General features: G+C 45.0%; 1 protein-coding gene and 1 non-coding gene across 2 annotated transcripts; both read right to left on the bottom strand.

Annotated features, from left to right (window-relative positions):
• Positions 1–24,877: 24,877 nt before the first annotated feature.
• On the bottom strand, positions 24,878–25,013 carry LOC146783424 (small nucleolar RNA SNORA57). Its single transcript, XR_014971325.1, has one exon. It is a non-coding gene; the product is annotated as a small nucleolar RNA SNORA57 (small nucleolar RNA).
• A 2,701-nt stretch (positions 25,014–27,714) lies between these two features.
• On the bottom strand, positions 27,715–52,042 carry MIF (macrophage migration inhibitory factor). The gene is made up of 3 exons (XM_085633958.1): positions 51,721–52,042; positions 38,674–38,846; positions 27,715–27,906 (listed from the first exon to the last, which is right to left on the bottom strand). The coding sequence occupies exons 1-3, from the start codon at positions 51,826–51,828 to the stop codon at positions 27,840–27,842; spliced, it is 348 nt and encodes a 115-aa protein (XP_085490084.1). The 5' UTR covers positions 51,829–52,042; the 3' UTR covers positions 27,715–27,839.
• Between the last annotated feature and the right edge of the window lie 20,047 nt (positions 52,043–72,089).

Below are 72,089 nucleotides of genomic sequence, written 5' to 3'. Positions count from 1 at the left end.
AAATAAAGCAAAACATGGCGGTTGCAAATTGGCCAAATTGGTTTTATTCACACCCAAACACTTTAGCACCACTTTACAGAGTTTGCCAGTGAAGCGCTTTCTCGTCTTTCTTTAAACATTGTTTTCCCCGGGTGTGGAAGTGTATCATTCCTAAGGGTACTGCAATGCCTGGTTGATGCATGGAGTGGAAAATGTTTGACGTGATGCTTATCAGCTGTTTCTTATTTTAGTTTATAAAATGTGTTCCATGGCTTTGTGTTCAGGAATGGGGTCTGTTTTAAAACATATTGCTTCCGTTTTGTAAGAATATAAGCAATGGACATTAAAACGGGTCCCTTCGGGGCCCTGTATTCACGTCCTTAACATTTCAGGGAAAAACACACATTGATTTCTGAATAATGAGTGTAAAAGCGTTAAAATAACCATGTTGTTCCTGCATACATTTCACATGCTTTACTTAATCATGCATTCCCTAAGAGTGTTTGCTTTTTCCAGGATGTTATTACTTTTTTTTTTCAGGCAGCATATTATTCTCGTCTAGTGCATAAGAGTCCCATCCAGGTGTTTATAGCGGGGCACAATTGGGTTGTAGATGAAGGCAGTGCGAGTTTCTCTCAGTGGGGCAGTATGGTGTTCAGAGGGGGAAGAGGATGTGGCACTATGGCCAGAGATGCCGAATTTGGAACTGTGCACTGGAATATTTCACGTGTCTATTTCAATGCATTAGTCATTTTAGCTAATTTAATCCAAAATTGTACTTTAAATGCAGGGGCAGGGAAACCTCCTATCAAAACTTTACTTGGAAGAAGGCTTCCTTGCGGAAACTCAGATCGGTTATTAAAGCGGACTTTCAGCAGTGTCAATTTGGGTTGTGGGTGGAGCCAACAAAGTAGGTGGAGCAGGTGGAGTAAGTGGGTGGAACCTGGGGAAGTGGGTGTGGCCTCCGACAAACATTTGAGCACCTGGACTTCATATTTTACAAATTAAGCACTGTGTTCACTGCTTAAAAGTAGAATTAAACGGTGGAGAGCAAAATGAAAAGGAATTAAAAGGTAAAATAGGTAAGAAGCAATTTCGGTTCAATTGAGAGTGTAGACGTTTAAAAAGCCAGTTGAGGAATCTGAAGAGAGGGATCAAGTTCAAGTATGACTGAGACAGAAGCCCAACTTCAGGCCATAAAAATATTAAGTAACAAGGAAAAAAAAAATCACATTATGACAATTGCTGGAAAAGTACGATTGAATTGATTGCAACCCAAAAAGTTAAAAAAAATTGGCAACTTGTGCAGCACAGGACGGGGAATGAGCCAGGAATTTTACAGTGTTTAGTAGGGCCTGGAAAAACTTGCCTTGAGAAAACAGCTATGTGGATGGACAGCTTGAAAACCCCTTTTCAATAGTAGCGGAGATGGCAGCCAAGCTTTCAAGAGCGATCACGAAGGTTACAAAACGGTCACTACAACTAATGAGTGGCCGGCCTCTATTACCCAGCGGCCATTATAATTAAAACAAATGTGGATTGATGAAGTTAGGATGCTCTAGTTGTTGTTTCAACGAATATTTAAAAAATGAACTCTCCTGGAAAACTAAAAGGATGCCAAAATAAAGCCAGTCTTTTTTTTTTAAAAAAGATGATCTGACCGCTGGATGTGGGTGAAAAGGTATTTTCTAAAATCTTTTTGGACCTATTGATGGATTGGACTGAATTAAAGGACACAATGCCAGATGAACAGGGAGGCTTCAGAGAAGGACACTCGACTCTAGATCACTGCTTCAGTTTGTGATCTCCGGCACGAAAGTCTATTGAGCAAAGTGGTCATTTAATCTGTTGCTTCGTAGATTTTTGGGCTGCGTTCGGTCTGGTGGACCTCAATCTGTTGTGGGAAATGTTAGTAAAATTAGACATTCCCAAAGGCCTTCTCTTAATCCTTCTTGGGCTCAAATTGAAGCAGACATTGAAGTTACAGTCCTGTAAGATCGCTATCTAAAATGGATTGAGATGTGTGTTGGTCCCTCTTTTATTTTCGATATTTTTAGTGGATCTACCATCTGTTTGAGCAGCGGCGAATATTTTTAATCCTAAAATGAATGTGTAGTATTTATGCGGAATGTACCAAGGGAAAATAACACTATAAGATTACAACAGAATGGTTCACACATCCCTTGCACTCTATATGCAGATGAACAGATCCTTATGGCCCTGACAGAAATAGGTCTTCACCGGAAACTAGGTGGCATTTGGGAAAAGGAACTTAAACTATACATGGTAAGACAACCAGATGGTACAGTTATGTACAGTTGCAGTTACCCTTACAAGGGCGTAAATTGTCCATACTTCTCTCCACCATATATGCTTTGGTGGGGTGATTGATGGTTTTCAAACCTGGGCCAATGCAAGGCGAGATGCCACTAGTAGGCTGTGATTGCTTGTTCTAGCCAAGTTATTCCCTTTCCTCCCAGTGCATTTGAAATGTGCTCTACTGTAATGTGGAGTTCTCACTTTTTGCCCCATCTCCCACGTCGCACAAGCTCGCCCAGTGTAACAATTGTGTACGTCAGAAGTTCTCCTCCCTGCCCAGATGCCAGTCAGCCAGCAAAACATCTGGGGATCATTACTCGTGGACAGAAAAAAGGTCACCGAAACAAGGGGGTGCTGCCATCGGCCCACCACCAAAATCGTGGTTCTATGAGAAAGTCAGGATTATAGATTATGGGGGTGAGTGGGGACAGGAGTGTTGTGGAGCTCACCCTACGGGTTATTTGTTGCCAATAATCTAATAATGTGATGGTCATATTGGATGTGGGTTGCTGTCCATGCCGCACTCTTTGTGGGAGCCAGAGTACGATGTTGAGGGGGATTTTAGAGAACCCAGTCCTTAGTGTGGGGATTACGATTCCAGTCTAGAGCTGGGCAGTCACAATATAGGATTTGATATTCGGGAAGCCAAGACCACTTTCGGTTGTGTTTAATAGAGTGTTGACCTCGGAGCCCTGGGGGCTCAATACCCCTCTCCCCCTCCCAAATGGCAGAAGCTTTTTTTGGATTTGGTCTGTTGCCTCTTTAGGGAATCTGAGGGGCATACTTTGTGCTGCTAAGAGAAATCTTGGCAGAATATTCACTTTTACCAAGGTTAACTGACACAGCCAGAATGTCTCTAGCCTACCCCACGGTAGAGATCCTTGCATAGCGTCTGTAGCAGAGTTCAACATTACATTGGTATCAATTACTCATGGAGAGTGGTAAAGTCATGCACAGATATCAAATCAAATCCTGAACCCACAGAATGCCATTTTGTTTGAGATTAGTTCGAGTGCTTCTCGGGTCAGCTGCTAGGACCACCCATCCATTTCGTGGAGTTAATCTGGAAGCCCAAGGCGTCTGTGAAACACGCTAATTCTTACTTTCATGATGGGATGGGAATCTGGCTTGGTTAAGAAGCTAAGCAGGTCATCCACATATAATGCCAGTTTAAGTTCTTGTAACTCAACCATGAACCAGTTGATGGCCTGATTATTCTGCACTCTGTATGAAAGGCTCCATTGTTTAAGGCGGGGATAGAGGGCTGCCTTGTTGGTTGCTTCGCATGACTGACTCCCTAGGGAGAATATTCATTGATTTTAGTTACTGGCTTTAAGCAGCCGGCCAAAATCATCCTCTTCATTCTGGGGTCTATTGTGACCTTGTCCAAGAGCTTAGTGATATAAGACCAAGTAGCATTGTTGAAGCGCGCCTCCACATCGATCGAGAAAAGGACAATTGGTTTCTTGGCTTTCTCAGCAGCTTCCCTTAATGAAAGGGTGAGCCTGGTATTATCTCGGGTCTGGGGGGTTTTAACAAACCCTGTTTGTTACAGTGATATTAGTTTTGACCCCATCATGTGAAGATGGGAGACAGACATGGAGGCAAAATGCTCATGTCTGTGTTAAGGAGTGCATTTGGTCTATACGATGGGCACGTGGCCGGGTCTTTACTGGGTTTTAACAATAATGTGAGTTATGATTCAAGCTATGTGTCCGATATGATTCCTCGTGGTGAGGTCATTGTATACTGCTGCCAGCGGTGTGGCAATGGCTTTGTAAAAATGCCAAAGATAAATCTGGGCCTGATGTTCTGCTACCAGTGGCCTAGCTGGGGGGGGCAGTGGGGGGCGGTCCGCCCCAGGCGGCACTATTTTGGGGGCGGACAAAGGCATTCAGATGAGGCCGGCTTGCTTTCGGTGACGTTCGGGGACGGGCAGAGAAGGAATAGGACTCAGGCAATGTCCTCTTCTCTTCTGTGCTGGCAGTTGTCCCCCCCCCTCTTCCTATTATCCCCTCTCTTTCTGTCTTGCTCCTCACTTACTGAAAACCGTAACTTGAAGAAACGGTTCACAACCTCTTTCCTTCTTTCATTTAATTGCTTCCCTGTGAAATGGATCCAAAAAAGAAAAACACTCTTGCGGGAAATGCCCTTTTTCTGACATTTTTCTATTCCAAAGTGCAGCGGGATGGAGAGAAATAGAAGTTTTTAAATATTAAAAATAAATACATAACTAAATAAAGCAAGACAGAGTGGTTGCAAAGTGGCCAGATTGGTTTTATTCACATCCAAACACATCAGCCTCACTTTACAGACTTTGCAGTGAAGCGCTACTTTTGTTTTCTTGTCTTTCTTTGAACAGCATTGATGGCCCCAGGTGGGGAAGTGCACCATTCCTGGAGGTACTGCAATACCTGGTTGATGGGTGGATTGGAAAACAAAATGTGTACCATGGCTCTGTTTATGGATGTGGTCTTTTTAAACCATACTGGTTACGTTTATTAAGGATATAAGCAATGGACATTGAAACGGTTCCCTTCAGGGCCCTGTAGTCATGTCCTTAACTTTTCAGGTAAAACCACTCGCTGATTTCTGAATAGTGAGTGAGAGATCGTTAAGGTAACCATGTTGTTTCTGCTTACAATTCACATGCTTTACTTAATCTTGCATTCCCCTATGAGTGTTTGCCTTTACTTTTTTTTTTTTTAGGCAGCATATTACTCTTATCAAGTGCATAATTTGAATTGAGTCACATCCAAGTGTTTATAGCGGGCACAATTAGGTTGTAGCTGAAGGCAGTGCAAGTTTCTCTCAGTGGGGCAGTATGGTGTTCAGTGGGGGAGAGGATGTGGCACTATGGCCAGAGCTGTCGAATTTGGAACTGGGGAACCAGGTTCAGCCTTCATGACCAGTCCACCAGACCACGCTACTGAGGGAGCATATACCCATGCTAGACCTTACAAGGCCCCACTAGACCTTAGAAGGCTTGATGTCTTAGCACAAGCAGGTGTACCATAGTGGTGTCAATTGTGAGTTAACCTTGAAGGCCTGTCCACCACAATCCATACTGAAGTTCATCTCCAGTCTTGCGGGCAGGCCTAGGAAGCAGCACACCCTAGAGCAACAGTGATCCAGTCACTGTGACTGTCACTGAGGTCACATGAACCTTGAGCAGGTTAGGGCGGTGCGAACGGTGTGACCTCACTGGGTACCTATTTCGGGTGGGTGCGTAGTGTTTGCAAGTATATTATGGTTTAAAAAAAACTTGCTGCCTCCTTCCTGGCCTCCAGCAATTTTCAGAAACAATAAAAATGTCATGATTACTTCAGTGATTAATGTTCTTCCTAGAGAGAGATCCGCGTTTTGTCTAGTGGAAGGGTTGACTCCTGGAAAGGTAGCACAGAGGGTTAATGTGCCTGCTGCAAAGAACATGTACCACGCAGATCACAAAGTGCACTGCTTTAATGGGGGGACCATGATGAATGGTCATTTAATGTCAGCTGTAGATGATGGATCCCTGAACAGTGTCATGTATGTGCATGTTTGCATTGTGCTGAGGGAATTACCAGGTAATTGTTCACGCAGCTCTCTGATGGATGCCACATGCGGTTTTTCTGAGTCACCAGATAGATCATGTCTGTGTGTTCTCTTTTCTACTGCCAGTCACCGGTGTATTCAACTGTGTAGCCTTGGACCGTGTCATGTATGTGCATGTAACTTGCATGATCGAGGTAACTATTAGCAGCGATACTACATGTCTCTCGTCCTTTTTCCCCAGCAACCCCCCCCCCCCCCCCCTCCCACCAAGGGGTGGCAATCTGAGGGATAGCCCCGGGCGCCACAAGCTCCAGCTACGCCTCTGTCTGCTACCCGTGCTTTACATCTAGTTGGTCTAACCCCCTCTACAGTTACCTCCTCAGGGAGAGGAAGTCTTTGAACTCTGACAGAGGGATAGAGAAAAATAAGCCTCCTGTTCATCAGATGACAGGTGAAGTGTCTTATTATAGGTAGTGAAACATTCGAGTATGTTGGGTCAGTGTGTAAGATACTCTGCATGTCCCGGATTTTATGAATAGGATTCCTAGTACGTGCCTTGTAAGCTGACAATAGGTTTGTCTTAGCTCCCTTTAGTATGTTTGTTTTATGTATACGTTTTTTTTTTAAACACGTTTACAGCATCATGCATCAGCAGTTGTTCTGATGCCTGTCGTACTTCTCGTAATGTGCAGGGCGGGTGGAGCAAATGGTCTCGTTTGTGTTGGGTCTCTTAGCAACGCATTCCTCCTCTTGTTCCATCTTCTTTTGGTTTCCTGAACTTTCATACGCTGTGGTGTGCGGTAGAAATTCACCCCCGATTACTGCCTTCGCAGCATCCCAGAGGTCGCATTGACTCAATTTACAGTTCTCATTTTCTTGAAAGACTCTTTCAGTACTTCTCTGATGTGATCCTTCACCAGAGCAGCCCTTGGCATCGCCCATTTAGTAGCATGAGTGACTACGGGGAAAGGAGGTGTCCTTCGGGGGACAGAAGGTAGCACCTGCGTCCCCATGGTGAGATTTTACATAATTTACTACGCAAACCTTTGCCTTGTCACAGGTTGCTGACAATGCATGTTTGTCCCACACAGGCCATCTCCATTGTGGACTTGTTCTGCGTGCCACAGACGAGTATTGTGCCAGGCGTGGTGTTCCCTTTCTGGTATTTGCTCACAATTTACCCTGGTTAGTTCATTACTCTGTAGAGATGTTATCTTTGGTAGTGCGCACACTTTTTACCTGCTAATTGCAGTGTAGAGATGTGTTTTCTTTGGTATCACGCACACTTGCTCACACTTCACCCTGGTGATTTCACTGCTCTGTAGAGATGTTCTCTTTGTTAGCGCGCGCGCACACACACACTCTCTCAGACACACTCTCTCTCAGACACACACACACACACACACCTTTGTAGAGATGTTATCTTTGGTAGAGCACATACTTGCACACATTGCACGTTAGTTCATCATTCTGTAAAGCTGTTAACTTTACTATTTATTTATTTGTAGCTAACAGGGATCATATACATTCCAAATAAAAGCATTATATATTTAAAATAAAAAAAAACTTTGCCATAAGATATTCAACGTACCCATCCATCGTTTCTGTCAAAGTATAGTTGGCTTAATAGAATGTGAAAATCACCCAAGATATATATATATAGGTAGAATAAATAATCAGAACACGGCCCGACTTTATCCAGCGCGAAAAACATCAAAAGCAGCAGCATCCCAGTGTACTTGGCTAAGAGCAAAAATTACATGTTTTTAAAATACAATCAATAAAATTAACATCTTAGCTCAATCTATTATCTACCATATCGAAATATTTCCCAACCCTGTAACAGTTTAATATTCGAGCATTCCAAAAGCAGCGACAGCAGGCGTTATCTTTAGCAATGCGCACACCCGCTCACAAACAGCACTGAGGCCAAGAACCCTTCCAAAACTCTCCTACAGGGTCTAATAATGGTTTCTTTAGGACAATTCCTTTCTGGGCCCAAACTACCCTTAGGAGGACTCTGGCACCTTCTTCTGCCACCTTGGGCAGGACCAAGGTAAATGGAGGAAAGTGGCCTCTGGGTTGCGGCACAATGCAGGCTGTCCTTCAACCAAATTTTGGGAAGCTGTATTGGTGTCCTGTACGTCCTTTGCAGGTAGTTAAAATGCATCAGGCGAAGCCTGTAGTTGGGTGGTAGCTGTTGTGTGCATAGCAGTACGCCCATCTTGTTTCCGGCATTTCAAAGTGTAAGTCTCCCTCCCAAGCCACCCTAGCCTTCGAGGTGTTGATGGTGGAGTCCGCCTGTGTTATTGCGTAGAGCTGCGTTACAAGCTTGCGTGGGGAGGAGGTCGTGTATATGTATTCCAGTGCCTTGAAAGTGGTAGGGGGAATAGGAAAGACTCATGTATTGCGCAGCAAGTGGAGCGGATTTGATACTACAGCTGTATGGCCGAGAGCATCTGCCCATCTAGGCCGGGGTACGGCAGACTGGGGATGGAGTCTTCCTCTGGATACAGATCAGCAACACCCCGATATCACGCGCCCCAGCCTGCACCTTTATCCTGCAGAAGAAATATGCGGTTAGCTACCAAGGGAACAGTTAGCGCATATGCCGTCACAAGTCCTCCCCCCACCCCCGTTTGCGGGGACCGGTCGACGACCAGTGTAAAGACTCCCCCGTGCTGATTTCTGCTCTGGGGGGAAGGGGGCATGTATTTCTGAAATATCGCAGTTTTGAATGGCCACGGTGCCATCTGGTCATGCTCAATCGCCAGATGGGATATGGAGCCAGTGGTACAAAAAATATGCCCGAGCACACAGCACATGCAGATCTGGGGCACTCAGCCCTCCGTGTGCTGGTGGCATCGCTAGCGTTTCATGTCACCCTCGGTTATCGTCCCACCCATATAAGTGTGATCAGGTTTGACCTCAATCGTTTAAAGAAATGCGCAGTAAGCGGGAGGGGAATATTTACAAGTAGGTACAAGAATTTAGGAAGTACCACAATTTTTGCGATGGCTATGCGGCCTGTGAGCGAAAGGGACAGTTTGATCCAAAGTGGGATCCTGGCCTCCACCCAATCCATGGCGCGCCCATCATTTACTTTTCATGGTGCGTCCGGGTCCCTGCTCAGCCACATGCGGAGATACTCAACTGGTTCAGACACCCACTTCAGCTGGTAGTCCCCTATATAGGGTGTGCCAGAGTCAGTCAACAGGAAGAGAGCCGACTTGGACCAGTTTATCTGGATCCCTGAGAGTCTGCCATATCGTATCACCTCGCAAATTACGGGCTCAAGGATTAAGTCCGGGTTTTTGACATATAGTGCCACGTCATCCGCATATATGGAGACAATTAAACCGCATGTGGAAAAACCAATGCCCCGTTCCGTGTGGTGCTGACGCAGCCTCATTGCTATCGCAAAACAAGCATTGGCAAAGCCAATAGGTCTCGCCTATGGGTGAGCTGTTGGCAATAGGATTGGGGTTGTGAACCGGAAGAAGTATTGATTAATAAGTGCGCATGAGCGTAATCCTTTACAGTAAGAAACTTGTCTCTATTTTCACTTTACTCCTCACAGTCACTGCACAACATAAAAACGACAATGTCAAAAAGACAGCTTGTACTCCTATTGGATTTGGCAATTGGGTGGGGGTGGATAAAGCAATTAAAATAGAATTTAAAAAAGCGCTATGAAGCCACCAGCACTGGCCACTGCATAAAGCTTTTTCCCCCCTTTATGGGAATGGGGAAGAGACCTGGAACCAAACTAAGCAGTTGAGGGAAAGTGGCAAATATGAAATGACACTGAAGAGAAGACATATGGGGCAGAGTCTGTCAAGGGGCGTGACAAAGACCTAATGTGTGCAACCGGGGTAGGGATAAATGATATATGTGCATAATAGCAAATGTTGCAGTTCAGAGTAAGCAGCAGAGAGACAAGTGGCAGCAACGTTGATAAGTGGTAGTGAAGCAATTCAGGCAGGAAAGTAAAACAAGTCTATCGCAGTTTAGGCTTTCAACATGCTGCAGCAGTTTTACTGCTCCTGCACTGATTTGCGGACAGCAATGCGGGTGAGGAGAGGTCACACAGGCAAGATGATGCTGTGCAGAGTGGGGTGGAAGGGGTGCACAGAAGCGCATGATACAAGAGCGACGGAGTTGAGAGAAGCATACAATGGCCTACTCTGAGCGCTGGTTAGGAGGGAGGACGGTCAAAGGCCCGCAATTTACATGCTCATCAATGAAAGTTGTGGAGAGCAAACTATGGGTCTCGCACACAAGCCAGACCGGGGCTATTGTGATGAAAGTGATTGTCAGCTTGTCTCTTTACGGTGTACGCAGAAGAGTTGAGGTTGATTCAGAGGCTGGTTGTGGTGAGCGACAGTGCATGAAGGATGGCAGGAAAAAGCAAAGTTTGTGTGCTCGAAATCAAAAGACGGGAACTCAGAAGGGAGGAGACAGAAAAAGCAGCCGACGACAGAGGGGATAACTAAGGACAATGCGGAGGCAAGGGGAGATGGAGGAAACAAGCACGAGCAACAAGTTAAACAAGCAACGACAAACACAAGCAGAAAAAGAAAACAAGCAGGAAGTGGGATGAGGGGGTGGCAAATGGTGTGCACTTTCGCGGTCACTTTGATGTTCTCAGTGGCCGCACAGCTCACTGAGAACATCAAAGCGGCCGCAAAATTATCACGCAGGCTGCCAAATGGTGCGCGCGCCCGGCGCACATGCACTGTAGTTGGTGGCCTGAAAGCACTGGTTTGCACTTCCAAATCCCCCTTTTACAAAAGCTCTCGCGAGAGCAGCGCTAAAGCGCTGGCTCAGGTGAGACCTAAAGAATCAGCGACAGGGGGCATCCCCGTCGGGTGCCACGCGTAATATTTATTTCCTCAGAAACTTAACCGAACGCGTGCCGCGGGGAAGAGTGTATAGGAGCTGAATCTTCAAAATGAAGTCGCGACTTAGCCCTAGCCTCTGCAGCAGGGGTGTTAGAAATGGGGGACTCCAATTGGCAGGGCTTGCACCTTTGTCCAAGTAGGGACCCTTCTTCCTAGTCAGGATAAGGGAAGTTACACTCCTAAAATAACCCCTGCTCACCCCCCTTGGTAGTTTGGCACGAGCAGGCAGGCTTATTTTAGAGGCAGTGTGTAAAGCATTTGCACAAAACCAACAGTAATACAATGTAAGCACTACAAAAGGACACCACACCACTTTAGAAAAATAGCCAATATTTTTATACACTTAAAAACACTATAAAAATCAACAATACAGTTCTTTTAAAATCTTCAGTTATCACTGTATCCTTAAAAACAGTTCTTCGGGAACAAACAAATCCAAACAGTTCTGGCTGACCGTGATGTCACGGGTCAGCTACGGTGTCGGGAAGACCCGCAAGCAGTACCTTTCAGAAATGCAGGTCATCAATGACCTCTCGTTGTCCCACGCGTTGTAGGTCGATCTCCTCTCTGATGGAATCAGGAGCGCTGGCGTCTGGTGCTACGGTGCAAAGAACAGCGGTGCGGCGTGCGGAGCCCTCAGGTCGCGGAGCAAGCAGCGGCTCGGTGGCGGTGTCAGATGGCGTGGTCGGTGAGACCAGCATCGCAGTGTGAGAAGAAGGCGGTGCTCGTCACGGTGCGGGCAGGTCATGGTGCAGCAGCGGCGTAGTCGTTGCTGAAGCACTGTCTCCAGCTGACGAACTGGAGTCGATGGCACCGGTAGGCCAAGGCTGCAGTGCAGGATGAGGGCGGTGTGTCGTGTAACTTTACAAGCGGTGCCCTCGAACCACGGTGCAAGCAGCGGCGTCATGTCCAGCATGGAGCGTCATCGTCAGGGATACCAAGGCGTCGTGGAGTGCGGTGCCCACAGGTCCCGGTGCGAGCAGCAGCTCGGTGGCAGTATCAGCAGGCGTCGGTGAGACCAGGGTCGCGGTGCAGCGGTGCCAAAGTTTCGGCGTGAAATAGTGCAGTGCCCACAGGTCCCGGTGCGAGCAGCAGCTCGGTGGCAGTATCAGCAGGCGTCGGTGAGACCAGGGTCGCGGTGCCAAAGTTTCGGCGTGAAATAGTGCAGTGCCCACAGGTCATGGTGCAAGCAGCGGCTCGGTGGCGGCGTCGGTGAAACCAAGGTTGTGGTGCGGCGTTACCCTCTGCGGTGCCTTCAGGACACGGAGTCGGCAGCGGCGTTGTAGACAGCGTCGGGCTTGAAGTCTTTGCTGTTCCTGAGACTTCTTGAACAGGGGGCAAGCTCTACCTCATGCCCTTGGAGAAACTCACAAAAGTAGATTGCAGAAATTTCAGTCCAGTCCTTTCACTGCTCAAGACAGAAGCAGCCACTGCAGGCCAACACAGCAAAGCACACAGCAAAGTGGTAGTTCCTCCTCACAGCTTCTCCAGCTCTTCTTCTTGATCCAAAAGAGTCCTAAAGTTCTGGGGTCTGGGTCCCCCTTTTTATCCTCAATTTCTCTTTGTTCTCTGAAGGCAGAGAGGCCTTTGCCTAGTCCAAACTAGTTCTGGTCAGTCCTGGAGCACTTTGTTGACAAGACTCCTTTCCTTTCACAGTGTAGGCCAGGGACATCAGACGCACCACAGGAGGTGGAGCCAGCATTGTGGAGAGCGGCACAGCCCTATTCAGGTCCCAGGTGCAACTCCTCCGACCCAACTACATGTAGATCTTGCTATTCAGTCCTGTGCTGACTCACCCTGTCTCCTGGAATCCCCCCAGCCCCCGTCACTCAAACTCCAGACAAGGAATACACAACCTAGGAGAGGCAGGCTTGGATGGTTAGACAAGAAAATACCTACTTTCTAAAAGTGGTATTTTCAAACCCAAAACGTTAAAACCAACTTCTCTAAAAGATGCATTTTACCATTCATAGTTCAGGCATACTAAACTCGAATTTCTACCATGTTCCCTGGGTCAGTTAGGATTATAGGATGTAATAATCAAACTGCCCATTCTGGCCTATGGGGGGGGAGGGGGGGGGGGGGGGGAGAGACAGGTAGCCTTGCAATAGTGAAAAACTAAGTAGGCTGTAATTCACTGTCAGGACATGCCACATACCAGGGCATGTCCCACTTTCACATACAATGCACCCTGCCCATGGGGGTACCTAGGGCCTACCAGAGGGGCGACTCATGTAGGAAAGGGAAGGTTTAGGGACTCAAGTGTGTGCACTAGCCAAATCGACATGGCAGCCCCAGGCTGCGCACAGGCTCTGCAATGGCAGGCCAGAGTTACACTTTACAGGCTGTTTGCATCTAGTGCTGCAGCCCACCAACAGCATTTGATTTATAGGCCCCGGCAGTCGCAGTGCACTTTACTAGGGACTGACACATAAATCAAATAGGCCAATCACGGAAACACCAATCCATAACAGTTTATACAGGAGCACTTGCACTTTACCACTGGACAGCAGTGAGGAAAGTGTGTAGAATCATTACACCAGCAAATACAGAGTCAAAAACGGGAGGTCAGAAAGCAAAAAGTCAGGGTAAATACACCAAAAGATGCCAAGTCTAACAAAGGGGAAGAGGAAGTGTCATTCCAGTGTGTCGAAGGCATTAGTGGCATCCAGTAGGGCAGCCACCACCAGGAGGTCTGGGTGTGTATGGTGCATAATTGCAAAAATAGTAGAAAGATTGTGGGAAGTCGCACGTCCAGGGACAAAGCACGACTGGTCTGGCCACACGATCAATGGCAGTAGGGGAAGCAGGCGGTTTGTCAAGACTTTTGCGTAAATCTTGTTATGAACGAGGGAAAGCAGACGATCGGAGTTGCAAAGCTCCACTGGCTTATCCGGCTTAAGAATGGTCACTATTACTGCCTCTCGCAATGAGGGAGGCGTGCATCTGCAACATTGAACATGAGCACTGCGACCTCAGAGATAAACAAGCTTTGGCATAGCCAATAGGTCTCGCCTTAGGGACCTTATAAGTATTTCGCCATGCAGCCCTTTATCCTGGTTGCTGCAACATCTACTGCTCTTTAACATGAAAGCAGTGACACCAATGAACACATTATAGCTTTGCACTGAAGAGTATTAAAGTGTATATTTGTGCAACTGATAGTCCAAACTCGCCTCTGGAAGTACTTTCAAACGAAAAGAAAAGGGGAAAAGAAATAATTAAAAAAAGACTTAGTGAAATAATTTGCAAGATAACACAATTTAAGTAAGAAAACCACAACGCACCCAGATTTTCTGGTTTCGCTTTGTACAAATCTCCTAATAAATGGGTATCAAGGTGTCTTTTTTTACGCTAAGGTTTGTTTTTATATTAGTGCACTTTTCAAAATATAGCGCAAACTCGACCAGGTTAGTGGAGCATCAGCAGAGCCTGCTGCAAGGGCGCATCTACAAAACCTGTAACTATGGCGAATAGGTGTCCAGATGGGTAAATGGGGTTGTGGGAGCAGGTGGTGTGAGGACGCTTTGGAGTGTCCACGTTCTGTAGGAACAATTCAAGTGCATTCCATAGAAGTGTGTGTTGTGAAGTTTCTTATACATAATGCTGTCTGCCTTCTGGTGCAGCACAAAAAGTTCCACCAGGGCTCTACCACCAGGGTATTCCTGTGGCAGGCTTCCACTCTAATAGAACTGTTTTTGTACCCAGGGCTAGCATTAAATCTATTAGAAGTATCGGAACATCACGTTTCTTGGGATGGGCCACAAGACCTAAATTCATGATTAGGAAGCTAGGTGTGAACGGGATTTTAAAAACATCACAAATTGTCTGGTGCATTTGGTCCCAAAGGGGCTGAACTCATTTACATGTGAAAAACATATGCCCAAGTGAGCCAGGGGATTCCTCACAGTGCAAGAAATTCTCTGAATGCAAGATCCCTAGTTTGTACAATCTACATTAAATTCATTAATATACATGTAAGGTTCACAACTACACAGCATCAAGTCACTTGACAGAGCAAAAGGAATGTAGAGTTAAGGCTCAGAGGAAGACAGGTATTTTATATGCACTTTACTGACTGGCTTTCGATATTCAAACATGGATCTGGAGGACCATACCGTAGTTAAGTGCTCCGCAGCAGCTACAGAGCTGGTAACTTACACAAACATTATGGGATATAATGCTTAACAGATAGCACTACTTGTACTAGAACTCTACAGAATAGAAAGTAAAACAGGAATGAAAACGTGGTGCATGAGATGGTAGAATAGGCAAAAAAAAAAGGCGTTCTTTATTATAAATTGTGTCATTTGACTTGCATTGATTTTTGGAATTTGTGATATTCCAAGAGGATTTAAAGTGCTACATGATCATTTTCGAATGGCCATAGTGATTAATAAAAATGATCAATAGGTTAGGTGTCACAATAGACCTTAACGACAGATGCACCCTGTAGGAAACTGCCTCTCTGTAGTGTACTAAAATGAATTACACTATGTGGAGAGTGCAAGAGAGCCCCAAAAGGCCGTTAGAGGAAAAACTAGATAATACTAACTATTTGTGGTAGCGTGGGCAAGTAGTTAGGCTTATACGAGGGTTGTGTTAAGCATTTGTTGTACTCAATAAGGCAATAAATGAATGACACTTAAAAATAAATCAGAGACCAATCTGTAAAAATAACATCTATTTTCATATAATTTTGAAGACCATAAACATAGTTGTAAGGTAAGTACTTTCGGAGTTACAATTTTCCAAAAATATATCACTTTTTAAAAAATGCATAGAAATTCAGGCAATGCTTTCACGAAGTACCCCATCTCGTTTTAGGTTGATGTCAGGACTCGGTCCTAAGTTGCAACAGGAGAAGTTTGCGAGCGTCCCAGATCAGTCAGGTCTTGAGAGCTGGTGCGCGAAGACAAAGGGGGCTACTTGAAAAAGTACTGCACAGAGGAACTTACAGGCACACTCGGTGGATCTCCTTGGAGGGAGGAGGTCGCAAGGGCCTGGGGGCCATGGTAGCAGGGATGGTTGGTCAGTGCGGGTGTCGGTGAGACCGGGTGCACAGTAATGAGGTCAGCCAGGTATTAGGAGGTCCTTGCAGTCAGGAGCAGGCAACTTGAAGAGGTGGTCTTGGAACAGCTAGGCCACTCAGGAAATGGGACTCTGGTGTCTCGACGTCCCTCGACGGGTGTTTGCTTCTGGTGCTTCAGAGTTCAGACTGGACTCTTCTTGGTTGTTATTGGTGGGGGTCTGATACACCGCGGCTCCAGTAGGTCCTGGTTTTGCCAAACTAGGTGGGGAGGCAGATCGGACCCTCCGGACCAGTTGCACCTCTTCTTGCTCTGTGCTGCATCTAAGGAGTCGGGGAGAAGCAAGTCGACAAACTGGACTTCACTGGCTCAGTGCATGCAGAATGCAGGGGAGTGATACCTTCACTCCAAGGGAGCTTCAGTGATTTCTTGAAGGCTGGACGTACTCTGGGGTTCTTGGAGTCCTTTCAGGACGACAGCAGCAGCGATTGTCGAGCCCTAGGAGCAGCAGGCAGAGTTCGTCGCCTTTTCCTTCTGCAGCAGGGCTTCAGTTCTCAAGCAGTGGTTCTTCTTTGTCCTGGTCTTCCCTTGTCTGTCAAATCGAAGGTTCAGGTATTGGGGTGCCACCTAAATACTGAAATTAGGGATTGACAAGGGAAGACCGGTAGTAGTCAATGGGGTACTTACTTTTAGGGTATCTACATCCTCTAGTCACCACTTCTATGTAGGAAGAGGCACTACTCTAGCCCTAGAATGGAGGTTTCTCTGCCATTCCAAGATGGTGTTATTTCAGGAGAGGGGTTCACATCGCCTGCCCAGCACTAGGGGTGGTGCAGGCTGAGTGGGGACTAAGGTGTGTAGTAGTGGGTGACTAACCTACATCTAGGCAGTGCAGGGGAGGCAGGGCACACAGGTCTGTGTGCCATGTCGACTCTTCGGATTTTCCTACACCAAGACACGCAGCCTGCAATGGCAGAGTGCCTAGCCTTAGTGAGGGGTCCATGGGGTGGCACAATCAGGGTGGCAGCCCCAGAGGACACTTCAGTACCCATGCCCTAGGTACCAGGGGTACCCATTTGTTAGAGACTTACGGGGGTAACTGAAATTGTGCCAATCGTGGTACAGTTTTGGGGAAAGATCTGGCAGCGGGGACCTGGTTAGCAGGGTCCCGGTGTACTTGTACTTCGAAATTACATCGGACAAAAAGTGGGGGATAACCATGTCAAGAGGCACTTTCATACACACCCTAGGTGGTGACATACACGTTAACCCTAGATTAGCCTAAAAGACTAGAAAATAGCTTATTACAGTTCAGACCTACATAAAGGGCATGGCAAAGCCAAGTGTACTCTTCAGTGTTGTAACATTTTTCAGGTCATAATTTTAGAAATATATTTGGAGTGGCTCAGTCTAATTCCACAACCATTTCATAGAAAAGGTTATTGGAATATGAAACTAGATCCCAGTTAACCTGTCTGTCAAGTGTAAGGTATCAGCCAAGGCACGGCAGCACCAAAGGAATCGCTAAGTCTGCAACTTGAGTTGGTGGTAAAATATGAACTTCCGAAAGGCAGGGAGATTGAGACAATTGGGGCAGTGCAAGGAAATGCTATCTTTGTTTAACTCTGACACAATTTGGATAATTCTTAATGTTTACACCAGAGACTTTCAGGTATGTTTACAATTACATAGTTTAATTGAAATTTAAATAGTATTATTCTCAGTTTCAAAGCTTTGCTGTCAACCGTTTGTCATCCAAGGCTACATTTGCCTACGTTGTTACTCACTGTTATCTAAAGAAAAACAAAATCAGCGCAATCCCATGGGGTTTACACAGTATTGTTGATCCCATTCAGGTGTGCTCATTTGCATCAGCTGACACAGTAAGCAAGCAAACAAATTAAGATTCATGTCGTATCTTGCCCTTTAAATGTGATGCACCTGTAAGAATGTTAGGTGGAACACTGGGGAGCACTTGAAGCAGTTACTGGGATGTGAGGGGTGCGGTGGTTCTCAGGTGGGTGTTAATAAAGACACTCCCTGCCCATCTACAATGGTGTCGACTCTTACCACGAGGATGGGAAGACACTCATTTTAGCAATTTAGTTGAGAAAAGTTTGAAAGCACAAGAAATATTAACTCTCATGGAGCACACAGAGTGACAATTTAAATGTATAGCATTAGCATCCTCATCCTCCAAGACTGTGTGAACTCAGCATCAAGATCCTCCCTGCTGATGTGAGCCCACGCACGTCGCCGTTGTGCTTCCTGTCCGGCCATAGCCACGCTATCAAAGGCAACGCCGGAGCGGTGAGCTGCGAGCTGCCAAGACGATGTACGCTCCATGACTGCTGTTCTATGTCAAGCGAAAAGACTGCGCGCATGAGTGCGGTCCGTGCTCTTGAGTTTCCTTGCTGCCGTATGGCCGTGATTTATCTTAGTCTTTGTGATTTCGACTTCAGGATTGCTCCGGTACTACTCCGGGACTACGGGGTGCGGGACTGCACGAATATGGAGTGTTGAGCCCTAGTGGCGCACTTAGGAAAAAAAAACGGAGGCGCGGTGAGAGGCAAGGAGTACATGAACCCTCTCAGGCCATACTGTTACATCTCCTACCCTGCCCTGCTCTCCACGCTTTCCGGCAGTGTTCCCGCTTAACTACATTGCGCCGGATAATCTCCACACAGAGATGGCGGCAAAAGCAAAGGGCAAGCAGGCCAAACTGGAGTTGCTGAAGTCGACGATTAAAACCCCGCCAGCGGCTAATGGAGGGAGGAGAAATAAAAGGAAAACTCAAACAAATGCTCTGAAACAAAAGACTGCTGAGATGCATGCAGGTAAAAATAAATATGTTTTGAGAGAGCAAGGCGATGAAGATGATGAAGATAACTAAGACGACCAAGAGGGGAATCGAGGAGGGCGTAGATGCAGATAATCGGTCCTTGCCTGAACATTTAACAGAATTGAGCCTATTATCTGCCGCCGAAAAAGATGAGAAAGGTGCGAGAGGCGAGGTCGATGGGAAGAACAAAGGAATAAAGACAGGCCGGGTGGATAATGTGCTCAATAATCTACCCCCAACTAGGGAGATTGGGAGTCAGTCAACCCCTAGGCAATATCCTCTTTTCTCCAAACCCCTTTTCAAACAGGGGGAAACTCTCGAGCACTCCTCTACGAGGGGAGGGGGGGGGGCGGCGAATCAAGAGGGAGGGAGCGACAAGTCGGAACGAGGTGTTTTTAATGCCGGAGGGGTTCTAACCAGCCTCGTAACATCTGAGATAGTAGGGGCAGTACAGGGAGCGACGCCAGGCCAAGAAGGCCTTGAAGACTTTGAAGAAGCAATCCCTACATTTCAGAAAATAGGAATTCTTCCCACACTGCACTGCCCCCGATCCTCTCTCACCCTCCGGCTCAGCTGTTCTTAAGTCCCAGCCACTTGCGCATTACGGAAGCTCCAAGTCAAGAGCTAAGCCTACAGGCATCTCCGGTCTCTCAAGAGGATCGGCTGTTTTCCCTCCCGAATGCCACAAAAGCGAACTCTATTGAAATCCTACTCGGAACTATCCTTCAGGAATTAAGAGATTGTAAAAACTCCCAGGCTCAGGAAATCTCTCAGCTGCACAGTAGGCTTACAAAAATGGAAGAAAGTTTTGGGAATTTTCCCTTAAGAGTCACTGAAGCCGAAAAGCGGATTTCATCCTTAGAGGACTCTCTATTGGCAATACAGAAAGATCTTCTGGCGGCCAAAAGAGAGAACCCAGCTAGCGGAAAAAATGCAGGACCTTGAAAATTACAATAGGAGGTCTAACTTACGCTTGGTAGGCATACCAGAGGGACTGGAAGATAAGGATGTAGTTAAGTGGTCAGAGTCTCTTCTGAAAAAAGCCATACCTGAGCTTCAAGGAGATTTAACAATCACAAGAGCGCACAGAGTCCCGGCGCATAAACCAAATAATCTGAAATATCCACGTACAATTTTGCTTAATTTCTCGGATTTTAGGGTAAAGGAGAAAATTTTAAATACTGCATATTCTAAGAATATCATTCAACGCCGATGGTGCGAATAATTGTCGGATTTTTTCAGATATGTCGGCAGCATCTGCTCACAGACGCAGGGACTTCGTTAAACTGATTAACTCTTTTAAAAGTAAGGGAGCCCAAGCTATGATTGTGCAGCAATCAAAACTTAAGTACTGGCCAAAGGGAAGTTTGTGATCTTTACGAACTTATATGAAGCTCAGGTATTCCTTGAAGGATTAGGTGCATAGCTTACAGTTAATATTTTTTTTTGGTGGGCCTATGGCGGGGACAGGAAGCACACAAGGATGCAATGACATGGCATCCAAAAAGAAGAAATATCAGAAGGACGGAAGTGGGACACGGGGGTGGTACCGTCCGCTCTAAGGGGAGGGTTGGGGGAGGGGAGGTGAAGGGGGAGAAAAAAATAGAGTTCATATATATTGAAGAATCATCTGTTCTAATATTAAGTTCAACACAGTTATGGTACGGACATGGTCATCTGCTTTAACATTTAGATGGATACGCTTAGTTATGGTTTGTCTATTTGCACAAAGAGAGGGCTTGCTGTTATTTTATATTCACATTCCTGACATATCTATTTGCACAGGGGGAGGTCTTTGTTGCCCTCATATAACTGCACTGTTGATTTGCATAGAGGAAGGGTTCTTGTTCCTCATCTGCAAATTGTTGCTCAACCGTATTGTTTGCCTTTTTGACAAAGAGAGGTTTTGCTATTTTCATATAATTGCACTGCTTATTTGCCTATTTTCACAAAGAAAGGTTTTTGCTGGTATCATACAATCGCACTGCTCATTTGCCTACTTGCTCAGAGAGATGTTCTTGCTCTTTATTTGCGTATTTGCACAAAGTGAGGTTCCGATGTTAGTATACAATTGCACTCCTTATCTGCCTATTTGCACAGTTTATTTGCAGTAGTTTTTGTATGATTATTTATCTATATATGTTGCTTAATGCTCCTCTGCACAGGCTGAGGTTTAAATTTCCTTTAGCTTTATCTATTTGTCACGGCTGCCTTTTTTAATGTTTTATCATTCTCCTCTCAAAGAATTAATAGTATGTTGAAGTTTATTTCTTTTAATACAAATGGTCTTAACAATGTTCGTAAAAAAAACGCTATCGAATGTTGGTCAAAAAATTTAAACCCAGACATTATCTATTTACAAGAGACCCATTATAGAGATCAGGATGACTCAGATAAAATTTTGAAGAACTGGGCCGGCCATAAGATATCTTCCTCAGCTGGGCTGGCACAGAGAGGAGTATGTATATTAATAGGAAAACATGTAGGTTTTACATTGGCTGGTACAGCCACAGACCATAGAGGTAGATGGGCAATTGCACACAGTAAATTAAATAATAGACATAATTCTCGCTACAATATATGCACCAATTTTAGATGATTCTTTGCCAATTTTACAGTTAAAGGATGCCATAACAGGGCTCCCTGGGTTAATATTTTTTTTTTGGGGGGGAAAGAAGGGGGAAGACTTTAATTTTCTTCAGAATCCTTCATTGGACTCCTCCAAAAAAGATAGTCGACAAAATAAACCCCAAACCGCTTTGGCTATCCAAACTTGTAAATTAGACCTTGATATCATGGATCATTGGCGATTCTCTGATCCTCTAAACGAGAATATTCATGCCACTCAGCAAAGTATAACTCTGCATCTATATTGGACTTTTTTTTTGTAGCCTCTCATGTTCTAGAGCTATATAATTACATACATCTGTCTAATGCTTTCTCCGATCATGTGGCAGTCTCCATGGAGGTAAAGCTGGGATTTCAAGATATAAACCCTGCTAGAAGGTGGTTTTTTAATAATCTTAACCTCCTTGATCCTCAATGGTGTGCAGACATTGAAGAATTTATCGAGCAGTTTTTTGCACAGAATAGAGGCACTGCCCCATTAAATACCATTTGGGATGCATTTAAGGCTACTCTTCGTGGGTTAATAACATCTAAAGAAATTCCAAAGCAGAAGGCAAGAAAGGAGGAGAAAATAAAACTTCAAACTGATCTCACGGACGCAACCCAAGAACACTATAGGGTTAGATCAATGCACTCCGGGCAAAAATTCTACGAGGCTAAGAGCAGGATGAGGGACTTCTACTATGACCTAGGTGAAACTAATAGTAATCTCTATGCCCAGAGGATCTATGAGGAGAGCGAATACACCGGGAAGCTCTTGGCCTGGCAAGCCAAATAAAAGCAGGCTCGCAATAGAATAGATCAATTAATCAACCCCATTACTAAATTGCATGCTAAGACCACAGCCTCTATTGGCGAGTTGTTTTTAAAACACTATGAAGGCGTCTATCAAGCGACCGAAGGGGCCTCACCTGATTCTATTGGGGAGTTCTTAGAGCTATTGCAAATACCGAAATTAGATGATGGGGGCAAGAAATACCTCGGAGGAATTCTCAGTGTCAGAATTAGTTGAGGTGATTAGTTCTCTCCCAAACGGTAAGGCTAATGGTGATGGTCTTCCTATTGAATTTTTAAAAAAAATTTGGAGGAACCTTACATAAAGAATTTTACTTTTACTGAATGACCTACTCCAAGGAGGCCCCCCGTCAGACTCTTTCCATTTAGCTGTGGTGGTTAGCATTTTAAAAAAAGTAAAGGACAATATAAATTCATATAGACCCATAAGTCTCCTGAATACAGACTATAACATTTTTACAAAACTTTTAGCAAACCGATTGAATAAAATAGTGGGATGTATGGTAGCCAACGATCAGTGTGGTTTTATTGCAGGCAGGCATCTCCATTCAAATACAAAGTTCGTATTGGAGGCACTGGATTTTTTTTAAATCAAATAAAGTGAAGGCTCAAATCTGGCTTTTAGATGCGGAGAAGGCCTTCGATCTAGTGTCATGAGACTGCCTTTTTGTTATTTTGCACAGTTTTTCCCGGAGGTTTTTATCATTATCTTAAAACATCTATATATGAATTCTAGGGCACAGATTATCATCAATAATTCTAATATCGGGACATGTCTGGTCACACGAGGCACGCGACAGGGATGTCCCCTGTCGCCAATGCTATTCGCGTTATTTATCGAACCTTTGGCGATTGTGATTAGGAATATACGGACCGAAACAGTCCCAGTATCAGGCATGACTGATATAAAATTATACGCCGATGACATTGCCCTTTTTTTAAAATTCTAAACCCTCTAGCCAATTGAAAATTTTAAAAATATTCTCGGTTTTCCAAAAACTAGGGGGGGTTATAAAATTAATGTTAACAAGACGGAAATTATTCTAGTAAACTGCACTGTAGATACTTTAGTACCAGAATTTAGGCAAATATATAACCCATCCCCAAAGAGGTATTTGGGAATATTCATATCGGACAACCTGGAAGATCTGTTTTCATTGAACTTTACACCTCTGTTAAAAAAGGTTGGGTCTCTTTTAGAGCGTTGGAATTTATTACCCCTGTCTTTAATTCGGCGAGCAGCACTAATACGAATGTCGGTTCTACCTCTAAGTTTTTATTCGATGCTGTACCTTGTGTAATTCAGGTCTCTTTTTTTAAAAAAGTGGATGCCCCGATTTCCTATGGGCCAAAAAATCTGAGGCATGCATGTAACACTTTATACCTTCCTTCTGTTCAAGGAGGGTTGTCCCTTCCAAATATTAGAGAATATTACTTCGCATCCTTTGCACATCACAGTTTTAGGTTTTTTTTCTCCGACACGAACGAGGCAGACAATTTTTTTTATGAAGATGCTGTCAGAAGTAAAAATAACCGACCCGATTAGAACTACGAAAGATCCAAAGAAAGTTAGTTACAAATCCCTCCAGTGGATTTTCAAACAGAAAATTCAGTTTTTGAAATTTTACTCTATTCCTAGAATAAGTAATACAACGGATTTGAACAACTTCAATTTGGGAGAAGAGGGAGGTATGGAGGGTAAAACAATAAATCTCTGGAAAGAAAATGGCTTTGTAAAGATTGAAGACTTCCTTACCGGAAATGGGTGGAAGTCATGGGATGAAATCTCCAGACAGATACACCCCTCTTATTTCACCTTGAATTGGTCTTTCTGTATGCTAAATCCAAGGCTTAAAGAGTTGGATATAGGAAATCTATACCACAAAGAAATTATCGCGACAGCTTTGAATAATAAAATTAAAAAAAAAGATGAGTATTTGGATCAAATTATTAAAAGAGGACAAAGGGCTGGAATCCTCTAGTAGGATCATTGAGAGGTGGAAGAAGAGGGAAAATATTGAAAATCAACCAGTATGTATGAGATAAAATATAACAATCTTTCGCGGCGCTAATTTTAGACGCATGCAATTTTATAATAAATGGTTGATCTATAGAACTCCCTCCTATCTCCACAGTATCTTTCCCCTAGTTGCTGATAAATGTTTCCGGTGTGAGGAGAAAGGGAACTGGAAACATATTGTCTGGGAATGTCTTAAAATTCAGCCATTCTGGAAGGAAATTAAAAAATACCTCTCCCTGGAGCTTAAAGCCACTATGTTTGACGATTTAATTCCTGTACTAGGCTGCTCTACGAGCCACACTCCATATGATTAGTTCCTTTTCATAGCCTCCCCAATAGCTAAATCCTTCATTTTGCAATCCTGGAAAACCGATAAAGTACCAACCTTTCAGGCTTGGAAGGCAAAACTACTACGAATCCAGGGCAGGGAAAGGAAATATGCACTGAGATCAGGGGCCCTTAAGAAATATGAGAAGTTTGAGTGTGTTCAAAACCTAGTCTTTTTTTTTATCATATTTTCTGACAGCATTTATTCTTAATTATATCATCTTAACTAACAGTCTGCTAGATGGTTTCTTCTTATGCACTTTACAATTAAGTTCTGAATAGTTGAAATTTTATTATGCTTTTTATTTTTATACTTTGCACTTCATAATTAGGTTCCGAATTGATGCAATTTGAAAATGTTTTTGCACCAACGTGCCCTGTACCGTATTAATTCTATTATAAATGTGTTCTGTATTATTGATTTTGTCTTTATGAACTCTCAATAAAAAGAATAATTTTTTTTTTTTTAAAAGACTGAACAGTAAAAGGCATTAAAAAGTGTTCCAGCGATTGAGGATAGAACCAGGCAATGGGAGCAGGTGGCACAGAAGACAAAGCACTGGGAATCACTCTGCCTTCCCAACATTACACTCCCTGGTACTGGATAACCAGGACATGCCAGGAAATGGAGGCTCAGCACACTGCAACACCCTGAGTAACACGAGATTAAGATAACGGAGGCTAAAGGCACCAACTGTATGCCGCTCAATGACTTGGAAGAGATTCCCACTGCACCCACATACTTTACCAGGCACAGTGATCACCTGTGTATCTGCAAATCACCTGCAGCAGTGAGTTTGGGGGGGGGGGGGGGGGGGGGGGAGGGGGTGGACTGACATACTACTGAGCAAAGATAGGTCAATAAATACCGGGTGCAGGATCTGCTTAGGAGCTCAAATGCCACATTTTTAGGAAGACAATAGATGGCCAACTCCATATGCGTAAAAGTGCAGACAATTGAGAAACGGGCCAAAGATTAGAGAATGGGGAATAGAGGCAGAGATCAACACTCGGGGATATATTTTGAATTCCACATGGTATTAAGCCACTCACTTCCATTGGCTGTAACTTTAGGGACAATTATTCCAATAAATTGTTTTGAACTCACTTTTCCTCCCTTTGGTACAGGCCTCCGCCCTCTTCATACTAGTCAAGCTTTTGACAAAAAAAAAAAAAAAAAAAAAAAAAAAAAACCAACCTCCAGCTATAACTAAGTTAGCCGATTAAGGCAAATGGAAAATTAAACTTTAAAGATAAAGTTTGATAAGCGGGTATCCTTTCTGAAACCTAAGGAGGCGTTTTGACAACGCACGTGAATAGGAGTGAAAAGCTAGACTGCAGGTGAATGGACAAGGAATCCCTCTTACCAGACAAAACACCCACCTTACAACAAAAAAAACACTTATACTGCGATACACTGTGCTACGCAAAAACTACACAGGAATAATCTGTTCAAAACGGACCCTACAAGCAAGACCATGCTTCTATCAAGCAATGCCCCAACTTCATTGCAAGTTGTAAAATGACCCATACGTCTAAAAACGGAAATATATAGGCACACTTAATCTCAGGTTTGTCAATCCAAGCACAGTGCACACACACACGTAAAATATACACCTGCCAGCCACGGCTTTAAACCCGTATGTACACATTTTAGACAGAATTACTTAAGCAAACCAGTGACGTTCAAAACACGGTCTCTAATCAAATTAATGCAGGCCTACGGGGCAAATCATACTCGCCGTCTTTCTCAACCAACCAAAGTAGACGGAAAGAATGAAAGGCGCGTTTGGCAGCCTTTATGAACGCAGAGACAACCTGCGCATCCATAGCGCTTCAATTTGGACCAATAGCAACAGGGCCAGACGGGTGATCTATGGGGGATGGAGAATCAGCAGTGAGTGCAACTGCTGGAAAATCTCGAAGGGGGAGGGGGTCAGCTACAAACAATCCCTGTTACAGTCAGTGAGCGGCACCTGAAAATCATCCGAAATGGATCAGAAAAAATAAATCCTATAGCGTGAAAGCAAAAGATACACCTTGACAAAGACGGCAGGGAGAATGGGAAGGAGAAATAGCACCTGCATGGCAGCAGACTGGCACTAATCAAGTGGAATTAATCTGTGCGTGGTCAGTCCTCCTCAGCTAGGAATGGAAGTGTTGTATCGGCTGCGTGAACCAATTAGGAAGCAGCAAAGAAGAGCAACACTGGAGTAAACCGGGGGCCTATCGGGAATCACAAACAGTCTGAGACACTGTTGTACATAGCATTTTGAGAATTCTTAATTGTGGTCACAAAGTCGCAATTAGGAACTCGCAAAATGTTTCCATCATACATTTTGGCATGCACCTCTGCCATATGTGCAATTGTCTGGTTGCGAGGGATGGACACGGACACTTTCTTCGATCGATAAACAAGGGGGAAAAAAAAAAAACCCCACACACTAGAGCCATTTTGTAGGTAGACACCTACAAAATGAAGCTGGTGGTTGCATCATATGCTTTTTTTAGCCATGCTGCACAGCATTGCTAAAACCATTGGCAAAGCCAGTAGTCTCAAAAGTAAGATCTATTAGCTTGGACAGAGCTTCCTCCCAAACATACAAGATCAGCGAGAGACTGACCCTAACCATAATGCAGACGCTACCACTTCCCCGTTGCTTTTATATGCCCCAACTTTTATTCAAAACACCTGCCCCTTTCGCAGACTTCATCATTTGCCCATCCTTAAACCTAACCCAGTCACCATATCTTTAACCCAAACAGTAACCATTATCAAAACCCCATCTCTTCCATACCTCATCTCAATCCATCTCGAAGCCTAACCCAGAAGGTCAAGCAAACTGCTAACCATAACAAAACAGTCAAGCTTCGAACAAAATATAAAAAAAAAAAAAAAAAAAAAAAAAAAAAAAACCACTTACCTTTCACCTAAAGCTAACAGTCACGTTTCCTCATTTAATTACCTTTTGTTTTGTTACACTTTCAAATTTTGTTTGCGATTTCAGTTTGTTTTTTTACGTTTCAAAACTTTGGTGGTTAGGACTTTATTTGGAAATTGACACCCTTTTTTTTTTTTTTTAAATCGGTTACTTATATTCACAATCAGATGAATGGGACTGAGTACCGGAATACAAGGAAAATACTTAGAACAAGCGAACGACACACACAACACTGCCATGCATACACAAAATACAACACAAACCTATTTTAAAGCACTCCGCTTCCCCTTACTGTACATTGGTTCTACTTCTAACACTTACCATTAATAATGACTGAACAGAACCCAAACATGGGTCTGAGCAACACGTACAAAGCTACGACACAAGTAGACAACTTCTTTCTGTACTTTATTTGTGTTGTGTTTGGTCACAAATGGAAAAAGGAGGCATGATTCTCTGCTATGGTCTAAGTAAGGTGCTGGTCCATTTAGGGCTGCAAGGCAAGCGAGGAACGCGTTAGGCAAAGGTGGACCCATCCCATCCTACGTTGGCTGCGTGCAGGTCAAAAAAGTTGATGTACACCCTAGAAGAGAGAGAAAAATAACAGATTTTAACAGCACGAAATGCGTAAGTTTGCCAGGCACACACAGTCCAGGTTTCAGCCTCGCATTCTAGAATTTATAATCCTGGTATCAGATAATAAATAAAAAATAAACTAATATAGCACTCCAAGCCCTAGAAAGAAAAGAAAAAAACTTGGACTGGACGAGTTACTCAGTTATGCATCTGTGAACCTTTTAATATTTCAGATATACAACAATACATTACGCGGTTACCACCTAGGTTTAGGGATAATACTTCAATGTTAATAAGCCACATCTTCACTTGTATTGCATAGATATTCTCCCAGTAGCGGTGCAGGAAGAGAGGACACAGTAGTAACATCTGATATCACACCAATCCATCATTCACGTACCATAAAAGAAGACTGTCCCAATATACTACACCGTCAAGAGCATAACATTAGCACCTGCGACAGCTTGTTTACCTAGTCACCTTCTTTTTGGTAAGTTCTAGCTGAATGCCCCCCCCCCCCCCCCATTTATCCTGTGCCCCTGCTACTTCGGATTGTGCTGAAGACTCCGCTTTATTACAGTCGGATCAGGAGACTGAAGATCGGTATTGGACAGCTGCAGCATTCAGTCTTCTGGCTGTCTTTGGGATCCAGGCTCCCATAATTGGGAAAGGTTTCTTACGCAATAATTTGCACCTTGCGTCCCATTATCCCTCTTTCATCATTATTATTATTATTTGAAGAACCGACGTCAATAATGCAAATTGTGGGGACAGAGCCAAGCTAGATGGATGAAGTTTGCAAACTTGTACCCATGACAAGAGTGATCGACTTTAGAGTCAAACTGAATCGTCAGGGCTGGTGTGTGATGTAATCTGTATAGGATTCTAAAGCGTAAAGGTGTGTGCCTACAGTTTACGGAAATGCCTGCTCTCTGGGCACATCAATACAGCCATTTTTCCTGAGTAAGGATATCTTCTATGTTGGGTTTCCAAACCCTCGCAGCAGGTGCAAACCGGTCTACTCTTACTATACAGGGGTAGGTGGGGCGGCTGGGTCATGGATGAGTTCCTTTTTGATGGTCAGATCACAATCTGTATGTCGGAGCTCAAAGTTCTGGAATTTGGGGTTACCCAAGTCCTACTCTGTTCAATGAATTTATCTCGGCTATGGCATCCTTAGTGGAATCCCATGGCACTCGGATAATCTCCTATGCTGATAATCTGCAGATGATCCCGACGTGGGGACTGGAATATCTCATGTGCCCAGGACGGATGCCTTTCATGCCCGTCGGCAGTGTTCCAGTGGATGTCCCAGACTAACCTCCAATGTAACAAGCAAAACCTCAGTTTTGTTTTTTTGGATCCCCACCAACACTGTGGGGAGGTGAGATTTGGCCCAGTTTCTTTCCTCTCCCACCATCGCCTTCTATGGTGGTTAGGAATTTGGGTGTGAAATTTGACAGAAACCTCTCCTTTAAACAGTCGGTGGAGCGTAGTCCAGCCATGCTTTGGCCTTCTGCGGATGTTGAGACAGTTTTTGTTTGTGCTACCAGCTGTTTCCAAAAAGTTGGTAAACCATGCCCTTGTAATATCATGGCTGGATTATGCCAATGTTGTCTACTGGGGGTCTCCCGGAGTACCATCTAAAGAGAATCCAGCTGGTAAAGAATGCAGCTGCTCGGCTCATGCTGAGGATTGCTAAGTATGCTTCTATTCAAAGACATCTTAAGGAATTGCACTGGCAACCCATCAAGGCAAGAGTGCAGTTTAAAGGACTGATGTTAGCACACAGAGCTTACTATGGACTTGGACCTAAATATCTATGTAAGGGGCTCCTGCAATATCAGCCTCCTAGAGCTCCTCGCTCCGCAAACAGTTTGTTGACTGTTGTTCCCAACACTAGGAGAAGATGGGGAGATTCCTCTTTCGCCGTGTTGGCAACAAGAGTATGGAACTTTTTGCCCATGCATCTTTAGGTGATCAAAGATTCAGTCTTTCAAATGTAGTTTGAAAACACGGCTTTTTAATTCAGCATTTCAACTACCCGACTTCAATCAGCATCTACAATCCCATAGCGCTGGGACACCGAGTAGCTGTGTGCTCCATAAATTCCCTGTGATCGATTGGACGATATTCGGTTCTTCAGGGTTGATTTCACAAATTTGCCATCTATACCCAACCTCCCAGATCTCATTCACAATTCAACTTGAAAACAGTAGACCAGGCCGTACAATATTATCCAATTAACCCTAACGGATCACACAATCCAAAATTCCCAAAGTATTCATGAATACCCCACGATAAGGGTATCTCCTCTTTATTGCAATACCACAGACACGACATAATTCTAGTATCCGAATGCTATTCTACTAAGTACTTCTTTGATATATTATTCTCAAAGAGAACTTATTCATAGCGCTTTCTATGTTCTAATAGTACCTTCTATGGAATTGATCTGTGTGTAAATACATGCTGTATTTTACTTACTGAAGATGAATATCAATACTTCTACTTGTATCTTATACATTTTCACACATGTGATATGTAAGCAGGATTGTCTACAGGCTCGACATATTATCCCGTGCTTGCAACCTGGACGTGATTTTAGTCTGGCCAGGGAACCAGCCCTCTCTTTACAATTGATATGGTTACTGTACAATTGTATTCATGCTGTGCGCACAAACCGATAGTTATTGTAAATGAACAGTTCTATTCCATTTCCATAGGTGCTACTGCATACTGAGTATTGATGTCTGGAGCTATGATTGGTGTGTGAAGTATACGACATAAAATCAAGTTCTTTTTAATTTATTTCCAACGTCATAGGTAGGAATGTATCATGGTCTCCACCCAGCACTTCGACCGTCGTACCTGTACATGGTCTGATGATTATTACTACTACTATGAATAATGTTGTTTATTCATGTTCAGCTCACTATTATACAACTCATTGTATGTAGGCAAGACCCATGATCAGGTCCCACTTGATCCATCAGCCACAGTAAGTCTTTGACCATCCAACTTATCATACGGTGCTTGGGTTACAGACCATGTGCCCACTTGTAATCAGTAGCCTTCTGTAGATCGTATATATTCTATGTGCCTGATTCAAGAACTAACTTAAGACAAAGTCCTAAACTTACTACTACTATTTTGGTATTCATAGAAGGCACTTACTCATTTTGGTATTCACAGAAGGCACTTACTCATCAATGATTAAGTGCCTTCTGTGAATACCAAAATGAGTAAATGGTAGTAAGTTTAGGATTTTGTCTTAAGTTAGTTCTGTGAATCAGGCCCCAGGTCTTCACCGGCTACTTTTTTTACGATTTTACTAAACAGCTAACAAATTGCATGTGGTCGGCAAAACCAAGGGTTTGATTTCTACCAACTTGTTCTGTCTCACCCAAATACGAGTAACTTTAATAAGGCGAAGATAATTTGATGATTAATATGCTATGCCCCCTCTCCCTTCTTAAACTGGTGAAACTGAGATAGTTACCCTCGTTGTACTTTTGTAACTTCTGTCCAAAATGATGCTCTTTGATCGGTTCTATTTGGTTACAGGTTTCCCCCCCCCCCCCCAAACAAATGTTTTAGTGAATTTTCACTTGTCACCAAATACTAGGGGGAATTTTTACTTCTCATTTTTGAAGAGATCTCTTAATTTCTTCTTTCTAATCACTGACAATATGTATCTGTACGCAGACAGATATTTTACTTCTGGATCTCTTGCAGTACGGGTATGGACTCACCCAGAGCTGCAGAACCGGACAGATTGGCTGTCAGGCATAAGGACCATATATATGCAAGTCATCTCTTATATGCCCTTGGACCATACACTGTGGAACTAAAAATCGACTAAAATAAATTATCTGGTTTGGCCACTCTTTTCAGATGATACCTGTTCCGCATCAGTATATTGAGACTGATCTCAACCAGCTAATTTTCATGCTTGGCTCATCCTTAAAAAACGTTAAACCAAGTTACCCGACTACCGGTCTACTTTCGTTAAAGCCTTTGAGTCTATAAACCAACTGTATTTAATGTTAGGTTGGTTTACGTTAATTTCTTATTATCTCTTAACACTTATCACACAATTAGATCTTTCACTGGTGGCATGCCCTGCATTTCAGCATGGAGTTTAGACAACTCCTTTGGACTCAACTCTTCCTTATTTCTTTTATTCTTTTCCCCTTATCTTACGGTTTGCAATTTGGTTATTTTCTCATGGTGGATTGGAACGATATTACTCATCACCGACAACATTTGTTCTGGGATAAGTTTCACACAAGAAAATATGTAATCGCATCCTTCCTATCAAGCTTCCTGTCCTGTTGCACGTACACTTACTAAGTTTGTCTCCGTTTCTGTCTGCTTTGTATTTACATAGGATTTCACAGCCTTGAAAAGCCACTTTGTGATGAAACATTTGTTGGCTGTTATCCAATATTGAATTTACAGACAGTGGTCTGTTCCAATACTGAATGTACAGAAGATCACACAATTTCCCTTTCTTCAATAAAAATACAGTTGAAGCATTACTACGAATCTGTACTCTATGGAGCTTCTAAGGTTATATGAACTTCCATTGGAGTGCGGTGGTATCTTGAGGTTTGATATACACACAGGAACCTGTGGTCCGTTGTAACTTGGCACCGCCAATAGTAGGGTGTTTGATACCAACCGAGCACTCGCCCAAAATATTTTAAGTGTTTGCTATAGTATACTCTTTCCACATATAGAGGTGCAATTGAAAAGCACTACTACCAAGCTGTGACACAGCAGCAGAAGGTGTTCAGAAGGTTTAATAACTTTCCTTCTATTAGTAAAGGCCAAGCACCTATAGGAGTGATATTCTCCAAGCCAACAAGCCAGCGGTCCCAGTGCAATCACACACACAAGCAGTGATCGTGAGCAACCTTGTTTAGTGCCTCTACAAATGGAAAGAGGACAGGAGAGATGTGTGTCCCTCTTGAGCTTTACTCTGGTTCTAGGTTTAATATATTATAAATCAAGAAGGTGACACAATTTTGTACGCCTAGCCTGGTCAGTATTGCCTTCATAAATACCCACTCCAAGGAATCAAATGCATTCAGTATCCAAACACAGAGGCAGCACCAGCTCTCGGTTTATCTGATGCATCGGTGTACACAGAGTAGATGGTCTGTGCGTGGTCATTCTATCCAGGACAGAGCCGGTCTGATCTGTAAGCACTAGGTCCCACATTCCATCTGGGAAACTTGAGATGAATGGAGTTGGTATTTACACAGTGCTCTATAGATTTACTCAGAGCACTTAAGTCAGACACGCAGCATCCCAGGTATTCATGCGGGGGGACCTTCACTGCATCCCCACTACCTCAACCAGCAGTACCCTATTCTCCAATTCACAGACTAACACAGGACTGCCAATGCACCTGAAAACTGATCAGCATCATCTCTGCTCTTCCACAATTTAGACCGAACACAATACTATCAAGACAAGTCCATCCGGACCTGCAGCACATAGGTTATTCCAGTATGGAACCTGCAAAGCTTGGTCAATACATCCTAGTCCAACAACATGAGCTGTTTGAGCAAGACATGCATATAACTTTGCCTACACGTATCAATCCTAACATGTAGCATACCAAGCCATCTGAACATCTTTGGCAATATGCCTCACCCCCTATCATCAGGACCTTTCCTCTTCCAGCAGTACGAGCAACACGGAGAGAGCTCTCCTAAGGCACCTCCGTGCAACACACGGGGTTTTCTAGAATCCCGACCTCCTCCGCCTCTCTCCTGCCATCGCTTTTACTTCTCTCCGTCACTTCCCTCATTCTTTCCCTTACTGACCCTCTTTCCTGTCCTACTTCCTTACTCCTCCTCCTCCTCTCATTCCTGTGCCTCTTAGTCCTCTATCCGCCCTGTGTCCACCATTTCCATCCTTCCCCACCCTGTATGTCTCCAGCCACAGCATCAATTTTCTTTATCTGTTCTCCATCAAACTAGGTTTCCTGGGTTTGCAGCTAACACAATACAGAGTTAGAGCTGAAACTACAAGTTCTCAACACAGTCAAGGGCCAACAACATTAGTCTGCAAAGGTTAGCCAGGACTTGCTTTGTTTCTTTGACCTCCAGTGGTATCTGTGGTGGAGTCGCCAATTCTTTCTCAGAGGACTTGGTGTAGAGGTTACTTCCAAATACAATAAACCGGTACGTTCTCGCACTGAAAGGCCAATGTCCAGTCAGAAGTATTTCTTTGAAAATTATTAAGGGCCTGATTTTGATATTGGCGGACGGGTTACTCCATCCCAACTGGAACAGATATCCTGTCTGCCGAAATCTAAATCCCATTGTATTCTATGGGATTTAGATTTCAGTGGACGGGAAATCCATCCCATTTGTGACAGAGTAAACCATCCCCCAATATCGAAAGCAGGCCCAAAGTCTTTAATGCATAGTTAAACATGAACCAAAAAGTAAGAGACTGAGGCAAAGGAGAGTCGCCCCACTGCTTTTCACAGTGGAAAAAAAAAGGAAAAAAAAAAAAAAAATAACCTAACAGCACTCAGACAAACCACAGCATTGCATGCAGCATTGTGTTCAGCTATGGGGAACCTGGGAGCACGGGTGCTTCCGGTTTGCAGAGAAGAAGCCAGGAAGAGGACAGAGGAGAGGCAGCAGCTGGCAAGTACATTTTTTTTTTCTTTCTAAACTCTCCCACCCCACTCCCTGCCCATTGCTGCCTCCCAGTAGCAGCTGCCAGTGGTAACAGCAGGGATGGTTTCTCCATGAGGGCTCAGGGGCTATACCCGCTCTGAAATTCCTACAAATGTTCAGATAAAACATTAAATAGATCACGTTTGTATCTCTAAATAAATTGATGTATTTAAATCCGGGCTGTCTGTTTCAGGCTGCCTGTGCCTCACTCTGAAGAAGGCGACGGTAGTCAGGCAGTAAATCAACTTTCTGAACTGTGATACACAACGCAGGGTTTCTGTTTTAAAGCCCTTCATTGCCATTGTGGTCTAGGGTTGTATGCACTCTGTAGGCTAGTGACCAATGAGCGTCCTGGTTTCAGGCGTCGGAGACTTCGTGCCTGTGTGATTTCAGATGTCTGTCATTCAAAGGCATGGATCCCACCCTTTCTACATATGTAGGAGTGTATGTAAGCAGGTCTGATTTGGTGCCTTGTTCTCAGTAATGGCAAGTGTTTGCATGCTAATGTGGTGTTATGCATATTATGCTGAGACCCCTCCCCACGCTAACCTCCCCTACTGTGACACCCCAGGCCCTCGCTGCCGATTGCTGGCCCAGTTAGAAGTGGAGCTGCGGCATTTGTTCCATCAAAATAACAAGCAGGATTCTTGTTCCCTTGCGAAGTTGATCCAAATATCAGAGTCAAGCCCAAAGCGAGAGATGTGTGCTTACTGTGGAATAGGTGCTTACATGGACAGTACTCCGATGTACGACATTAAAATTGGTCCCGTCTTCATGCCCCTAAATTAACCCAGATGCCAAAAACATGGATTGACTAGCAAACAATTGGTGATCACGTGAAGGGAATGCATTTCAGTGATTGAGTTCCTTTATTTCACATGCTTTCCTTAATCTTGTATTCCTCAACAGTTAGCTATTTTATGTTTTTCTACATTTCTTTCTGTGCATACTTTGAGGCTTGAGCCATGCCAGGTGTTCATAAATAATTAATTTTGGAATTTATTTGCTAGAAGCCACTAAATAGGGCTCTCAAAATTTGTTACCGATTACATAAGATTCCGATCTAAAAAAAAAAAAATCCCTTGCAGGCATCATACCTTATACTTATTTTGTGTTACCCAAACCTCCAAGGGTCTATTGGGTTGCCCATTTCCCTGAACAGGCGTTTATGAGTGGCTTTACTTAAGCGTGCAGACGCTAAGGCTGAAGCCAAACAAAGTGCCTGTCAGTGGGTTGGCCCCTCTGCAGAGCATACAGAACAATGTTTATGTATGCCATTTGCAACTTAAATTCTGTGGATGTGTGTGTGTGAAGGGGGTACACAGATGTCAAAATATTTGCAAGAAAAAAGTAAGAAATTAAAGGGCTTAAATTTGAGGGAGTGCAGTGCATGTTGGGGGTGGTGAAGTGACAGATGCAAGGAAGTGCATTCGGGGAAGCGTGAAAAGAGAATGCTGAAGAGGAAAGATGTGGTTAAAGATGTGCAGATGGACAAGATATGCAGAGAAAAAGAGGATACACATCTAACAAAGCACACACAACTGAAGCCCAAAAGTCCTTCCACAGGCCTCAATGCTAAGTAATTCACAGGCCCACTATTTCAGAATGTAAACATTTCCAAAGTTAATTATTTCTAAGAAATCATTGTTGTTACTCATTTATCTTAAACAGCTAACACCCATTAACAAAGCCAATCATACCGACAGGCTTTAGGTGTATGTCAGTTGTGTTATACCTGGATAAAATTACATCTCAGAGAGAAACCACAATACCAGTCAGGTGGCACACTATGGAACCCACAGAAATGTATTTGAAATGTTCCTTTATAGACAGCCCCCACTTTAAGACCGGTCTGCACACATTTCTATATGACTGGTTGCAGCCAGCATCGGAGGGTGCTTCTCAAAGTCTGGTTAGAGCATTTTTTTCCAAAGTTAATGCTGCATGCAGTGCAAGACATCGGGCAATTATACATTTTAAAGGGTAAATTTGTCATTCTATACAGTTTACACATTACATCAACTGTTGAACATATTAATGCAGGAAGATATGGAGCAGTTTTCAATGTGCTTAATATTTCAAGACAATACTTTCCCACTGCTTTATAAGCCTTGCTTTAATCGCTACATTCATTTTCTTAAACCGCACCATTAGCTAATCTTTTTTTCATTTCTTTCTCGGGAGAGGGACTCACCATGGACCTCAAGTGTGTCCATTGAACTGGTTCCCATCGCTCGCTATATAAAAGTCATGCCCAAGGTTTACGCCGCACCACTTTCAAATATGACCAGCCGCCACTGGGTAACAGAATGAACCCAAGACGTGCCTGGCACTAACAGCTATAGAGCATAGGATGTTAAACCGGTTTGGGTTCATGACCAGAAACTGGGTGTTCAATACTAGAGTAAAACAAAAAGGCAGCTGCAGCCCAGGTTTTACATGGAGTCTTCAAGTACAAGCGGCAGGCGTTGCAGTTACACAGAAGTACAAAGTCTTCAAGAGTGGTTATATTTACAAACACCCAGTCAGTAAATGAAAGAAACAATGGGTCTATAGTTGACACAACAGCCTCTTGGTGACTGGTAGGGAGTCCACGGCAGCTCAGGGGTGGTTGAAGTTTTTGCAGGAGGTGCTGTTCAGTTTAAATGATCTAATTGAGAATAGTTTGATAGCATGGAGTTTCACCCTTCTTTCTCGAGCTGTTACTCCATATGCCTTTACCTTCAAACCTCCTTCACTCGGCTGTCCCATAATTTCACATTTGAAGTGTGACATTCATTGACATGAACAGTTTGTGCATGGTCAGGGGCCGCGAACAGCATAAAATGGAAAGCTTCAGCAATCAGTCTAAATGTCCAGAAGCACGCCTACATTTTCCTGCTAGGAAGATGGGAATGTTCTCCACTAGCATGGAGGCCCTATGCTCTCAAGTTTCAGTTTTCCCTGAGGAAGGCTGTCAAACAATCACAAGAGGGCAGAAACACTGCCACAGCATACTAGCAGATTGCTTGATTGATACACCAAAATCTTCCGTTCAATGAATGGCACTAGATATGGTCCTGTAAAACGGATAATGGGTGGTGATGGTTCACTTGGGCCGCACTACTATTTGACATGTGCCCATATAAATTTTAACACAATTTAAGTAAGATGAAATTTAGGTTGTGGTGCCAATAGGTACAGATACACCATACTACCCAAAATGAATCCAATACTTTGGTGAAAAACACCTCCTTTAACATACTAAAATTATGTACAACAGCACCGAATGTCCAATATTACTGTTGTCATGCTCAATATTGCCAAACATGTCTCAACTTCAGAAGACAGGAGTCATGGATTGGTTATAAATATTTTGTATTGTGGGCCAAGATACAGCAGACACGCGTTTCGGCTGTATCTTGGAACACAATACAAAAAAAAAAAAAATATGGATAACAAATCTGACACTCCCGTCTTCTGAAGTTGAGAAATTTCGCCAATATGGTGCATGACAACAGTAATAGGTCTATGGACATTTAGTGCTTTGGTACACAATTTTTGTAGCTATAGTCCTGTAACGATGCTAACTGCTTTTTGTCTATTTTCAAATTTTGCAGCATGCACTTGAACAGTAAGCACATCATTGCCCACCTCCAAGTACAAGTTGTTAGCAACTGTTGAGATTTATTTAATCTGCTCCACATACAACGACCATTAGGAATAAACAAATTCTCTCACTTTACCGCAAGCCTCTATGGAGGTTTTGGTTTCTTACTTGGCCAGTGTGACAGTTTACCCTTAAGTTTGGATGGAGTGCATGCTTACCCTTCTACAGACCTATGAAAGTATTCGTTCATGCCCTTACAAATTCCAACAGCCATGAGGTAACCTGGTGCTGGCTCTTGCCACTTTACCGGTAGGTACACCGTGGTGTCTGGTTCGAGCCCTCACCACTCTAAAAGGCACATTGCGAGGGTTGTTGTGAGCCTTTACCAATCACAGGCACACCGAGGGGATCACTTACCTGTCAGAGGGTATGTGCAGCTCCTTGTTAAGGATGTCGCACACCGAGGGGGATCACTCACCTGTCAGAGGGTATATGCAGTTCCTTGTTCAGGATGTCACACAGCATCTTGGAATAAGTCTTGTTCTGTGAAGCACCAATTTTTCCGATGCTGGACAGGCTGCAGATTGCACATGGGTCTGTGGTTCCACCAAAGGACATCATCTGATCCGGCACGATATGGATTGCGATGTACTGGAAAGGGATGCAGAGAAGTTATGTATATACATATATAAATACTCGAGTATTATAGAGTCATGCAATACATTTATGCACGGTCAACAATTTACCTAGTAAGTAGTTCTCGTAAAAATCTGGCACGGTTCATCCTTTTCCATCTCCGCAAATGACCACTGCTGACAACTCATTTAAAATGTCTGAAGATGGTGCAGAAACTCATGCAGGTACTGGGGGGGGGGGGGGGGGGGGGGGGGGGTCAGTTCGAAGAAGAAGATAACATACCTGTAACCAGCAATTTACGTCTTGTTCAGCATGTGGTAGATCCACATGATGTGCACTCTTCGGCAATCTAGTGTTGGATTAGAAGTTCACAGGTCTTCAGCAGGTGTCAAATCCTAGCTTAGCCTGGACCATCTCAATTAGACCAATCCTTAAAGCGATCAAAAGATGTCCATATAGAGAACAAGGGGCTGGAAATGAAAGATTCAAATACTGTGGGGGAGCAGATTATGTGCTTGGGCAACTCACAACCCTGAAGCAGACTGAAGGTTATGAAGCTTCGTCAATGCAAGGCGACCAGATATCAATTCAATGACACGGATCACTGCATTCTTGGTTTCACCTACTGCTCTGAAGTCATTGTAAGACTACACGCAGAATTCTGTAAAAGGCTCTAAACAAACCTAAAAGACCCCGACCGAGAGGTAGGAGAAGACCAGTAACCAGACAGATGGCATAGATACCCACTGCAATAGCAGGAGGTAATATCTGAGAGAGCAGGAATGTGTGTCAGGGACCACGTCACTCTTAAGGGTTACCCTAGAAATACTTTGTGCATGTGTGTGTGGCATCACCCACTAAGCATTCACTTGGGAGGATGCATGCAAGTATGAACCCTGCTCCGAGGCAAAGTTACAGTTCAGTAGCACCTCTACGTATTGGGTAATGTACCTCAGACGTGCACGCAATGGGAAATTTCACCCTTCTCCCTCGTTCTTACAGTTGGAGGGAAAGATGTACCGAAAAACCAGCAACTGCGCTAGCCATTTCCTTAGGGCATAAATACCAGTCTTCTCACCCGTAAGTCCCGTCTGCAATTTCCCCCATGAAGCAGGCTCTGCATATGGATGCTGCTTTATATCTAGAGCAGTTCCCTTTCACTGGGGAAAGGTTTCAATTTTGTAGTATTTTGGAGAGAAGGGGGGGGGGGGGGGGGGGGGGGGGAAGAAAGAGGGAGTCACATCGAGAAACCAACATGCAGGTGGACATCCTGAAGATCTGGCATGCATTACAAAATCCCCTTGCAATCCTTACTGTGTCACAGGTCCAGGGGCTCCGCTAGCAATACTATTCCATGTGAGAGTGGTGTACTATGCTCAGGCTGTCGCTTACTGTTCAGTGCCTTGTAAGTGGTCTGATCTCCGGCTTCAAAACTGTCTCATCAGATCTCTTGCCTTGTGTGGCACAGAGCAAATGCCACTCTCTCATACCGGTTAGACTTGGCCCTTTTTGCAGTGTCATTCCTGAACTTTTTGCCTTCCTCCTAGTCTTTTTTCTGACATGGTTTTGGTGGTTTTAGGACTCTGGGCACTTTCACTGCTGTCTAGTGTAAAGTGCATGTGCTCTCTATGTTAAAACATGGTAAGATTACTCTACACCCGTTTGGCTAATTTAATTTACCTCAGTCCCCAGTAATGTGGCATCTCATATACCCGGGGACAGTAAATTAATTGCTACTGGTGGGCTTGCAGCGCTGTTTGTGCTACCCACCAAAGTAGCCTTTCAAACCTGTCTCAGGCCTCTGCCATTGCAGAGCCTGCACGCGCGGCAGTTTACTGCCAGTGTGACGTGGCACATATAGTGGGTGCCATGTCTGTGTCTCCCCTTTTACTACATATCAGTCACCCCTAAGGTAGACCCTGGCTAGCCCTCTGGGCAGGGTGCAATGTAGGTAAAAAGGTAGGACACGTGCCTTAATTGTGTGGCATGTCCTGGTAGTGACAGACATTTTGGTTTCTCACTACTGTGAGGCTTCCCTCACAGGAATGCATTGGGGATTCCTCGATATGTGCTTCAGTGGTAATTCCTAACCTGAGGAGTAGTAGTGGTCAAGTTTGGAATAGTGATAATAAATGCTGCGCAATGGTGTTCCCAGATTGATTATCACTACTTTAGACATGCCACTTATAGAAGTGTGCATTTCTGTGTGCTAGGTGTCTTTGTGCCTGCCTGATGTATATTGCATGTCTGGCTCTGTAAGGACAGGGGCTGGGGAGGGGCAGTGGCTCCAGAGGGGCAGGGCGAGTCAGCACGACGCTGACTAGGCCCATCTGCATTTGGAGTGGTGGGAGGAGTAGCACCTGGGACTGAATGGGACTGTGCCTGCGTTCTACAATTCTGACTCCCGCCCCCCCCCCCCGTGGTGTGTCTGGGGCCAGAGCCTACACTGACATCTAAGAAAATGTTTGAGTGTCCCCCAGAACTGGTTTGGATTGGGCACAGGGCCCTGTGGCGGGGGGAGAACAAAGACACTAAGTGGTATAAGTATTGGGGCTGTGACCCCATGTTTGTTGACTGCCGTTATGGAGGGGGGGTGGGGGGGGCACCTGGTCTCCAACCATCCGACCACAGATCTTCACTAGAGCTCTACAGGTTTCTAAGAAGTGGAGGCCTGGATGGAACACTACAAATGTCTATATCCTCTTGCTTTCACTGTACAGCAACCTTCAATTATTCATAAAGAAAAATGTGATCTAGGAGGATGCACTTTCTTTGGCAGGGATAGTTAGTGCGCAAGTCCTTTCAGCACAGGGCACTTCAAGCCAGTTATCTTATGAATGCCTTTGCTGCTCCTGTTATTGGACAAGTACACACCTTTTTGGATTGTTGAATTAGTAGGTTTTCTGTGCTCGATGTTCCTTTAAGAGTAGCGAGTAAAGTAGCATGACAACCTGGATTGGCTTTTCGCATGTGCTCAAGAGGAGAAGACAATCATGTCTTTATCAAATACTAAGAGAACAATTGCTATGGTATGTTTGTATTCTGTGATATTTCACTTCACTGCGTAGTGTCCCTTTCAGGCGAACAGCAAACGCATGGACGTTTGTCACAGTTTAGGGAAGAAAAAAAAAAAAATAATAAATCAGGATCAGACTCGATTTCCAGATATTCTAACCCCAATTAAGATGGCTATTGCATCTCTAGATTGAATTTTGGAAACCTAGTTGCCCTTGACAGAATGTACTGGTGTTGCTCCTTCACCCTACCACCCCCAAATAATCCGTTATGAAAACCTGTGACTGAGCCAAGGCTGTGGTGTGGGCTGCAAGCGATGGCCTAGACGGCACCCTGGCAAGACTGCAAGCAAATGTATGACTACACCTCGTTGTTCAATATTGACTTGTTGCACCTGGTCAGCTTTCCTGGTTTACCAGCCTTTCACCTTATAGCCGGGGGGGGGGGGGGGGGGGGACCTTCCACGTCAACAGAAACTTGGAAGTTCATGCACTTGGATTTTGAGTGTTGCTTTCCTCCACCCTGCATTGATTTGGGGCTCGAAGGCTTCTCTGGCTCCTGGTTTTCATTTATTCATGGGTGATCTGAAAAGCCAGTTACGCATTTACTTGGTCATAGTGATGCAATTATCACATTTTTCTTGTTTATTACCCCATTGCATTCCATATATTAATGTATTTGCATACTCTTAAATTATAAACTCAGATATTGCATTAAGTATTGTTAGAAACCATATATTGTTTGCCTCAGATATAATTTGATGCACCAGCAATGGTTTATATAAGAAATTCAAACAGTCAATGTTTCATAGAAGCAGATACAAGTGAAGGTGCACATAAAAAAAAAAAGCGTTGGGGGGACAGAGGAGTCTTCACACTTCCAGAAGACATTGGCCTTGTGCAGACAGGAGCTGTAAACACCTTTTTGACAGCCAGGTGCTGGGTCTACAGGCCTTACCGACTTGTTGGTACACTAGATGACTATGCAGAACAATATCTCAGTAGTTCCATCACAGGATGTGGATGAAAAGCAGCACCATCTAAGCTCCTGGTGCCAAGATGGTTTAGTTAGCGGGAATAAGGGAGGGCTGGTGAACAAATGCAGGGACATTTTAAAATACTGCTATAATATTGCTTCCCCTGAAAGTTCTAGTAATGAGCTCCTATTGTCACTACTATTCTTTTTTTTTTAAATCAACTATAGACATAATATGCAGTAGAATAGGATTTTGATCTTAATGCAAGTATATTCTGGAGTGTGTCTATTCATGGTGAAGGGAGGCTTTCCACCTACTAACAAACACTCATGTGGATCTCACAGGACCGATCATTTCCCAAAACACACCACCCTCCTGGAATGCTTAGGTGGTTTGGGGGTTAAATCCACAGGGATCACTCTCAAAAGTTGGTATGTTGACCGAGTTGGTGCTATGAAAGGATCTAGAGATTCCAGAGTTCGGGCCATATTCGGACTACGCTCTGTAGGCCTTCCTCTATTCGTGCCAGGTTGTCCTGGACAAGGGGAGAGCCTGCTTTCTTAGTTCTGGTGGGGTGCACCCTGGACATGCATCACTCTGCTCAAGCCAGGAGTACCTCAGAGTGCTGTCCTCCAAGTGCATGTTGCTCTTACTTTGTATCGTAAGGTCTGGCTTGACAGTGCAGCGGCCCGAAAGACCTATGGCGGGCAATTTTTAAAGATAAAGTGTGGGCTCCAGTGCCACTTAGAGTACTAGTGCCCTGTCACCGTATGCTACTGGCTGGTTGATGTATCATTCCTATGCAGAGGGACTATTTTACATCTCAAAACTATACTGAACCATGACATTAAATTATGCATCTCATGCATGCATTGTATTCTCAAAGCAATCCCTTGTGTAATGTCCTCCCCGTCCCCCTTCAGTCCAACAGGGTTTTCTGTAGAGTCCGGTCGGTCTGCCCCATTCTGGTTTTTCCTCTGCCACTTTCCTACAGACTTCCATTTACCTTTGTTCCTCCGTATTTCTCTCCTGTATGAATTTTCACATGGTTTCCTCCATCTGCATCATCCATTGTTCTTACTTCTCGGTTTTCATACAATAAAAAGGCATTGACGAAGCAAGTCAGTTTGCCTTTGAGACAACGCATGCAAATGAGAGCCTTCATGAACAGTGTTTGAGTGTTAGCACCTGAAAGCCAGGCCGGTTAGCTTGGCTAATGCTTGCTAACGTTATGATGTGACAACCACCTACGGTTCGGTTGGTTACTCAGACTTGTAATCTCTTGTATGACAACTGTGAACATGTGCAGAATTGATGGTTTCCATGTCCTTCCCTGGTAAGGGAGGATGTTCTTAGAGGACAGGTCTTCACCTCCTGGTCCTTCAGCTGTAGTCCCAGCATCTGCATTGGCAGGTGATGTACGAATATTCTGGTTTTTGGGTGATTTGCAATCTACTGCCAATGCTATATTTCTGTCTGGGATGATTTTCTGAAATCAGAGTACGGGCATAAGCAACAGCCTGCTGTGGCCATAAATGGGATGATTCCGACAGTGTCATTTTAAGGATGTTGGGGGACCTGGGCATGAAATATTTTGGGGGCAACTTTGAATTTTATTACCCATTTTCTCCTAATTGAAGCCCCATGATGCCAAGTAATATTGAATTATATGTTAAAGGCTTAGACACAGAAACAAGCAGAAATCCAAAGAGCAAAAGTTATTTTTTTCAAGGGGCCCCTTGGAAGGTGGGGCCCAAAGCAATTGTCCACTTTGTAATGGTGTATGCCAGTCACCATAGACGTTGTAAGGCATGGGCAAAGCCTTTGTATTTCCATGTAGACTGCTCCAGCTCTGGTTGCTATAGATACAGGGAGTCCAAGGGTCAGCTTTTGCAGGCTTGGCATGCCTCCAGCCATGCAGTCATGCCAGGGGCTGCCTGTTCCAATTCTTCTTCAGTGGCACCTGGCCCAGTTAAAGGCACACCAAGTATAGCAGAATGTGCCAACTGCTCCTGGCACTGGAGATCTTCCTACTGATGCTCAGATGAAAACCCACAGCGGTTTGTTGTTTGCCTGTTTTCAAGAATGCCAACAAATGATAAAAGGGCGTACGTGCACCCACCACCCACGACAACGTGGTGCAAGTTGGGACCCTGAACCATTTGGAAATGCCGTAGCCACGTCATTTAGGTATTAAACGTTCTCCTGTGCGCCACATGCACTTTCCTACATACAATGGTCACGTACCATTCTCCATTGCACCACAAGCATGCATCCTTTACTTCGAGGTCAGATACAGAGAAGGATACTTCACTGTAGTCTAAGGAACCGAGTAATCCGATGCGCACGTGCCCGGCATTCATCCATCCATCCATGCACTATTCACTTACGGCACACATCTACACCACAGGCATCCATCCATCCACTATACACTAACGGCACACACTCCTCCTACACCACAGGCATTCATCCATCCATGCACTATACACTAACGGCACACACTCCTCTACACCACAGGCATCCATCCATGCACTATTCACTTACGGCACACACTCCTCTACACCACAGGCATGCATCCATGCACTATACACTAACGGCACACACCCCTCTACACCACAGGCATGCATCCATCCATGCACTATACACCAACGGAACACACCCCTCTACACCACAGGCATGCATCCATCCATGCACTATACACTAACGGCACACACTCCTCTACACCACAGGCATCCATCCATCCATGCACTACACACCCCTCTACACCACAGGCATGCATCCATCCATGCACTATACACTAACGGCACACACTCCTCTACACCACAGGCATCCATCCATGCACTATACACTAACGGCACATCTACACCACAGGCATCCATCCATGCACTATTCACTTACGGCACACACTCCTCTACACCACAGGCATCCACCCATCTACTATACACTAACGGCACACACTCCTCTACACCACAGGCATGCATCCATCCATGCACTATACACCAACGGAACACACCCCTCTACACCACAGGCATGCATCCATCCATGCACTATACACTAACGGCACACACTCCTCTACACCACAGGCATGCATCCTTCCATGCACTATACACTAACGGCACACTCCCCTCTACACCACAGGCATCCATCCATGCACTATTCACTTACGGCACACACTCCTCTACACCACAGGCATCCATCCATCTACTATACACTAACGGCACACACTCCTCTACACCACAGGCATGCATCCTTCCATGCACTATACACGAACGGCACACACTCCCCCCTACACCACAGGCATGCATCCATCCATGCACTATACACGAACGGCACACACTCCCCCCTACACCACAGGCATGCATCCTTCTTCGTACTTCTCCAAACACTATTCTCCTTTGTGCCAAAGGCATGTTCCCAGCTTCAAATGTGAATTCCTGTGCACCGTATGCAGTACCCTTTACATACACACTACAGGCCCTCTATGGCATGGGTCTCCTGGCTGCGCTGTAGGAGACCAATTCTCACAGAAATTGATCTGATCGAATAGGACAGCCTTGACTTAAGGGAGATTGGAGTAACCAGAAAAAAGATGCCTCCTGGGACTGCGCAATGTAAGGAACAAGAGACTTTGCAGCTTCTAGCGACACCACTCCTCAAAGATATATTCTGGGAAGAGTAGAAGACAAGGAATTCGGGACGGTTATTTATTGCTTCATCTTTGTTAATCATGGGAATAGGGTGTCCCCCATCCATTCTCTTCCATCCAAAGTTGGCCAGAGGCCTGTGCAATTTGAGCCAAACTTTGCTCTAAAGTGAATTGAGAAAATTCACTGACGTCATCTCAGATGACATGAGCAACACCACAAAATTTAGAGAAATGATGCTATGCAGGTGGTAGCCAAAGGCCACCTCCTGGATTCAGTCCCCACCGTGAACAGCCAAAGAATGTGCACGGCTGGTACTATGGACTCACAGTTCTGTGGCAAATGAAAGCAAAAATGGACAGCTGCCCACGGCTGACGGCTCTGTGCCATCTATGTCTACATGGTGGTTAAGCACATGGCACGGTCACAGGCCAGGCATTGCACCAAAACAAGAGGACATGGTAGAGGTCACAGAGTGTACATCTGCCCCTGTACAGGGACAAAAGCGGTGAGTGAGATCCACATGCGAGCTAAACACAGGGCTTGTGCTCAACCCTCGCTGGGTATAGCTGAAGGCCTCATGCAGTGTATTATAGCCACATGAGATAAATCAGTAGAGAGACTTTATGTACCTCCAGGGCCAATGCATATACTCAACAGGATGTGGGAGCACACCGCTGACCTCTCAGGCAAGGTCCGCCCCTGGCATTCTGGGTAATGCAGTCTCTTGTAGATCGCTCCGATATTGGAGTGTTTCCCCAAGGTTGGTGCAGATAGTGTTGATCTCTAGACACGTTTCTGGTTTTTTAACCATCATCAGTAGAGAATACAGTCTTGTATTTTGGGGTTTGCGGAGTAGGCTGCCAAACATTAGATCAGGTCCGGTACCTCTCACTGGCGCGCAGGTGCTTCATCCACAAGCTCGTCAGCTCAATGACTCACAGGAGTACATATACCCTGCATCATACATTATCCGTGTTCATGCACTGATGACAACACAGAGAATCTTGGTAAGATCAAGGATTTAAACCGGAGATCACGAGCAGCACCTCGCAGGGGTGTGAGGTATCGTTTAAGCCGCTACTAAAACTGGGGAATTACAGTGTTTAGGTTTTAGAATAAAGATAGAACGTCACTAGAGCTGTAGTTTACATTTTGAATTTGCAGTTTTCCCCACGCAAATAATAATGCAATAGGCGGAGATAACTAACTAATCTTCCACAGGGGTTTTATGGAGAGGTTTTGTTATTTGAGACATACTAGAAGCAGCCCTATCTGCTCCAAAGCACATCCCGCAGCAGTGTAGGCCTCCAAGCCTGATCCTGGCCCGAAGCCTACCACAAGGATCCAGCTGTGCTCAGCCACCTCCGGGTACATGGACTGGGCTAATGCGGCCAGGCACTCTGCTGCCCATCTCAGCTCCAGGCGCCCTCTTCTGTAGAGGATCTGTGATCTCGTTCAAACGCCCAAGTGCACAGCTGTGCAAATCCCACAACAAATGTTTTTCATTTTAGGGGTCTGGCTGGTCTTCTCCGAAACCCAACCTCACATCCTCCTTGGGCCTTAGCATGCTACAATACCCCCTCATGGATTCAAATTTTTCCCCTACGATGCAGACGCTAGTGTCTGGCATGGGGCGATTGCTGCTGCAGGAATGTTTTTCAGTTACGGACAACCAATCAATCGCTGGGGTGCAGGGAGGTTTCTACAGCCCTTGACCTTGCATTGGACTAAGGGAAACATTCTCTCGCCAATCAGATTCCACAGTCTTGGGAAATCCAACATGGTGGCCCAGCTTTCAAAATATTTACGGAATTCACCCCCTTACCTTCTTTGCCTCTTAGTTTTTGTGTGTGTGTTTAATGGATCTTCATTAAGCCACACACGGATCCAGGGGTGGGCGAGGCCGCCTCCCCTAATGAAAGTTGTCTCTACACTCATTCAGCAGTTTTTGCTGCAGATGCTACAGAAATATGAGAACCGACATGTGGTGCAGCTTTTGGGACGCCCCTCAACTTGTAATCCTCTTCACAAAGCATCTCAGGAACAAGTTAATGTGGATGACTCAAACTTAACAAAAGTGGTCTTCAGTTCTGTCAAAGTTATTAAAAGGATCAACATCTACTGGGAAGAGCTTATACAACGATAAATAATGCGTCATTAAAACACCCTCAGAAACAATGTGCATATGTTTATGGCATAGGTAATGTTGCTGTGATATAAACTTTTACCTCCGGAGTCCATAGACTTATATTTCCCTATATGAAACCCCTCAAATTATATATTTTTCACAGGAAGATGTTTATAATTGTATCGCGATATACATGTGCTGCTGAGTTAGGTTATTGTGGTACTCAGTTGTGTTGCTCCATTGAATTGTTATGCTGCATTATTGTGTTTTTGTGCTGCACTAGGTGGGGCTATATGGACACGTGGGCGTTCTACGCGTGCCATTTTATTGGACCCAAGTGAGCGTTGGAGCTTTTAATGCAAATACTCCCAAATCCCAAAAACATTTTCTGTCCCTAGGGAATATTGCAAAACTGTTAACGGGCAAGTAACCACGAGTAATATACAATTACCTAGTAAAAGGAGGATAGGATTGAACAATTGCCTTTCAATAGAACCCTCAATATTCACGGTTTTATTCATACCCCAGGTACCCATTCAATAAAATAAAACTTCGGGTATACCTTGAGGTATTTTAAATGTATCCATTTTCTGGGTCCCTGCATATCCGGTTTTGCTTTATCTAAGAGCGCCCATTTCCACCTATGGTCGAATCTGCCTGGTAGTAGGAGCTTACCAGGGTGTGGATATGCGACCATGACGAAGCCATGGTAACGGAGTGAGGCGTCTACTCCAAAATCTTTGGGTACCCCCGACATCTTGTTATGAAGAGGGAACCAGGTATAGTTAGTTTCCATAGGAAAAGTCTTGTTTGACTTTAGATACATACATATACGCAAAGGCAGACCTAGGCATGTTAGTAGTAAAATATTTGGTTACAATACCAAATATGTAAGTGGTAAATAATGTAGTGGAATATCCCCTGTAAATGTTCAACACAACAAAGCCCAGGCCTTGAGCAATTAATGCACCACAACCTTATACGAACAGGCATCCTACTGCCTGCTGTCCCCTACTCTCACCATCAGCCAAGTGACTGTCAAGAGCGGTGCTAAACCCCCAGGTAACAGCATCCAACAGAGCCTTACATGTTCATGCAGTTCCTACCCCTCCAGCACACGCACCACCCTCCTGCCATTTCAGAGTCCACCACAGCATGACCGGCCTCCAATCCCCCCTGGGCATGCTGCCCTCGCCCATGAACGAACAGTGTGGCATGAAAAGCACTGACCTGGAGTGAAGTGAATGACTGCAGCGCCACCCTCACAGAGTCTCCTTCCTGCCCTGGATGGAGACCATCAAGCACCACCACGCGTACTCCATCCCTCACAGAGTTGCTGCAGAGCAAAGGCACCTTGGCCCATCTGCCTTACAATGCCACCAGAAAGGGCCACAAGTGGGCGCCATGTTGCAACACATGGCCTAAAACAATGGTTATACTGTTAGGTGAGAGGGCGGAACCAAATGGCAAATGTTTGTGGCCTACAGCTCTGAAAATACCTGCCTGCATTTGAAATTACACTTGTAATGAATGAATGAATGAAATTACACTTATATAAAGCGCAGCTGCTGTTTCATGAGACGCGCCCTGGCACTGAAATACAACAAAGAGAGGTACTATGGTTCAGGGAACAAGAACGTTTTCAGCTGGGCTATAAATATATTTATAATGTGAAGATACATGGAAGAGAATTTCGAATAGTGGCGGCAAGGAAGGAAAATGATCTGGTCACTGGACTTAGATTTACGCAACTTAGGAATAAAAAGCACATTTTGCTTTGCAGAGTGAAGCGCTGTGGAAGGTACTTATTTGTTTAAACAACTTTTTTTTTTTCTTCAAGGGAAGTTGAGAAAATCGGGCAAATTTTATTTTTACCCATTACCTAGTGTAGCAGCGGAGTAAGTTTTAAGAGGGCGAAAATTAAGTCATTAAAAATATGCAGGGGTGTTTCTTAAATCGAGTGTGGGTACATGTGCACAGATTTGGTCTTTACCTGAATGAGCGCACGGGCTGCCCTAAAAAAGGATCCCATAAAGGCTTCAGAAGCACCACCCACAACCCAGAGTTGGATCATTCTTACAGGAATGTTTTGTAGAGCACCTCTAGACTCCTCTCAGCCACTCTATGTGCCCCCTCACGCATGGCTGATTATTTACATCAGCTCCCATTCTGAACATGTGCACACTGGCACCAATCCCTGTTCCAAGCTGGAAACCAAGCAAACATTACAGCTAGGCTGGCTCAGTGAGCTAAACGCTCACAGCTTAGCTTTGCAGGTTTCAAGTTTACATCTCAGCTAGGCCTACTCAGCCAACCAGCCTTCCGAGGTAGGTAAATTGAGTACTATTAAATTAGGCAATAGTGAAATTTATCTAAATCTAGGAAAAGTTATTTTAACAGGTGATGTTTACTGTCGCTTATGTATTACTTTAATTCTACTGTCGCAGAATGCGCTTATTTGTACATAACACCATCAAACCCTCATCTTCAGTGCTGCGACTAGCACGTGCTACATCATCCAACTCAAGAGTTCTCATTAGATCAACTTCAAAATACAAAAAACTGTCAAGCATCCAGGACTGATAGCACGACCGTGAGATTGTACACACCTCGCTGCAGATGCATGAATCCACCGAACTATCTTACCAGCGAACTCTACACCTTTTTATACCGCCGAAGAGGAAAAATGAGCCACTTGACTGTGTTTCAGTTACGTTACCGTTGTAATGTCTGCGGCTCGGCTTTTATTTTTTAATATCTGTGGGTCCAAGTAAACTAATCCTTGACTACGATTCCCAGAATGCACGCGTGTATAATGAAGATAGACTGGTCTTCAGACTTTTAATACAAAACTACAATCGAAGACATTTGTTGTTTGCGTTTAAACGTTTTGTAATTTATGATGCTGGGGCGCTGCAAGCTCGTTCTGTATCCCATATAATATTTCATCAATTTGTGGCACTGTTGCCAAATGTACCTCATAAACTGCATTAATGCGAGGCGCCCTGACGCCCGAGGGGACTGGTCCTCGCCTAAATGAAACTTCAAGACAAATAAATAAATAAACAGTCATGGAATCTTTAAAAAGATAGGCATGCTTCTGCGTGCCCCGCCTGCACTCACCGAGGCCGGCTTGCCCGTGGCTTTGGCCAGCTGCTGGGTGAGCTCGCCCAGCAGGTTTTCGGGCACGGCGTCCTTGCAGACGTTGGTGTTCATTACGAAGGTGGGCATCTCGGAGGTGTGACGCGGGCCTCACTGGTGCTGTATGGGCGGGAAGGGCCTCTTTGCTGCGATGCTGCTGCCGGAAGATTGATAATGGCCTCTGTCTGTCCTGCGGTGGTGCTGCTGGAGGTACAGAGGAGCGCGAGCCTCGACTCTGCCTGTGCTGGGACTCTGGGAGTTGAAAGATGGAGGGCGGTCGCAGCCTCTTGTACTGTTCCTAGCTCCCAGGGGCGGCACATGTGACTGGACGCCTTAAAGAGACAAACACCATTTTTCCTTCCCGCATTTTGCCCCGTCGCAGCCGGGAGGCGTCAGAGCTGTCCACAATGCTTTGGCCTGAAAAACAAAATTAACAATTTGGGGACTTCACAGGGCGTGATGTTATGTTGCATCAGCGTGTTCTACTTATGATATCACAGAAACATTCATCAGTAAAATTACGAAAATGCTCAAAACAATTGTTAGATCAATAATACCGCATCAAACCCTCATATATGAGAACCACATTGAGTGAATAACTATTAATAACACAAAAAAATAATTATTTGCAGCATATTCCTCCTGTGCGCAGAGCAGCCGTTGAGTGGCCTCTCCCATTAGGGGAGGGGCGTCCTGCAGCCTATTCAGCTTCAAGGAGCTGCTCTACACACAGCATGTGCTTCATCAAGGTCCCATTTGATTTCTGGTCCCAGCCAATATTTGCCAACATTCTAGGAGCAAAAGTGGGATTTCTCAGGTTATAAAAAAAAAATAATGTGCATAATGAAGAATTCAAGGAAATTAGATCTTATGATATTTGACCTGACAATGAAACCAAAGGAAATGACCGCACATTTAGGTGACTTGCACCAGCTTGCAGGTAATGGCTTTATACAGAGGGCAATGCCATGGGGTTGGGATAGTGGGGCTAAAGTGTAAAGTGACTGAGATATATTTCAGCAGCTCAAGTGGCATGCAGGTGAGGGCTGGCGCAGTATTACAGTCCATTATTATTCATGCAGCGTGTCTTCGGGCCATCCATTGCCATTCACCTCCTCCTCCGAACATTTCTGGACCTCTTGGACCCAGTGGCGGTTGGTTACATATCACATCGGAGGGGCTAAACATTTTTTTTTCACAAATAAAAAAAAAATCACTTACCTTACACTGCCACTCGATGTTCTGCAGCATGACCTCGATGTTCTGCAGCACGTCCTCCGAGTTCAAGGCCTACTGCCAGCTCTCTCATTCAATCAAGACGCTGTTCTCATGCTGCTAAGGAGCATGAGCGAAGCGTGTTGATTGGTTGGAGCAGGATGGCTCTGTGCTCCAAACGGCACTGTAGGCCTGTGCCTTCTCTCCTACCCAGCTGTCCAAGACAGCCAGATTGGAGAGGTTTGAAATGTGCATGTCGGTTTGTCCGTAGCAAGGTAGTCGGCCAAACCGACATGCGCACTTCAAACTTAAGTGGCCACTCCTCACTGCTGCCAATAATTGGCAGCAATGACGCACTGGCCGGCCCTGCCCTCACACTCTGTTTGCTGGCAGAGCGTAAAATATAAAATGCTAAGAAAATAATTTAATTACCATTTTATTTTTCACGCTTTCTGTGCAGCAGTGAGGGAAGGGGGTGGTGATGCTCCTCCACTACCATGGTGGAACTGCCGCTGCTTAGACCCAAGAAGAATCATCAAAGGAAGAAGACTCTGCCTGACTGCTGGAAGAATGATGCCCCAGAGCTCTTGACTCTGGTGGCACCCATGGATTAGAACTGCTTTTCAAGGGTCGAGTGGTTGGGCTCCTATTGCTGCTACAGTGACAAAGTGCAGAGGCCCAGCATGCGAAGCATGCAACTCTTGGGCGGTGCCATAATTGAGCGGACAGCCCCCAGAAGGCAACATCAGAAAATGGCCGGCTGCTCGAAACAATGGATAAGGCAGCTGGCCCTTGCTACACCCCGACATACACACAGCACAATAAAGGCCGAGGCCACAGCGCCTCAAAGTGGGGCTGGAGGCGTGGAGCACAAAAAGGATTACATTTGTTTGGGCAAGGGGCTGGCTACCTTCAAACGGCCCAATAGAGTATTAGCAAAAGGTGAATAAAAGGGGAAGTTCACTGGCTTGCAGGTCAACTCAGGTCCTTCATGTGCAACGTACAGTGATTGGATTTCGGTGTATCATGGAGGCAACAAGGAGGAAAGACTCACTGTCTTCATCGGTAACAGGACTCTCCGTTCAACTCGACCACCCGCCTCCCGCCCCCGGTGTGCGACAGCAGGCAAAAGGGCAAGGTCTACATGCCAGGAGCAGCGTCCCTTTGGCATAGTGTTGCCAAAGTTGGTTTGGGGAGCAGCTGCTCGAAGGGAAGTCTGCCACCCTGGCAGATTGGGAGGGTGGTGCAGTCTGCAGCTGCCATTTTGTATTGGTCTAGGATATAGCCCAAAAGTGGCCTGCAGAATATACAGGGGGTCAGGTTGGGCTACCAGCCACCATTTTAGGTTTTAGGTTTAGGTCACCTAATCAATCAGGTTAATCAATCAATCAGGGTTTTGTAAAGTGCACTACTCACCTGCGAGGGTCTCAAGGCGCTGGGGGTGGGTGTGAGCAGCTCCGTTGGGGTCATTCGAAGAGTAAGGTCTTTGAGGTCCTTCTTGAATTGGTGCAGTGTCAGGCTCCATCAGAGGTGAAGGGGGAGTTCATTCCAAGTCTTGGCTGCGAGGTAGGAGAAGGATCTTCCACCTGCTTTGGTCCTGTAAAAACGTGGGACGGTGGCTAGGGAGAGGTCGGCTAAGCGCAGGTTTCTCTTTGGGGCGTGGAAGAAGATTTGGTCGTTGAGGTATTGGGGTCTGGTGTTGTGGAGTACCTTGTTGGCGTGTCTGAGCAGCATGAACGTTATTCCTCTATTGACGGGGAGCCAGTGGAGGTCGCGGAGGTGTTTGGTGATGTGGTTGTGCCGTGGGATATCGAGGATAATCGACGCAAGAGTGTAGGTTTGTAGTATTTTGTGTCGCAGTTGTCATAGTTTGGTTCGAGGCCTTTATAGTGCTTAAAAAAGTGTACTCACAATGGAAGAGAACAACTTGATGGTAGCTGAGGTGATGAGGCTGCTGAAGGAGGCTGGGAGGTTGGACCTCGTGGTGGATGAAAAGGCGTTTGCCGCTCTGGCTTGGCTGCCTCGCCGGGCCTCTGCAGGAGTGGCCATGGCCATCGTAGCATGCTCCCAGCCGCGATCATGGTGAGTGGTGTGGGCTGGGAATTGTGAGGTGAGCACGCAGGGCTGCTCCGTGTTGAGAGGAGCAGCTTCATCGGTGGCGGGGGCAGGGTGTAACATGGCGGGGCCTGTCTCTGCGAGCAAGGCTGCGTCAGGGCCTGAGGCAGCGGGAGAAGGGCGGGGAGTGTCTGGGCCTGCCGCATGTGCTAGCATGTCTGGGCAAGGTGAGGTGGCACTGTCTGGCGGTAGGCTTGTATACGGAGCCGCTGGTAGGAAGGTTGGTAGGAAGCAGTTAGCATCTGAGGAGCTACCCTCATTTGAGGACAGAGATGGGTCCCGCAGGCATGCACCATCTGTGGAGTCGCTCGGGGATGGGTACAGCGCCAGGAGAGAAATGAGGTGTGTGTCTGGTTGGGGGGGGGAGATGGGGCTGGGGGAGGTTTCCATCCTTTACTTTACCAGGAAGGGCGGAAGGGGTGGCTGGGAGGCTGGGGGCAGGAGAGGGAGAAGGAGCAGAGCCTGGTGAAAGGGAGCAGAGGCGGACAGACCAGACTGGTCTGGCCTAGACATATACGGTCACTGGGAGGATGGTTCAAAAACCAGGCTATGGAACACAGTGGCTTAAGTCTATGCATACATAGGCAGGGGTGGGTCTCTGCAATGGGTAGCATTGAGGCAGGATTGGGAGGGGGAGGGGTTCCTGAAGAGGCGGGAGGGGGCAGGGAGGGGGCCAGCATTAGGAATAGTTGCAGCTATGCTAGATTGCAATGAAGGGGAGGACACTTTAGAGGAGGATGTGTGGTACTGTAAATTTCGGAACCACGTATCTGGCATGATTCTAACATGACGATTTCTTTATCAACAGACCGAGAATGTTTAGGATACTATGCACAAGCATTTGCGTCACATTCGAGTGACGAGATCGCCTGAAATCAGCGTTTCTGTCCTAATACCTCGAGCTCCATTTTAGGACGACAGCCATTTTGTGATTGCCCTCTCATAGGCAACAGGAGTACGGCCAAGCATGGGTCTGAAGGACACACACACCTTCGCTGACTCCTCGGTGACCTGGGTGAACTGACTCCGCTGCCTAAGGCCAAACCTGTTCGGTCAGTTCCCTTCCCGCGGCCGAATGAGATTAGTATCAGGGCCCAGCATATCACGAAACGTTTCATCACACACGAACCATGCCTAATCTTCTACACACCTGCCCCTGTTTCCCTCTTTATGACCCGTTTTACGAGGAGGAGGTGCCCGTTTTTATTGGGTGTCCGTCGATATCTGATGAAGGCGCTAAGCTTTGCCAGGTAATTGATTAAGGGCTGAACGACCTGAAATATGTACTTGCCATTATGACTCTGTCTTTTCCTTTGTAATGAATGCATGTGAATGATCATACCGTAAAACGAGGAATGTTTGCCTAGAGCATAATATTTGGTATATAAGGAGAAGGCTGGTTTTCGTAAGTGAGCAGTCTCCTGAGAACATACACCGTGTTGTACTTCTAGGATCTCTGTTACTGGCTGCAGCTAATAAATATGATCTTTGACTTCACCAAGAAGACTCTGTGTTTCTGTAAGTCTGAAACAGGAAGAACTCGAAGTCTTCGGGTGTGTTCCCTGGCACCGCTGGGTTCCGAAAAACCCAGTACTTCAGTTGGTGCCCAATGTGGGGCGATTTCAGCGGTACCGGTCCAAGCCAGAGGTTTGTGAGGAGCTTCGTGTGAAAATTCTGGAGGAAGGCCGCCACTGCATCGACCCCTGTATGTCGACGTGGTCCGAAAATCTTTGCTTCGAGGTTCGCCGCGTCCCAACGGCTACAAAGGACTGCTGCCCTGACTATCGCCCTGTTTTGGACCCTTGATGAATTGGTAGAGCGAAACGATAAATGAGTCTTCTGGTGACGTCATCGATACCTCAGTTAAGTATAAGTGGAGCGTCTCCCAGCCCTTAGTTTGATTACTTGGTTTGATATCCCCTTTGGGATCTTTTGATTTGGAACTTGCAAGCGCCAAAACCAAGGGACTTGTGCATTCACGAGACTATCGTATTCGATAATCCTTTGAAGTTTGAAACTAGACTAGAGAGCGAAGATGCCTGGTTCTAGTATACTTGGAAATTTGTTTTGTCTTGGTTATAATAGGGATTCCCGATTGGAGGACTCGTGTCCGGTTCCTCCGATTGGAACTCCAACTTATGAATTATATGTAAAACATGGCATAGGCCCACTCACATATAATGAAGTATGGATCCGTTACACCAGAAAAGATGGTGACTTAAAGTGGCCCCAATACGGTAGTTTCGACACAGAGATTCTGGATAATCTAGAGGTTAAACTCTTTAAGAAGAAAGCCCGGCCGGCAATGTTTGACTCTTTCCGCCTATGGCGTAAGGAAGCCAAACAGAAGGAAATTAAATTGGCAAAAAGAAATAAAAAAGAAAAGGGTATCTCGATAATGCAAGCTGCTTTGCAGTTTCAAGATAATGAAGAAGAACAGATGAGTGAGCAGTTGCACAGACAATGTAAACTAGTGATAGATAAATGTTATCCAGTTTTGCCGCTTCTTCAGCAAGATGCGTCAAAAAAAATAGAGAAAGATACTTTGATGTCACACTTGTTAAGTTCACCACCCCCTTATGCGCAGAGTGCTACAGCGCCTCCGCAACACCAAGTTGTGCAACATCCAGTTATTTTGCATCAAGCTCCTCTACCACCAGTTCCTCCTCAGTTGGCCCCTGCCCCTATGGTGCAGCCCCCTCAGGGGCCGCCGACTCTGCTGCCTGTCCCCCCTTTACCTTCTACGACTTTGCCTACTGCATCGACTGCCTCTCTTGGCGCTCTTCCTGATACTGTCTCTACATCTACGTCTACACCTACTGTGCTTCCCTCTGTTTTTTCCCCTGTTCTTTTGTCAGCTTCTCCTTCTGTCCAACAGAGAGTGATGGATACAGTTGCTAGTTTTATATTACCTTTCTTCGGGTCGTCTGGAGTGACCCCTGATCCAAAGCGTAAGCAGACGCGTAGTCAACTTCCTAATTCTCACGAGAAAGAGATGTTTGACCGTATGGCGCGCAAATGGATTGTTCACCCATCAAGGTATAATTTGGAGTCTGTTATGGAGGTCTTTTGTCAATGGGAAGCACCGAAACAGAGATACGTTTTTGAACAGATGTGTGTTTTCCTTTGTGAGGAATTGGAGGATAATGATTTGGAAGCAAATCCGCAGGATTTGTGCCGTGTACGGTTTGAGTTTGAAAAAGGTACGATTGTGGGTCCCGAAGTCGAAAAAGCAATTGCGACATTGTTATCTTTTAGGATTGAGGATCCTTCCCAGTCACTGTTTAAACATGACTCCTCTGGTAAAAAGGTGCGGCAGTACCCTATGAGGGAAGTCCCTCCGGTATGGAAGGACGCTGTTGCGGCCGATGCCGCTCAAGGTATTGCTGCTGCTCCAGCTCATTTTCAGCGTGTTTGGGTACACGTCCCTTGGAAACGATCTGAAGTGTTAGCCCTTAAACAAACTTTACCCGACCCCCGTAAGAACCCTGCAGGATATTATAAGGAGTTATCGCAGACTGCGGAATCATGTGTTATGAATTTGGCTGACATAGACATGTTATTTGGGAATGTGGTTCCGCAGCCTTTGTGGGGATTGATTCGCAATACAGATCACGTGCAAGAGTTAGGCGCCACATGGGCTAATATTAGAGCTGCTAATGATGGGCAAGTTGGTGGTGCCAAGCCTGATCCCGTAGTAGCAGAACTCCCTGCTAGGATCATCACTTACATGAAAACTTTAATGCCTGCGATGCGTGTTAATTGGGATAAGTTATCTGCGTGTAAGCAGAAGAAAGATGAAACAGTGTCTGATTTCTTCACTAGGTTTGAGGAAACCTTTATCGACCACAGTGGTCAAGATATGAGTACAGAAGGTGGTCAACGGTTGTTCGTTGACAAATTTGTGCATAATTTGCTTCCAGAGATGTGTACGAAATTGAAAGATTCAGAAAGCTCTTGGGCTGTTTCTTCTTCAGCACAAATATTAGCTACTGCACAGTCTTACGAAAACAGGGATAAAGATGAGAAAGATAGAGCAGACAAGAAAAATAAGGAATTAAAAACGAAAGTTCTTTTACAACAGGCTTACCCACCACGTGGTGGTCAGAGTAATTATCAGCAACCTCAACAGTTTCAGAAAAACATGCAAAGGTATGAGTTTACTCGACCGCGTGCCCCTGTAGGTCCCAATCAGTGTTCATATTGTAAAGAAGAGGGTCATTTCAAGTATAGTTGTCCTATTTTGTTGTAGCGTGCTAATGGTGCATTTAGCGCAAGAGGTCTAGGTGTTCAACAAGCTCCCAGAGGTAGAGGACTCCGGAAGTCTCACCCAGAACGCACGTCCCCTTCCACCTCAAAATACACTGAATAGTTTTGACCAACAAACTAATGCGTCTGGTAGGACGGCTCAGTACTATAATGATGATTATTATGTGGAAGATGAGAATATGGAAGGTAATGATTGCTAGGACAGCCATAGACAAAGAGAGGGAGTTGTTTCAGTTCCAGTAGATCAAAGTGGACCGTATGTTAAGGTGACTACATCAGGTGTGTCAGAGCCTTTTCTGTTGGATACTGGTGCTGCAAAGAGTTCTATTATGCACTTAAAATTCCCTGGCGCGCCTATGTCTGGCAAGATGAATTTTTCGGTAGGTTTTTCTGGCGCCCCGGTTAGGAATCCGATTTCTTGCCCTATGTCCCTTTCTGTTGGACCTTTTGAATTGGAAGCACCCCTAATTTTGACAACAGGTTGTGGTGAAAACTTTTTGAGATTGGATTTGTTGAAAAGATTGTATGCAACATTATATTGTTCTCCTTCGGGAGTACAACTTACACTGGGTAGGAAAGTGGTTTCTCCAATGTATTTATCAAAGGATAAACTTCCGACAGAATTGTCATTTCTTCCTGATGCCATTTGGGCTACTGGTCGTAATGATGTAGGCCTTTTGGAAATACCGCCATATGTTGTAACATTGAAAGCCAATGTTAAATTGCCACGCATTCCCCAATATAAGATCTCTAGTGAAGGTGAAAAAGCGTTGCTAGCGATCATTTATGATTTGATTGGAAAAGATGTGATCGAAGAGACCAGAGGCAACGTTTGCAATAGTCCTGTTCTGCCTGTTTTGAAACGTACTGACCCTTCTCAGCCACCTGTTTACAGGTTCGTGATTGATCTTAGAGAGGTCAATAAAATAGTTGTGCCACAGTTTCCAGTCGTTCCTGATATTACTGCCTTATTGACTATGATTCCAGCCTCCGCCGCCTGGTTCTCGGTGATTGACTTAAAGAATGCTTTCTTCAGCATCCCGATTGCCGAGGAGAGCAGAGATATTTTTGGTTTCAGCCTAGGAGGTCGAAGCTTTAGCTTCAAACGCTCTCCTCAGGGCTACTGTGAAAGTCCATCAATATACAGCCAAGCTTTAAAAACTCAGCTCGATGCGATTGTTTTACCTGATGGTGCTACCCTTATTCAGTACGTTGACGATTTACTAATCGCCGCAGATACTGAAGACATTTGTAAAGAAGCAACATTGTCGTTGTTGCATCATTTGTCTAATCTACATCACAAAGTGTCGCTTTCAAAACTGCAATATTGTCGACAAGAAGTGACCTACTTAGGTCATCTCTTATCGAAGGAGGGAAGGAAACTGACCCCAGAAAGAATTCAGGCAATAGCAAAATTGAGTGTGCCTAGGACACAGAGAGAAGTACGTGCTTTCTTGGGCATTACATCCTACTGTAGACAATGGATACCTGGGTTTTCTCTGCTGGCCAAACCTTTGATAGCATTAACATGTAAAGATACACCGAATCCCGTCCCATGGTCTGAAGATTGTCAGAAAAGTTTTTCCGAATTGCGTGAAGCATTATGTTCAGCTCCTGTGCTGGGTACTCCTGACTACAGCAAGCCTTTTACACTATATGTGCACGAGAGGGAAGGTTGTGCATTGTCGGTGTTGACACAGTCTTTTGGAGGCAAGCAGCGTCCATGCGCGTATTTTTCATCAATTTTGGATCCGGTAGCTAAAGCATTGCCGAGTTGCTTGAGAGCCACAGCGGCAGCCGCTGTTTCTATTCGACAGTCTGCTGGGTTAGTAATGAACAACACGTTGTTTGTGATGGTTCTACATGCAGTGGACACGTTGTTAAACAAAACCAAAACACAGCACTTAACTAGTGCTCGATTGTCAGGTTACGAGTTGACACTGCTAGCGAGTCATGTTCACATACAAAGGTGCAATACGTTGAATCCAGCCACGTTATTGCCGATTTCAGTGGAGACAGATGATGTTGAGCAGCATGATTGTCTTTTTAGAACAGAAGAAGAAACAAACGGGAGAGTGGATCTCAAAGATACTCCCCTTGTAGAGTGTGATGGTACCTTATGGGTGGATGGTTCATGTTTCAAGCTTTCGAATGGTGATACGACTGCAGCATATGCTGTCACGACTTTGCATACGATTGTTGAAACTGCACGTATACCACATAATTCAGCCCAAGCAGCAGAGTTAATTGCACTTACAAGAGCGTGTGTGCTATCAAAAGGAATGAAAGTGACCATATATACCGACAGTCAGTATGCTTTCGGTGTGGCCCATAGTTATGGGCGATTATGGAAGGAACGTGGGTTCCTGACTTCACATGGAGTTAAAATACAAAATGGTCAGTTGGTGAATGAGCTCCTTGAGTCACTGACATTGCCGCTACAAGTTGCGATTGGGAAATGCAGTGCACACAAGAAGGTTACTGATGATGTTGGTCGTGGTAATGCATTTGCGGATGAAATCGCAAAAGAAACAGCAAAGAATGTGAAGAATCGGATGTATGTTGCAGGCCCTGCAAGATGGGTTGGTGATGTTGGAATGTGTGAAGACACGATAGAGAGTGTGAAGTCTCTTCAAGCCGAAGCTTCAGAGAAAGAATTAAGTATGTGGAGAGAAAGTACGGGTAAACTAGATGAAAATGGTTGTTGGATTGACTTGTCAGAACATCGGCGATGGTTGTTACCCGATGCATACGTGCTTGCAGTGGTGACAATGGCTCATGGAATGGTTCATATCAGTGTGAAAGGGATTTGTAAGTTGTTGGCTCCAGTATGGCAAAATACTGGAATTCCTAAATGTGCAGAGAATGTGGTCAAAAACTGCATGGTGTGTCTGAAATACAATCCTGGTAGGGGAACCCCAACTCCAGCTGGTCATTTTGCGCCTCCAACGTATCCGTTTGAGGTTTTGCAGCTAGATTTCATCCACATGGAAAGATGCAACAATTTGAAATATGTACTCGTTGTTGTTTGTGCCTTTTCAAGGTGGATAGAAGCATACCCTTTAAAAGACAACACTGCTCTGTCCACAGCTAAAGCCCTTGTCAAAGAATTTTCCTTAGATTTGGAATGCCGAGAATGGTCTGGAGTGACAATGGGAGTGAATTTGTGGGTCGAGTGATGAAAACAGTATGTGATGGACTGGGTATCCGGCAAAAATTTCACGCTGCAAATAATCCCCAGTCAGCTGGATTAGTAGAGTGCTATAATGGCACATTAAAATTGAAGTTGGCCAAGATTCAAGCAAGCTCTGGTCTTAAATGGCCTGACGCTCTGCCTTTAGCACTCCTGTCAACAAGAATGACTGCGCATTCATGAGTGGGACTTAGTCCGTATGAAATCGTGTTTGGCCGCCCGGCCAATATATGGGGAGTGCCAAGGCCTACAAAATTCAGTGAGATCGAGCATCCAGTACTGCTTGAATATTTGTATGAATTGACGGCTAAATTGCGTGTTTTACACCAGCAGGTGCATGATACTCTGCCTCAGGTCTCTGAAACTCCAGGACATCCTATCAATCCTGGATCATGGGTGCTGGTCAAAAACTTTCAACGGACAAAGAATGATGAGCCCCGTTGGACCGGCCCCCATCTCGTCCTTCTCTCAACGAGATCAGCTGTTCGAGTGAAAGGGAAAAAGTACTGGATCCACGGCGTCCATTGCAAGAGGGTCCCTTTGCCTCTGCCATATGACCGGTGGGTCCAGGAGGGGATCGCTGATTCTGAGACTGAAACCGTGCCTCGTTTTCTGCCGTTTAGCGATGCACGTGTAAAAGGAACAAGCTCTGAGCAGGAAAGCGATGACCTTTTGCAAGAGGCTGTGCCACCGTCAATTCGATTGGACACTACACAGCCTGAACTCTTGTTTCAGGACCAGACAGTACCTGGGTGAAAGCGCTACAATTTGAGGCCAAGGACTATGGACAAATAAAATTATTTTCCTTTCCCTTGCTATTTTTAATAATTTTGGGAAGTGCAGCTCTCTCTTTCATCTGAGAAACTTGCTTATTTTTGCTTTATCGAACCGCCATCCGGGTTCAGCTGCAGGGTCGCGGTTGCCCAAGTCTTTGGAGTGCTGAAGACGTTAAGTCAGCAGTTCTGGTCGGTCCAAGGAGTTGCCCTGGACTGACAGAAGCATTTCCTTAGCATAGAACACCCTACCACCGCGAGCAGCACTCAGAGAGGATGGAGTTTTTCGAGAATGAGAGACCTGCTAAACCAATGGACTGCAAAGACAGAACATGTATAATGATGACAAGAAAACGATTTATGATGTTATGTATTCCCATGTTACTGAGTGTGATGACGATCTTCATAGGATATGTCTTATTCTCTTTCCAAGTAACATTCTCACAGCCCATACCTCCTCCTACTGTTTCCTCGCATTCCCTTCATCCCCTGCCTGAACACGAGTCCACTAGAAGATTGGAATTTGTCAATAATTCGTTCATTCTGCTCCTACACCAACACCAACTAGTAGTAAACACAACGAACTGTTGGGTGTGTGGCCTTATGCCCCATACTACGGATAAAGGTATCCCGTACCTACTCCTACCTTTCAGCCATAATGGTTCTGTGTGGCATATAGAACAATGTTCATGTATGCTCATAAAGCCAACCCCCTACGTTCTGTGAAAGATAATCCCAAGAATAGTCCTCTAGTTAAGGGGATCGTGGATATGATTAGGGAAGAGATTTCCTATGAAACCATCCCAAGAGAAGAGACACTAGCATATATTGGCTGGAATATGACAGGATATGAAGTTACTCTGAGTGAGAACCAGCGAGCAAAGAAATCCTCACCGATCTGGATTGTACCCCATCAGGGTCACCTATGTTTGCAATGTTATGGCAAGAATCCCAGAGCTCAGTTAGGGAAAAGTATCTGCGCTGAAACTTACGTTTTTGCATCTCAGACTTCCCCTTCGTTCTTAGCAGCCAAGGGTACCTATTTCATCTGCCATGATAGAGCCTATACATGGTTGCCCCCGGACTTTTCGGGCACATGTTTTGTTTCATTCCTGCTGCCTCCCACCTACACGACCGCGGCAGATTACCATCAGACAAGGATGGTTAGAGGCGTCATCAGTCAAGATGACACTGCAGGACAAGAATTTGGAGATTTCATAAAGGGTACTCTGCCGTTTTGGGGTCCAATGGTTAACAGCAGGAACATAAGGCAATTGACAAGAGTGGTTGAATCCACAGTAGTTGAAACAGCCGGTGCCCTTGGTAATTTGACTGCTGAGCTCCAGTCGGATCGTCTTATGACTCTTCAGAACAGGGTCGCGTTAGCCGTCATACTTGCAGACCGGGGTGGGGTATGTAGAGTGATCCAATCTAGCTGCTGTGTTTTTATTCCAGATAACGCTCCAACAGTTTTCCAGGCCCTTTCCAAACTGCATAGAATCTCCGAATCTATTCACGTAGATAATGGGGAATGGTCATTGGCGGGGTGGTTCTGGGAACTGATATCCGCTTGGGGTTGGAAGATCCTGATAGTCATTGGAATGATCTTAGCCATTCTTTTCCTGCTCTGTCTATGTGTACAGTGTGCTCCTGTAATTTGTGGCATCTGCGCTACATTATGTATAAGGAAACCTGTAACACGAGACGAGCTAAGCAATAGGATGATGCTACAGCAACATCTCCGCGACTTTATGGACATAGACCTGGATTCAGACTAGCGGGAGTATAGGTTATTGCCTATGTAAGGGCAAAAGGAGGGTCTGTGGTACTGTAAATTTCGGAACCACGTATCTGGCATGATTCTAACATGACGATTTCTTTATCAACAGATCGAGAATGTTTAGAATACTATGCACAATCATTTGCGTCACATTCGAGTGACGAGATCGCCTGAAATCAGAGTTTCTGTCCTAATACCTCGAGCTCCATTTTAGGACGACAGCCATTTTGTGATTGCCCTCTCATAGGCAACAGGAGTACGGCCAAGCATGGGTCTGAAGGACACACACACCTTCGCTGACTCCTCGGTGACCTGGGTGAACTGACTCCGCTGCCTAAGGCCAAACCTGTTCGGTCAGTTCCCTTCCCGCGGCCGAATGAGATTAGTATCAGGGCCCAGCATATCACGAAACCTTTCATCACACACGAACCATACCTAATCTTCTACACACCTGCCCCTGTTTCCCTCTTTATGACCCGTTTTACGAGAAGGAGGTGCCCGTTTTTATTGGGTGTCCATCGATATCTGATGAATGCGCTAAGCTTTGCCGGGTAATTGATTAAGGGCTGAACGAACTGAAATATGTACTTGCCATTATGACTCTGTCTTTTCCTTTGTAATGAATGCATGTGAATGATCATACCGTAAAACGAGGAATGTTTGCCTGGAGCATAATATTTGGTATATAAGGAGAAGGCTGGTTTTCGTAAGTGAGCAGTCTCCTGAGAACATACACCATGTTGTACTTCTAGGATCTCTGTTACTGGCTGCAGCTACTAAATATGATCTTGGACTTCACCAAGAAGACTCTGTGTTTCTGTAAGTCTGAAACAGGAAGAACTCGAAGTCTTCGGGTGTGTTCCCTGGCACCGCTGGGTTCCGAAAAACCCAGTACTTCAGATGGTTTAGTGGATGAAGGTTTTGGGTTGCTGAGGGGACCTCCCATCTCTAGGTAGGCTCTAGGGGGAAGGGATTCCTGTGGGGTGCCTTCAGGTCACGCAGAGGGGAAGTGGGAGGGTGCAAGAACACTATGGAGCACTGAAGAGTTCAGGGGTAGTAGGCAGGGTGATAAATATCAAAGGGAGAGAGAGGAAAGGTACTTGAGCCAGTTCACTTCCCCAGGTATAATATGTATGTATCAAGGAGAACTAGCTATGGGGTGGGTGCTCCTAGCGTATGTTTGTTCTATGGAAAACACATTTTGGTTTTTAGAAGGCCCTCACTCACCAACCTAGTTGGTGACATGCTTCATCATCGGGCCCCATCCAAGGCACCGAGTGCACCTTGTGTGTGCTACGACGCCTGGATACAGCGGAGCCGGTTTTGTGCTGTGAAAGTGCAGTGATTGTGGGTAAGTGAATGTTAAAAAACTGTCCAATGGGTCCCACGGAACAAAAAAGGGCTATTTTAATGTACGGGTCCTTAGCAGTAAATAAAACCGCCAAGGACCGCTGCTGTGTGACGAAAGTATGAAAGTGTGACTACAGGTCAGGCTGCTGTTGCAGTAGGTACCGAGGGGGGTCTTTGACCTTGACGAAAGTGTGACTACAGGTCGGGCCCCCACATGGAACTCATGGGGCATTTCCCAGATACTCTCTGAGAATGCACCGTTAGAGGAACATATCCTCTATCACATAACGCACTTTAGCGCGTGTGCCACATAGTTGGCCTTTTAAAAACACTTTTCTAGACCACCACTTAACTTGCACTACACATAACGTCCTGAAGAAAGCCATCCCTCTAAAGAGAGCATGGCTGAAACATGTTGACCGATTAGGATATCGGAGTTACTTCAGACCTCCTAAGATATCCGTCTCTCGTTTTTAATTACTGCCAAGGGCCCATACATTAAAATAGTCTGCAGAGCAGAGTGGCATAGAGTTCAGTGGCAGAGAGTGTAGTTTGCAGAGTAGAGTGGAATGGAGTGCAGTGGGGTAGGGTAGTGTGATGCAGAGTGTAGTGGCGAAAGTGCATTTGCATAGAGTAGCGCAGAGTCGAGTGGTGCAGAGTAGAGTGCAGTGGCATAGAACAGAGTGGCATAGAGTTCACTGGAAGAGAGTGCAGTGTTGCAGAGTAGATTGTCAGAGTGTAGTGGTGTATAGCAGAGTGGAGTAGAGCACATTGGCGTAGAGTGCAGCGGCATAGAGTGGTACAGAGTAGAATGGCATAGGGAGCAGTTGCATAGAGTACAGTGGTGCAGAGTAAAATAGAGTGGCATAGAGTGCAGTAACATAGAATACAATGGCGCAGAGTGCAGTGGCGTAAAGTGTTGCAGAGTAGAGTATAGTGACGTAGAGTGCAGTGGTGCAGAGTAAATTGGCAGAGAGTACACTGGTTTTAAGTAAAGTGGTGTACAGTGCATTGATGTAGAGTGCAGCGGTGCTGAGTAAAGTAGAGTGGTGCAGAGTAAAGTGGAATGGCACCAAGAGTAGTGGCGTAGATTGTTTTAGAGTAGAGTGCAGTGGCCTAGAAGAGTATGGCTTAGAGTGCAGAGTAGATTAAAGTGGCATACAGTGTAGTAGTAGACAGTGGAGTGGATTGGCATAGACTGAGTGGCATAGAGTGGAGTGCCATAGAGTGGAGTGGAGCAGATTGAAGTAGTGAAGAGTGCAGTGGTGCATAGCAGAGTAATGTGGGGTAGAGTGCACTGGCATAGAGTAGAGTGGTGCAGAGTAGAGAGGCGTACAGTAAAGTGACATAGAGTGGAGCCGTGCAGAGTAGAGTGCAGTGACGCAGTGTGAAATGGCATGGGGTGGATTGGCGAAGTTTGGAGTGGTGTGGAATGGTGCAGAGCAGAGTGGAGTGGAGGGAAGTATGCATGGTGTGGTAGTGTACTGCCATGACAGACCACAAATCTTCAATGGAAATGACCATTTCATTAACACAAACATACAGTTTTACTTATAAAACTGTATAGTACAAACGATAATGTGTGGAAATGTCACCACCTTGTGTATTGATTTTATTAAAAATCACACTAAAATATTTGCGTACATCACACTTCAGAATAATCAAAAAATGTGCTTCAGTTGTGCTTTTCTAATTCTTATATATATTCTGAAATACCTGCACAGCTCATTTTCATACACGTTAATTTTGTCGTGTGCTAGTTAAAAATAGCTTTCCTCAAGCACACCCCCAGTAGCCACCATGATTGTCACATAAATTCTCTCACTTTGAAGTCAGAGAAAGAAAAGTAAACATCAAGCTCCCGCAAAACAGAGTTTGACAGTTGACTTCTGTCTTTGAATGCACAGCAATGGGGACAAGATAAGAACAATATTTAAAGTCCTGTGTACAGAAATGCAGTACTGGTGGAAGAATACCATAAGCAGGGTTTGGGCAATGGAAGGGACAAACTCAACTGGACAGTCTAAAACAAACAGAGCCAGCAAATAGAAAGCAAGAAAATGTGAGTTACAAACCACAAAGCAATTGGTAAGCAATGGTCGTTGTGCATTCCCAGGGAAGCTTTCAGAATGTCCCCAAGATGTCACTAGTAAACCAGACCCGACCTCAAAAGCATTCAGCCTGAGATGAAACTGTGTCCTTGGACAGAATAATGTGTATGCCCCTTATCTTGTGTGACCCCAGGCAAATGTCTGGCTCCGCAAGGATATCGGTGCCTGCCTGTTTGCGGTCAATGTCTTACAAAAGATTCATCAATGAAAGCGAGATCCGCAAACCTCTCAGGTCCATCCATCTAGCGAGCAATAGTGCACCTGGGTCAGACTGACTACACTCAGCTAACAAGGATGTACCTTTTCTCACATTTCTATCTTCATAACGTACCCCCTTTTAGCTCTTATTTTCTGTAGCTCTTACAAAATGTCTTCATTGAAAATGGCTTGTGAAAAAAAGAACATCTTTAGCCAGGCTTCTGAAATCTCAAAAGTGACAAAGAAGTTGATACTTGTGTCAAACGACAATTTATGTTAATAAAATGTGGCAAACATCTACCTCTAGTTGGACCCCATTCATCTGTGTGTTTGTGTGTGTCTGTCTGTCTGTCAGTATAGGGATGCGCTGATAGTGAAATACTGCTGCAGGGTTTCCCGCCCACTAAGATTGCAGGGAAAGTAAGCAGGTCAAGGGAGCGCACAGTGTGTAGGGCTGGGCAAGCGCTGTGAAACCAGCTCTAACAGCTGTGCACGTTACTGTCGCTATTGTTAATATTGGACTGTTCCTTGTCCCACAGCCCACCACAAACCACAATACAGCACATTTGCCTCAGCGCACACAATGCCCTTTGTGAACACCGAAAGCCGTAAAGTTAGACTTTCGTCTCAGTTTACCTTTGTGAATCAGGCCCACTATTCATACTAATACCACTCATTTTATGAAACACGGAAGGGTGATAGGCTGAGTAAAGCTGCAGATATTAAAACCTACCTCTGACCATCAGCTCAAACCCAACCACCCGCCTGAGCAATTTTACCCATTTGCTACATTTGTATGGCAAGTAAGTATTTTTATTCTGCATTTCATTGTATAATAGAATAATCACCACATTTTGAGTTTATACAGATATCAATATACCTATTTCAGAAAAAAATGTTTTTTTAGGTAAATAATCTGACGAGGCCAGAACAGGACACATCAGACTCACAGTGAGCACCATGAGCGCCGCATTTTCTCAGCAAGGCTGCTTAAAGAGAAAGGATGCCAGGGACTTTTTTCTGTGGATCATCTATGCAGGGCATCTGGAATTATGCAACAGTAGAGGCCAACTAATTCTGCAGGATTGAATAAATTATGCAGTAAAAAAATGGAACATTATGTAGCTTCATGCGGCACATTCTACACCAATTTTGTTTCACTATTTAGTCTTTTTGACATTCACTAATACTGTATGGGCATGAAGGCACCTCAGTTGTACACCCGTATACAGTGCTTAATTTGTAAACTAATAAATGCTGGGGCCCAAAGTTGTGCTCAGGAGCCTATGGCCGATGCTATCAGAGGTCGGGTACCAACTACCAAGGCTGCCTAGTAAATTGCCTTGCAAATTGCAAAAAATTGTAAACTTACACATAAGTGTAAGTTTACCTTTGTGAACCAGACACGCGGTGTATATGTTTAGCTTTTTATTGAATTGATACTACAGCTACGTAACCTGTGTCTAAGAGCTCACAAGATATGTCAGTTTATTGAAAGGATGAGAAGAATGCTCAATGACTATTGGCAGATTTTTTGCAAACGAATGGTCCTTTTAGGTGCAAATAAAACTCATCAGTCACGATTTCACATATTGTGAGTCAAAGAATCGTGATCTGCAGAGATTTACAGAGGAAGATGAAACTTCTGACAAATATACAAATGTGGCGGATGTATGCAATCAAAGGTTTAGGGTACAGAAGGCAGAAGAAGTGCGTGTTGTGGGGTGGCCAGACAAAATACATTCAACACTCGAAAACCTGTATGCGTGCACTCACAAATATTTTGCTTCAACAACAACAGGTAGCATCTTTCTTTGGCACGCACACAGGTGTGCACAAACACCATGAACACTCTAATGAGAGGGCAGCAGTGGGTAGAAACTGTCTCCATGGAACTTCTGTCTTTCAAAACAGCAACACACTCCTCTCTTATGGAGGAGGAGCGTCACCTGTAAAATAAAATAATAACATAGGATTATTATCAGTTTATATTACTTCATAGGGCCGAGTCTAGGGCTGAGACTAGGGGCTGGGCCATTATGATGACGGCATAAGAGGAGAGGTGGGCACTGCTGCTCAGTGCACATGTGGGTTTGGCCGGTCGTCCTAGGACGGCCAAACCGACATGCGCACTGAGATGTCTCTAACCCGAGCTGTGTTGGCAGGTTGGAGACAGCAGGCACAGGCTCCCAGGCCCCGTGGGAGCGCTAATCCAGGGCGCAAATCCAGGGCATTTAGGCCAATCCCAGCGCTTCTCATGCTGCCAGGAGGACGGAAAAGGCTATTGCGACACATTCGATTATGAATAGGAATGTGCCACATTCCCCATGCAGTGGTCTAGATTGACCCAGGGCTGCCAGATGTTTTGGTGGGGCAAAGGCAGACCAAAGGGAAGGACATCAATCTACGTCTCGTCCAAATTAGCCTTAACAATCCCTAGATTAGAATCAGTGGATTCCCGGCTACAATGGGTGCTGCTCAAAAATGGGCCCCAGCAGCCAGCTTTCAAACCATTAATAATGGATGTGTACATAAACCCATTGAGAAACCAAAAAAAACCGACCTTGTTCATAACTAACAATCAGTCATCACCGAGTCCATAGCAGAATATAGGGATTCCTTCCTATTCATCTCAGGTGAATTACACAATAATATTTGGGGTACCCAAAGAAGGACAACACAATAACTTTGCAGGACACCTACTGGGGGATACCTTTCCAAGTAAAACCAAGACATCTCAAAATAGATAACTTGGGAGAATCATTTAAAAATCATTGCCCATTTCACAACCTAAGAGCCCTCAACGGCCGATTAAAAGTGGACTAGCCTCCCCATCGCAAGCATAGTGTATGTCAAAGTCGATGCTAGATTACACACCTGTGAACGGGCCATTGTCCACTCACATCGAATCATTCAGCATTGAGCAATGCTCACTCAGAAAGCGACCCTTTCCCACAAGGCATTACAATGAACCTTGATATTCCAACCTACAAGGAAGCTCAGCTTTTGGAAACTATGCCACATAAAAGGAACCTGAAGAGGCTATCCCGGATGGATTCCATGGTAAACTTAATTGGATCAGTGATTGAAGCCTTTCAAGCTACTTCATCAAACAACACTCAAAACCCAATTAACGCCTGGGAGGTCTTATGAACAACTATACTCGACTGTCAAAAACCAGCAACTTGCAAAGACCTCCAATTGGGTCTCAGCCCGGCAAGGCCTCTAAGTCTTCCCCCAGCATTCAGATCCCTAAAAGGGCTCCGAACAGGGAACTACTACTGCTGGCCTGCAATTTTTCAAATAAAGATATCATGGCAAAAGTTAGGGACAATACAAAAGCAAAC

Source organism: Triturus cristatus, chromosome 11 (assembly GCF_964204655.1).
Source record: "Triturus cristatus chromosome 11, aTriCri1.1, whole genome shotgun sequence".
Taxonomy (NCBI): Eukaryota; Metazoa; Chordata; class Amphibia; order Caudata; family Salamandridae; genus Triturus; species Triturus cristatus.
Note: the sequence above shows the minus strand (reverse complement) of the source record. Positions and strands in the feature narration are given on the sequence as shown.

Excerpts from the sequence above, each read along its gene's own strand:
- MIF (XM_085633958.1), bottom strand. The coding sequence starts at position 51,828 with ATGCCCACCTTCGTAATGAACACCAACGTCTGCAAGGACGCCGTGCCC. Across the intron at positions 38,847-51,720 it reads CCACGGGCAAGCCGGCCTCG|TACATCGCAATCCATATCGT; the intron begins GTGAGTGCAGGC and ends ATCCCTTTCCAG. Across the intron at positions 27,907-38,673 it reads CTGCATATACCCTCTGACAG|GGTGTACATCAACTTTTTTG; the intron begins GTGAGTGATCCC and ends TCTCTCTTCTAG.